The sequence below is a fragment of the Pempheris klunzingeri genome, chromosome 7, assembly GCF_042242105.1.
Source record: "Pempheris klunzingeri isolate RE-2024b chromosome 7, fPemKlu1.hap1, whole genome shotgun sequence".
NCBI lineage: Eukaryota > Metazoa > Chordata > Actinopteri > Acropomatiformes > Pempheridae > Pempheris > Pempheris klunzingeri.
The window spans coordinates 17671324-17743412 of NC_092018.1; the positions used below are offsets into that span (position 1 = coordinate 17671324).

At 42.6% G+C, this 72089-nt stretch overlaps 2 protein-coding genes across 2 annotated transcripts; one reads left to right on the forward strand and one right to left on the reverse strand.

Moving 5' to 3' along the window:
* The first annotated feature begins 13154 nt into the window (after positions 1 to 13154).
* ccnh (cyclin H) lies at positions 13155 to 18781 on the forward strand. Its single transcript, XM_070833233.1, has 10 exons — positions 13155 to 13335; positions 13450 to 13574; positions 13662 to 13784; positions 13876 to 13949; positions 14771 to 14984; positions 15090 to 15253; positions 15619 to 15689; positions 15814 to 15919; positions 18304 to 18367; positions 18469 to 18781. The coding sequence occupies exons 2-10, from the start codon at positions 13458 to 13460 to the stop codon at positions 18493 to 18495; spliced, it is 960 nt and encodes a 319-aa protein (XP_070689334.1). The 5' UTR covers positions 13155 to 13335; positions 13450 to 13457; the 3' UTR covers positions 18496 to 18781.
* Positions 18782 to 18793: 12 nt separating this feature from the next.
* On the reverse strand, positions 18794 to 47052 carry LOC139203472 (ras GTPase-activating protein 1-like). Its single transcript, XM_070833232.1, has 25 exons — positions 45813 to 47052; positions 30403 to 30555; positions 28376 to 28511; positions 27317 to 27387; positions 26174 to 26291; positions 25814 to 25845; positions 25186 to 25238; positions 24871 to 25021; positions 24691 to 24769; positions 24173 to 24296; positions 23861 to 24017; positions 23604 to 23691; positions 23216 to 23296; positions 22573 to 22730; positions 22360 to 22436; positions 22044 to 22216; positions 21788 to 21947; positions 21494 to 21636; positions 20924 to 21039; positions 20703 to 20789; positions 20502 to 20569; positions 20319 to 20407; positions 20141 to 20218; positions 19922 to 20056; positions 18794 to 19835 (listed from the first exon to the last, which is right to left on the reverse strand). Exons 1-25 carry the CDS (start codon positions 46355 to 46357, stop codon positions 19752 to 19754), a joined length of 3156 nt encoding a protein of 1051 aa, XP_070689333.1. The 5' UTR covers positions 46358 to 47052; the 3' UTR covers positions 18794 to 19751.
* Positions 47053 to 72089: the final 25037 nt, after the last annotated feature.

Here is a 72089-nt window from a genome sequence, read left to right on the forward strand (position 1 = left end):
TTACCCTGTCATGCGGTGCAGTTTGATGAGGTTATTTGGTAGGGAGAACAGAATCTGACCATTAACCTTACAGCCACAGAACGCACCGGACACACGCTTAGAAATGACTGTCTCGTGTTATATTGGAGCAGCTACCTTCAAACGCGTCTACATCATAATAATTCACAAGATAATTTTACCCTTTTCCCTTGACCACTATGGTAATACTACCTGCAAATTAGCAAGCTGCTCGGCTATGGAGTGGATTAAAAGCACCTGAATGCGAACACACAGATTAGCCCCGTAGATATGAAGTCTAATTAGCATCTCATTGCAACTCGACATGCAAGCTCAACATGAGTGCAGACACGCTGAGAGAAAAGGCTCCATTGGCCAGGGGTTGATTATAGGTCCATTATGCACACAGTACTTAGTGATGGGCTGAGAGTAGGAATTAAGAGCTTGATGGCTACTGTGAGGGGACCTGGGCTGAAGTACAGGGGTGTTAGCAGTCAACAGGGTCTCAGGTCTACAGGAGGCCAAGACTGGAGGGGGGACTATACAGTTGTCTCTGGCCTTCCTGAGTATTCATGGAAAGAGATTTGACAAGAGAGGAGCCCCTATTTAAGCCCTCATTTGATCTGGCAAGTGGCAGGTGATCCTATGCCTCTTTTTGTGTCAGACCACAGGGGTTTGTCGACCCCTCGTGACCTGTCTTACCTGGCGCCCGTCAGGACGCCTCATTTAGGGTGGAAGAGAGAAGCTAATTCAGTCCTGGGTATCCATCCATCACGGAGCTCCACCTGGCCACAGGGTTGCAGGGTCAGCTCCACACTGAGACAGCGGGGGTGTTCAAGGCCTGCTTTGCTAATCCCCTCATATACTTGGAAGTGTTGGAGGGCCACTGAAGGAGCAGAGAAGCCATCTTCCCTCGTTCTTTTAGACGGGATTAGAGGCCCAGTGGGGGTCGGTCTTCGGGAGCAAGGCCCCACGCCTGGAAATCAGAAAGGCATTTCTGAAGAGAGCAGAAGAAGACCCAGCATTGGTCCGCTTCCCTCCTGAGACCACCTGTGACCTATGACCTCGCAGAGGGAGCACCCATTAAAAAACGTATGCTGACACGTGTGAATTTATTGCAGGTACAGAGTTTACAGTATGCAATATTGTCTATTGTGGAAAGCCTCTTCTTCTCCATGTGAGTGCTTGTTTGTTTGTTTGCTTTCAAGAAGAAGTTCCCGTTAGGTGAAAGCGGCACAGTTGATCTTTAATGAGAGGGGAAATCCTCTCTCCCTTCTCCCTTCAGGATGGTTCACTATACCTTATCTTGAACCCCCCTTGCTTGCTTTCATGTGTCTGGTGTGAGTGACTGCTCCTCAGAGAGACTGCGTCTTTGAGAACTAGTGATTAATGCTCTTTTAGTGTGTGTGTGTGTGTGTGTGTGTGTGTGTGTGTGTGTGTATGTGTGTGTGTGTGGGGGGGTTCTTTACATACAAAGCAAAAGACCCTGCTTTTTCCTACACAAACAGTGATGCCACAGAGAAAGTGTTGGGAAGAGAAACACACAAGCTGCTGGCTCTTCATAGCCATAGACATAAATGGGCATCCTAATGGTGAAATCTTTTTCTCCCACATCTCCAGATCCATACACCTCCTCCAATTAACACTTCTGCACTTTGTATCACCCCATTTCTGACACTCTCTCACCTCTAAAAACACACCAGAAGCCTGGCCTCTCTCATCGGAAAGCTTTTCTATGTGCATGCGAGGAAAACTATTTTAAGAGTGAACATATCGAGTGCTTAACAAATATGCCAATGGAGATGAAAACATGCAACCAAAAATTTCAACAGCATAAAACACTTACACAGAGTCATTTTTGAATTATATTTGGATTCCTTCTTTTACTGAATGCCAATAAAAAAAAAAAATCAGGGAGCTTATCAGTGATCACCACGCTAAATACTTGTAATGCTCAAGAGCGTTCAGCAGAGTCTATTGGATAACCATAGTGATAAAACCTGGAGTTGCGTCAATGCAAGGGCAACTGTTAACATTTCAGATTAGAACCTCGGGGTTCATTTGCCTCCATTATCGACTGAATAAGCAGATCCAGCTGGCAGAGATCCATTTCTGTCCACACACTGTAGCACTCTATCTCTGTCTGAGCCCACTCAAATCACGTTAGCCAGTCAAATCAGGTTAGCTCCTCTTAAGCATCAAACGTACTTTTAATTCAAAGCATCACTTCATCGACATCAGACTTGTTGGCATGCCAGAGCCTGAGTTGTCAGTGCCTCTGCACTGATCCACATCCACCGGGGTCAGACAGATCAGGATATTGGGCCAGTCTATGCCAGTGTGTGTGTGTGGGTGTGTGTGTGTGAAAGGAGGGGGGATTGGGATCGGGAGTGTTGGATATTTTAGGGTTGGATGAGAGTTACTGACAATCTGGCAGTCCTTCACGCTGACATGTGTGTTTGATGATACACGCAGCCCGTCGTCAGCCTCCGTGACCCGGTGCCGACACGGAGGGTCGAGTGTGTGACAACGTGCGGCTGTTTGTGCTGCTGAGGACCACGGTTTGTGGAGGCTGGGTTGGTGGGGGCAAGGACGAAGGTGGGGGTTGGAGCTGGGGACAGGGGTTGTGTCGAGACTGCCAGTCTTTGTGGTTATTGTGGGGCATGGGAATACACCCACCAAAGTGTTTTGCCACCATCTTGGTCCCACATTGACGTACACATTGCTCCCAGGCAACACTTAAATCAGGACAATGTAGTAATTTAGTCATATTTTTTTTTAATGTGAATTTCAATGTGAACTACAAATTTTAATCCTACTCAGAAAGCTGAAAAAAGCCAAATGTAGAAACAGATTATTTTTGGGACATTTTTGGAAAATACAGGTGAGTTTTATCAAAATTGACAGCTCTCATCCACACGTCACTCATCATGCACTTCTGTGATTCCTGCGGTCATTCATTTCTGACCCACTACAAATTCATATGAAAAGCAGACTTGTCGGCAGAGAGTAACACTGCGTCCTATCTATAATAAATCAGAAGCAGAACAGCAGCTGTACACAGAAGCAGTAATTCACAGCTTTTCACTCCGAGGGCTTGGTGTAGACATTGTTAGAGTCCGACAACGAACCAAGCCGGATTTATCAACAGACCCCTGCTCTTATCCCTCTCGCTGCCTGTCAGGTATGGTTAATGTCCATTCCTGTATGTGAAAAGGTTCCAAAGAGCAAAGAGATGTACAAGGTGCAAATGAATGAGAGGTAGGCTCTGTCAAAAGTTGATTTTTTTTCTTCTTTTCATTCGCCTGAGGCCACACTTGGCTCACATAAGACTAAATAAGACTCCCTGACCGTATATGCAATAAAACATTACAGGATGTGGGCCTTAAGCTGCAAGAATATAAGCAGAACTCCTATGACTGTACTTAGAAACATATTGTGCCGTGCGCTTTCCCACCATATTGCACGATCTCTAATGTTTTCGCTGTCGTAGACATTTCACTAATATCTTACTGATGTTATTCTCCCGCACCACGTCTTTGATTCTGGCAATGTGATGGACACCGTGCATATGGAACAATTATGCTCTTGAAAATAACTGCAGGCTCGTTCTGACTCATATACAAGCCGCGAGGTGGAGTCAGGTAGTCTGATTGTCTGAGGCTAATAACAGTAGAGTGGGAGGAAGAGGTGCACAGAGGAGATGTTAAAAAGGCGATAAGGCTTACAGTGGGTGTGGGCGGATGTCTGAATGTGTGTGTGTGTGTGTTTGTGTTTGCGTAAGGGCACAGTGTAAGTGTAGGCACAGTGTGGTACGCTAACCCTATTCTGATAAATGTGTAGGATGTGAGGATCGTTGTGGAGCCCCAGAGCCAATCTGCCCAAGACCATCACTGTAGCCTGAGGGCCTCCTCAGTGCCCTCCTCTACCTGTCTGTCTCTATTCTCTGCTCTCCTGCTGTTCAAACACTCCAGGATTGACTGACTAAAAAGGGTTTTCTTGTAGTTTTCAGTCGGTCCAATTTGTCTTTTTTTTTTTAGTAGGAAATTCCACTGCTCAACTTTTACCATTTTTCAACCAAATCATCCCGAAAATCAGCCATGACTTCAAATATTAACCAATAAATAAAGGTTTGTATTTTGGTCTTATGTTGCTACTATTTAAAAAATATAATTCTACAAGTCAAATTCACACCTAAGCGAATATTGTTGAAAATGTAAAACTCTGTCAAGAATTGAAAGAATATATTTTTACATGACTCTTCCATGCCATTATTGCCGTTATCCTGCAGACGAGTCCGTCGTTAAGAGCGGCTCACATTAAGCCAAATGCACAATGCCCTCCTCTGTTGAAACTGTGAATTAGCTGCTTCGTTACAGTACAGAGAGAAGCCTCGTGACAATCACTCTGCGGCAACACTGTAATAACTGTGCCGTGCATCAACAAATAGACATTACAAAATGTGTGAAATATAGATGACACAAACACTTTGTAAATGTAATTTTTTGCATTTGAACTGATGAGTGGTGCAATATACAGAGCTCGAATCAAATAAAGATGGCACGAGGGGGAGAAGAGAGCGATGCAGAATCAGTGTGTGTGATGGAGCTGAGCAGCAGACAGAATAAGGTGGTTTTGATCAGGAGTTTCTCTGGGATAATTGTCAGGATGTGCTGTTTGGAAGATGACTGACAAAAGGAAAAATATGACAGTGGAATTTGTTGAGGAAACATGAAAATGTGTCACGCATCCGTCAAACAAAGAAATGCAATATTTATGGATTCTTGAAGAACCTCTTTCTCTCTCTCTCTCTTTCTAGACATACACACACACCCACACACACTGACACACACACACACACACACACACACATGCATATTGTTGAAATCTTCTCAGCGTCTTCTCCGCAAATCATTTCCCATGTCGTCATGCGTCTCCCTAACGTTCTCTCATAAAAGGATTAACATGCAAAAAAGGCTGTTTACATAACAATGACAAGAGTGTTTAAAAATCCACAGTCCTAAACATGATTATGATAAGCATGTGAAAGTTTGAACAGACCTCGAGCATATGCGGGAGACGACTTTTATTATTTTAACACCCGCGTTGCTGCTGATGATTAAAGGGCTCAGAACAACACAGTGACCTCGTCAGATAATGGTGCATATTTTAATTCACGTACATGCACAGCAATTTTCCATTGCTTCGTTCGTTCGTTCATTCTTTTTTTGTTTTTTTTTCTCTCCTTGATGTTTTATTTATTATCATCAGAGTTTATCCTGACGAAATCGCGAAGGAAGCTTGGAAAATACTTTTAATCCAATCGATAATTCTAACTGATAATTTGATACAGGTTATTCATTTCAAGTATTTTCTACTTTTTGGATGTACTCAATTTTAGGCCGAGGCACAGAGGGGAAAGCTGTTGATTTGTATAACACACGAGCACACATTCACGCTGTCATTGCTAATTGAAAAAGAAAGAAAGAAAAAAAGAAAGAAAGACTGTTTTTTCCAGATTGATTAATTAGAGCTATCTGTCTGAAGACCTCCTGGTATGGTTAGACAACCTCTCCTCCCTCACTTCTCTTTCTTTCTCTAACACACACACACATTCACTCACAAACACACACTCACACACCTCCTAAGAAAACAAAACCCCATTAATCATTTGAAGCCTGTGCTTTGTAGGTGGGGCCCTGTCATTATCAGGCCTCAGCAGTGCGGGTTTTTGTTGGTTTTAGCTTTGCATCCTCAATCAATCGCTAACAGGAAGAACTTTAATCAGGGTTTTAATACAGCTGTACAAGAGGTGGGCCGGCCCATTGTCTGGGTCTGAAAAGGCTGATCGGAGGGGAGTCCTCTCGCGTTTCTTTACATTCACCTGCTGGGCCCTATTGGGTCTATTTTCTGAAAGAAAAGGACAAGGGGAATGAATAAAGAACACAGTGTGTCCGCTCAACCAGCCTATGGGTTAATCAAGGAGCTACTTGTCATCTCCACAGAGCCTCACAGTTCTGGTGGTTAAGCTCTCCCCTTCTCTTTCCCATGCCAATTCAGACACACTGAGGAGCTCGGACAGGACGAACAACAGCGAGGCCATAACACAACCATGAGCTAATGATATGCTACTCTGAAATGAATATATGAGGCGGGGGGGGGGGGTGCTGGGAAAGGGACAGAGAGGAAAAACTTTATGAATCACAGAGAAACGCAATTTTGAGAGTCGGAATATATGCGAAAAAAGATGAAATGAAATCTAAAATAGATTCAGAAACGTTGTACTGCGGGAAAATGTGTTTTTCAGAGGGTTATTTTGTTTAATAGAAACACTTGTGACACAAGCACTCACAGTAGGCCTGCTCAATGTGCTATAGAGGCTCCACCTAGAGCTTACACACACACACACACACACACACACACACACAAACTTTTGTTATTTAGCTTTTTCTTTGTATTTAGGCACTTTGTTTTGTATTGTCCACATCTACACCGCAGCCATGCACACAAACACATTTGAAAAAAAAAAAAAAAAACTCAAAGAGCTCTTTCGGAGACTGTACACATGCACATCTTGCTGAAGTGAAGTATGTTCAGACCTAACCAAGACCCCGGAATTTCTAGAAAATCTAAAATGAATAGTTTTATCAAGGAATTCTTATTTGCAAAGGTGCAGTCGGGCAACATTGATTCAGTTTCAAAGCCTTTTAAATGATGCTCTTACCCCATCTAGTGAGAGGAAACAGCAATTCCCATCATCCTCTCCAGTGACTGAGCCAGTGTGTGTGAGTGTGATGTGTGTGTGTGATGTGTGTGTGTGTGTGTGTGTGTGTGGGTGTGGGTGTGTGTGTTTGGGGTTTTTTAAATGAACCTCTCAAGACTTAAAAAAAAAAAAACAGAATTAAAGGAGGAGATGAAAGTGTTGACGTAATTCAAAATGGGAAGTAAGTATGGGAGGATATTTGGAGATTAAGTAAAGGGGGAAATAAACATCTAAAAATGAATTTGTACTGTTATCATTACATTACATTAATTAATTATTTGTCTTCTGTTTAATATTCCTCACACAAAGACCACAAGAGGGCATTATTTAATCAGGGCATTGTAGCCAAATCCATTACAGATTACACTGAAGTTGAAATAATATATACAGCTTTGACCTATTGAGACTGAAACAGACAAAATCTGGGAACGTTTCAAATGACAGAATAATAATTCAATTATTATTATTGCTATTATTATTATTATTAAATAAACATTATTTCATAAATCAAAATTTTTGAATTACAATTACATGGACTCCATGGGAGAGAAATATCTAAAGAAATGAATTACAAAGTTATGCCAGTCCATACGACAATACCAATGATAAAAATGATTGTTGACGAATTTATATATTTACATACAACCCAACGTGCGTGACATTTGCAGGATAAAACGGACGCAATTTGTGGAGCACAGAGGGTGCTTTGGAAGTATGCATGTACTTTAAATGACAGATTTGTCAGAGACAATGTAGGATGGTGACTAATGGCTGATCCACCTGACAGGGCTTTTTGTTCAAGTCCACAGGAAGTCCACAGGAAGCCTTCAGTGCTCTCCAGCAGGGATTGATGCACTTATAAGAATGCTCTCTAACAAAAGGGATGGCGACAATTAGGAAAACAAAAGAGAGGAGGGTGTCAGTGATTATTAGCGGGAGCACTTCAGCAGCCAATACTCAGCATTCACACTGTCAATTAGAGACGCAAACAATGAGCGTCAGAAAATATACCTTCTAGTGGTTAATATATGTATGTGTTTTTATAAAAGCTTTGTGATTATGGCTGGGGAAAATATGAATAAAAGCATTATGCATTATTTGAATTATGTCGCCCATTTGTGTGCAGTTATTGCACCAAAATGGATGTTATTTGTACATAAGAAAGATATATTTTGGCATGTTTTCTTTCGTCTGTTATTATATCCGTCTGTCATTATATTTGGTTTTATTCCCTGGATTAAACGAGGCATGCAAACAGCGGACCAGTCTGAGCGGAAAACTGAAAATGAGCATTGTGTTTAATTCATAATGACCGCATTTAGACTCACTTGAGCTTGCCCAATTAACAAAATTCCCAATGAGAAAAATACACTGTATGCACACGTCGGTCGAATTCTTATTCACTTCAGTTTTTACAGGCTACATTTAAAAGCTTATTCAGGCCGATTTGCCGCGTTCAAGTGTTGATTTTGACAGGCACTCACTGCAGAAGGTCAGCCATTCACCTGTAAGTCGAAAAATTAGCCTGCCTAATTTTTGCTGTCCTTCAGGTGCAGCCTGACAGCCTCCTTTGCATTTTAATGCAGACAACCTGATTATTAAATCTTAGAGGGCTTTTTTTGTGTCTGAAATAAATGGCTCGGGTTGCTGGGCAACCTGACTTGATCAAACACGATTCCCCTCCCCCATTTTCAAGCTCATAATTCTTCTTCTATATTCAGGCATCTAGTTCTTAATTAGATTAAGATGCAAGCACCCCCCCCCCTACCGCGAGCAAATTCACACTGATGTACCAATCTCTCTCTTTCACACACACACACACACATAAACGATATATAGCGTTGCTTTGGTGATACACACGCCCATTTAAAAAATTTTGCTTTGAAGGCAAATGTGCTAATTTGGGGTGGGGGGGGGGGGGTTATCTAATTTCTAATGTAATTGATAAATATTTATAAAGAGGAACACATCTATTTTAACATTTTAACATTAACATTTAAAACCAAAATGTTCACTCACTTCTACATTAGGGATCACCTTCAAATGCTAACAGAACTTTTGCCCTTGTTATACAAGTGTGATAGAAATAAATTTAATATTTCTAAAAGGAAAATAAAAATCTGCCACCTGATCACACAACACACTCTACAACAGTAGGACACATTCATACTCAAATACACAAATACACTCCGGCTCTTTGGTAAGAAAAAGAGACCAATGCCAACGGACAGGCCATACATTACTCTACCAGCACGCTATACATGCACCCATTTCACCTAAACGGCCTGGTTATTTGGAAAGGTGAGGACATCGCACGTTGATATAAAGGGTCATTTGGAGGACTTGTTGGAGCTTCGTACTGTGAAGGATTGGATTTTCAACAGAATGGCCGCACTTTAACATCACTCTATCTGTCCTTCTCCACGTTCCATTCAAAGCTAGTGCTTTGAATGATGGAGCACAATGTGTGCTTTTCTCCCTCCTAGGATTTAAATCCTGCCAACCCATCACAAATGAGAATGACTTACTTTATTTTCTAAATAAAACATTTCCATCTGAACCCGCTGAGGGAAAAAAAATAAAAAAAATCAGACACATGTTTGCATTTATCTTCAAGGTAAAGTTAAATGAGTCGTTACTTTTCACTCAATTGTCACTGGTCTTACTGTGGAGGAAGAAGTTGCATGCATAGAGCAAACCAAGGACAGCTGGATCTGCCATAAAGAGCATGCCATTTTTGCTCTCCCTAGAGCTATGGCTTTGATTGAATCCTGAAATGAGTTGAAATGTCACAAATCCCCACCAATATGCTCGAAATGAAAATTGGCCTTGGGGTTTTAAGGTTCCCATTAAGAGTGTGCTTAACACATTCTGTTAAGTGTGGTTGGAGTGCATCAAAAATACAACATAATCACGTGTCTCCGCATACTCAAGCAAAATGTCTCGAAAATTCATTGATGCTGTCTGGCGACGTGCACAAGGGTTCAGGATCAGGCCTTGACAGGAGTGAAGCAAGAGAAAACCCGGGGGGCAGCCAGGTCCAAATTAAACCAATAAAGCAATATGTGAGGAAAAGGGGGAGCAATTATCATGTCGGACTGGCACCAAAGAAGCTGGATCAATCCTGTATTTTCCTGCAGAAGGTTCGCGATATGAACGTACAGCAGAATTTCTTGAAAAAGACCTGAAATCCTGTTCATACTGGAGCACAATTTGAGCAATGATGTCTGAACCAATATGGACGAAGAACTGGCTTTCATCACCAGCCTCCTCAATATATCTGCCTACTTTTATGTCAAATTATAGTATGTGATACCTTCTGCAATGTCTTGTTTTATTGAAAATAATAAACGCTGCCTCCACATCGGCATCTCCTTTCAGAGTGGTAATGACGGTCTCGCTCTGAATGCACTGATTTGATACAACCGTCCTCCTTCCTCTCTAGCCCTCATCTCACAGGTAGCTGTATTTTCAGGAAACAGGAAAATGTCTTCCCCCCCCCCACCCCCGCTTAGTATTCACGTCACGTAAAGTGGGTCTGTGTTCCTCATTTAGTTCTGTACTGTACAGCTGGGGAGCTGTCCGGTGCACGGCGGCAGTATGCAAATGACTCTGGATTTGAATGGAGATGGAGGTAGACACAAAGCTCAATTAGAGACAGAGAGAGAGAGAGAGAGGGATGGTGGGGGAGCGTTGAGGGGAGGGAGAGGGGGAGGGGAAAGGAGAGAAACCCTTGGCTGCTTAATGCCAACCTGAGGAAGCCAATGTACGGACACATTCAAACACAAAGGCACATGCAGATGTGAATGCGCTTAAATGGCCCGGCACATTTCTAAATTCTTCAGACAGGCAGCTGATCTCTGAGGGGCTCAGACGGCTCAGCTCTGTGATGCGTTTCAGTCACACCAATCACACTGAGAATATCCCACATCATCCATATCACACACATATCATCAGAGCAACATAAAAAAAAAAACAAGGTATCAGGCAAGCGCAGGTGCACTTCCTCTTTTGTTTTCAAGCTCAAAGAGAGACTCTCCCATGCAGCAAAAAGTATGAGGAGGATGGCGGCCATTTTGTTCTTGGGTGTTAGTCGATGCCCAGCAGCAGAGTGTATCACCTGACCCAGCGCCTGCATGAGTGTCCTTGGAGGAGTCTCTGACATCAGCACTGCCACCCCTGGTTGCTACGGCAACCGCAGCGCAGTTGAGGAGGGGGTGACTGGTGGGTGCTGGGCATTTATGCAGGATGGAGGGCAGAATAATTAATATGCACATACAGGGAGTTTGAATGAGGATTTAATTGTATTTGTTGGTGTGTGAAGCTCAAATGGATTGAACGCCACAGCAAAAACGAGGAATGTCGGGGGGGTGGGGGATTGAGCAAGCTCATTGGTCAGAGAAATCATTTGCATCGTTGTCAAGGTTATTTCCAAATGATTTCCTTTCATACAAGAAAGTAACTTCATAGATGAGACGGTGGGGAGGTGGGCCACGGGGTGGGGATTATCCTCCTCCTCCTACTCCTCCTCCTCTAGGTTCTCCTCCTCCTCCTCCTCCTCCTCCACAACATTATCATCATCATGAATAGTTTACAAAGCTGCGTACAGCCAAGGTGATGCTTCACACAGCATCAATCAGTCGGTCAGCGGCTGACTTTGTGTCCATGAAATGCAACAATTTCACCACGCGTGGAGAGTTTTTCACACGCAGCTGAAACACAGCAGACAGGAGTGCCGGCTCCACTCCGGCTGGATGAAACTAACTAGATCAGGGAGGCTCAAAGATCTCGTGATGCCACCATATCACCCAAGTCTGATTTCCCATAAAACACTGCCTGTCAGATTATATAGACACAACCTTCAGTCATAGAAACACACAGCGTTTTGCCTCTCTCTCCCAAACCACACACACACACACACACACACACACACTGAGAAAGAGTTGTACTTGCTGCCTCAGTGTCAATAGCATCAATGAATTTCTTCTGTAAATAAAGGCTGCATTGACTTGCTGACAAAAATATAAATAGAAAATGTAAAAACACACACACACACACACACACACACACACACACATGTTCAAAGATATTCTGACACAAGATAAAAAGACAAAAATAAGTCATCTACACACACACACACGCTGCGGAATTATGCGAACTAGCAGAAGGAAGGTGTTTGGTTAGACTGACAACACGGACGCACATGCACACAGTCACGCACACACGCACGCGCGTACGTGCGCACGCATTGCACGCCCTATCAGTGCGCGCACACACACGCACATACAGTAGCCTAAACGTTGCAATGCTCTCATCAATAATGCATCGCTACTTCATGTTTATGCAATTTACAGGGCAAGACCGAGCCATGGATACTGTAGATGTAAGCACATGGCGCACAATGGACGTCCAGCGTTTTACAAGCCTATCACAGACAGAGCTCCGACATAAAAGTTCAAATCTTTTCCGCCTGTAGAGATAGAGATTAAGATAATAAAATAGACCTCATACCTGTTAAATCATTATTTCTTTGATTCTGGTTTATGCTGGCTTGGAGGGCTTCATGATAACACCGCACTAAGGAAATAAAACTGTAGCTGTGGTGATATGCAAATTAACGGCTCCCGCTGAATACAAGGGCATTTATTATTCATAAATTACTCATGTTTATGCAAATTACGGTATGCGGAAACACGGGTGGGGGTTGAGTGGCTCCGTCTAAACATACTGTGTGATTTCTACTTGTGTTGTGCTCCTCCATCTAAAATGATCCAAATCCAGACATTTGACCAACATGGTCATGAAGCGGCTCAGTTGCTCTCTGAAGTTTCATCCAGGTGGATGATGGGCTGAGGGTGGGGAATCATAGGGCGTGGAGGGAACAGGGCAAATCACATATATCCTGAAAACTAGTCCATTGTGGGCCTGTGTTTGTGGATGTCTATTTCATGGCAGTGTTCAAGAGGATGGCGTGTCTCAGTCTGTGGGACAAAAAAGGGGTCCTGTGGTGTATTTAGTTTTAAAAAATATATATCACATATATGGATTAACTGCGTTTGAAATGTTTGAAACAAAAAAACAAAACAATTACACAGCATCTTCTGTGATCTAAATGCAAGCAGTTTACCCCTTCTTACGTTTACAGGTAAAATGGGCGTCTACGTCTTATAATAACAGACTAGACTACTAATACTAAACTAACAAACCGTAATAAAACAAAATGTGATTGAGTTTTGCAATGTGTGTGTGTGAGAGAGAGAGAGAGAGAGAGAGAGAGAGAGTGAGAAAGTTAGAGTTAGATAGAGAGAGAGAAACCTTAATTTCTTTTGCGCGCTGTATCCTAAATTACGGCACTGATACGTCATCAAAAGGGGACAACGTTTGACGCAATAGAGTGGCGACGCGCATCTACTTTATTATTGCTAGTGTTTATGTTTTTAGACAATTATTTTGGGGTTTCACGCGGATTTAAAGAGGCTGTTTTGTGCTCAGCTTCCTGCTGCTTCGCCACACCATCGCCGTAGTCGAAGGCACCGGGCTTTGAACGGACTAGCGTATATTTAGACACGAATACAGTAAGCTAATTGACGCTAGCTCAGACTTGTGACACTCGGAGCTGCAGGTTAACTTTTTATATTCTGCCACTGTTGCGTTTGAACCCGTTTTTGCTCTCGGCTCTCTTCTCGCAGAAGCGGCCATGTTCCACAACAGTTCACAGAGAAAATACTGGATTCTCAAAAGTGAAGACGAAGTTGAGCAAATGAGATACAAAGCCAATCAGAAATTCCGTAACAAGACGCAGGAAAGCGGGAAGGTAAGTGCGAGACAGGTGATGCAGAACAGTAAAGCCGCTGTGTGACAGCTTACTTCACCCCCCTTTCCGTGTCTCTGCGTGAATCAGCCCGGCGTGAGTGACTCCGTCTTCCTGGAGCGGCATGAGGAAGACGTCTTATTCAGACACTATGAGCGGAGGATGCTGGACTTCTGCAATGCTTTCAAGCCCGCGATGCCCAAGTCCGTTGTGGTGTGTATGAGCTTTAATTTCATCTGTGTGTGAGCCACGTGATCCCACTGCCTGCAGGTGTCTGACCCGTGTGTGCCTCACGTGTTTGCAGGGCACGGCCCTCATGTACTTCAGAAGGTTCTACCTCAACAACTCCATTATGGAGTACCACCCTAGGATCATCATGTGAGTACCGCTGAACATGGGGGGGTGGATTGCAATATTAGTATATGGGGAAAAGAAAAAAAAAACAAAGTGCACTCAGCGATTATGTTTGAGGGGAAATTAAATTAGCAAGCTTTTCCTCGCTGCAGGTAATAGTGGCTGATCAAATTATGAAAGACTCAAGACTGAATAAGTCATTGCCATGTCAACTTTACAGTCGATTTCTTGTGGGCTGTAGGATTGCCACATCATATTAGGGCCCGCAGCTAATGATTATTTTCATTATTGATTCACCAGTGGCTCAGTTTTCTTGATTCATCAGTTAGTTGAAATCGAGATCACTGTTTCCCAAAGCCCCCCAAAGTCACGTCTTCAGATTTGTGCTTTTGTGCACAATGCAGAGCAACTTCAGTTTACTGTCATAGGGGCCTAAAGAAACCAGGAAATCCTCACGTTTTCAAAGCTTAAATTAGAGAATTTGAATGTTCTTTTTGTTTTAAAAATAAAAAAAATGATTCAAATAGGTAGCGGTTCATTTACTAGTTCACAACAACCCGATTAATCGTTGCAGCTCTACACCGTGCAGTTACTGTGAGAACACTTTTTCTATTATCACTCTGTGAAACTGTAACATTGCAACTCTTGAAGGAAGGAAATTGTAGTGCCAATGACTTTAAAAAGATTTGCTTACTGTACCACTACTACTCTGGTGTTGATGTTTTTTTTTTAGTGCTGTTCATGTCCAGGTGTGTTATTGCTGTTGGGTAAATTATGCATACATCATCAAAACTGCTGTAAAAATGTTTTGGACAGCCTTTTTCACACTTGCCTTCCCGTTGCAGGCTGACGTGTGCCTACCTGTCCTGCAAAGTGGATGAGTTTAACGTGTCCAGCACCCAGTTCATGGGCAACCTCCTGCAGGAGACCCCGGCAGGGCAGGAGCGGGTGCTGGAGCAGATCCTGGAGAACGAGCTGCTGCTGATCCAGCAGCTCAACTTCCACCTGGTGGTCCACAATCCCTACAGACCCATGGAGGGCCTGCTCATCGACCTCAAGGTGGGCGGGCGCCCGGCGAGCTTTGAATGTTACTGCCGTACTCATAAACTGACACAGCGTCCTCCAATTAATAACCATTGCCTTGTCATGAACGTCATATTTCAGACAAGGTACCCCACGCTGGAGAACCCAGAGTCACTGAGGAAGAGTGCCGATGAGTTCCTGACGCAGGCAGCCATGACAGACGCCGGACTGCTGTTCCCCCCCTCTCAGATCGCTCTAACAGCTATTCTGAACAGCGCCTCAAGAGCCAGTCTCAACATGGAGAGGTGGGACATGAGGCGTGCAAGTCTGAATTTCAAAAAGTAACTTTTGCAGTAATTATGTCGTAATAAATAGTATTAAATTTACCAAAAATATCAAATGAATGAATGAAATTTGTAGCTTTTTTTTCCCTTTTGTTGATACAATTTGAAGTTTCTGTTCTATGAGTAACCGATGAAGAGGCAGGACCACAAACACAGAATGGTACCTATTTAAAAACCTGTTGGTACATATGGTGTGTATTTTCCCTGGATTTGTCCTGTTTGCAGGTAATCATTTTGAAATCAATAGTCTATGTGTGAAAAGGCGATTGGTTCTGGGAACTGACTGGTTGACTGGCCCCCCCCTTTTGTTTGTGTCCTATGCCTAGCTACCTGACCGAATGTTTGGGACTGAAGGGGGACAAAGAGAGTCTCTCAAAGATGTACGACTCTAAGAGACGTGAGTAAGCTGCACCTTCGCTTTGACACCACAAGATGGGGACACTGAGCTGTTTGTGAGCTTCACTGTGCTACGGAGCGAGTCTCGCTTGTGACTTCATCGAACGTTTTCTCCGTCCATCCAGGCATGAAGACCCTCCTGAAGAAGTATGAGCTCCCCAAATTGGAGGAGGTGAACATTTACAAACACAAGCTGGAGAGGATTCATGCTGAATTCGGCAGTTCAAGCAAGTAAGGAGATGAAGTGACCTGCTCCTTTTTTTTTTTTTTTTTGCCCCCCCAGAGTATTAAGAGAGATTTCTTATAATAATGTCACTATACACTGTACGTTAAAAGTCAGAAAATGTGACTTTAATGTGGAGTTGAGAAGCCAAATTAAATGTCTGCCATCTGGTCTGCATATTAAGACAGGACAGAGTGTAGCGTGCTTGTGGGCACATTCTTAGTTTCAATATTTAATCACGTTAAAATAATAATTTCACCACGATCTAGTACATTGGTACTGGCATGTGCACGCTTCTGTCATCACTCACAGATTACACACACACACACACACACACACACACACACACACACCAAAGTAAGCAACTCAAGCTTTCCGTTGTCATACATAGTAACAGTTTTATTTTAGCCAGGTATCTAAGATGCAAAAGGTTCAAGGTTCAGTATCAGGTAGAAAAATAAAAAGGAACACATCATCAGCTGTATGAAATACAGAAAGGAAGTACAACGGCACGCCACACTCCTACCTACATCATCCATACCATAAGAGCACAGCTGATAGTGGTATTGCTGATGAGGAGACTTTTGGGCTCATTCGTAGTCATTTATCTGTCGCCAGTTGTCCGGTAACACTTGGTGAGGTCGGTGAGGTCCGTGGTATCGTAAGTGCAACTACAGTAAACAGTTTGGTAAACTCTCGAGCTATGACAGGCACAGATTCAGACTTTGCAGCTGCTTGAGTCACCAGGAGGCACACAGGGGGAGGGGTGGGGGGGTGGCAACCCCTTTTAACGCCTGTGAGTTTGAAGTTGGTAAATCTGTGCGTGGCATGACTTCTTCCGGATGAATCTACATGAGGAACAGTCGGTGCAGAGGTGTAACTGAGACTCCGCCCGCGGGACGGCAAGACGGCAAAATGCACGAAAGCTTTTCGTTCACAGCTCAAGGCTTAGAGGGAGTTCAGGTGACGGTTTGTTAAGAGCAGCATATATGTAGGCCCACACGCTATAGCGGGATCAATTCGGGGTTAACACATGCACAGGACAGGTTACACATATCTCCTACAAACTCTTAGACTAGCTCTCAGCTCTGTTCGGCTACATCGTACACAAACACCTTTTTACTTCTATACAAGCCTAAAGTATATAATATCAACGAACAAAGCAGCGTATAAAAATGTAACAAGTGGTTCCAGTGCTGCCGTGGTAGTTCATACACAAAGACAGTGGAAGGTAATGGTTTGGAGGAAGAGCTTGCCATAAAATCGGGGTGAGGTGGGCGAGCGGGCGGAGCGTAGAAAGGGAGTTAAGGCTTGTGTCATCTTGGAGAGAGGTGCTATGTTTAAATTCCCTGATGACGGCAGAAAATGCTACTTCAATGCTTTGGATCGCCTCCCCTGAACTCCTCGCAAGCTCCGTCCGAGGACAGGAGCGGTTGATCAGGGCGCCCAGTTTGTCCGGCGCCAGGTCGCTCACGAAAAAAAAACCCACAACCGGTCAAACTTCTGAGGGAGCGGCAGGCATACCAGGGTGGAAGAAGTTCACACACTTTCTGCAGCGGGCTGTGTCGCAGGTCCATCTTCATAGAAATCATCATCATCATCATCATCATCTCCTCCTCGAGGTTTTGGGTGACAAGACTTGTCATGTTTCAAACCAGTTCAACATACTGTCAGTGTCTGAAGCGTTTTGGGAAGGGCTTTGGAAGGACAGTATTCAGATATGCAGCAAGTGGTTTCCCATGGAGAACGGCCATATTGCGTTTGAACTGCCAGGAATCTAGGCCACATGCTTATAAATATAAACTGACTTTAGTCTTCGGTCAGGCACCTCATGGGATGAGGCCTCACTTTGGCTGGCTGGCTGGCTGCGTGGTCTGACTACCACACTTTGATTCTCAGGTGGGAATCTGTAAAACTCACATTACCTGGATGGCAGCAGCCAGTGACATGATGGTGCACTCTGTCCTGTAAGATAAAGCGGACATGTTTGTGAAAGACACATGCTGGGAGAGTCACTTCACAGTGGTGCGTATTAGAAAAGCTTCTGACAGCAGGGCTGCATGTATGTATGTATGTATTCACACACGGCGTGGACTAGTCTAAATGAAGTTACACGCTCAAGAGACATGTGGAACTACAACTACCAGTGGTGATTCATGAAGGCGTGGTGGAAACAAGATGCCGCATTCTTTTCCTAAAATGACAAAATGGACTTGAAGGAAGGGGGTTCGGTCGCACACAGTGAATGTAAGGAACAGGGTTCACCAACGGTTCCACATTGCAAAGACACGTTTTGATTCTTAAATGTTCACAAAAGGCCATTCTGAGCTTGCTCTCCTGTCACCTGTCGACTTATTCAACGGCTCATTGCAAAGTTATTTTTATGTTACAGCAAACGGAAGAGAGGATATGAGGAGGACGGCCATGTAGCTAAAGAACCCCGTTTGACAGAAGAGGTGGGATGATATTTTGCATTACAGGCAAACTTACACAAGCTACATATTTCTTGTAAAATCCTTCTGAAATTAACTTTTTCTTTTTTTTTTTTTTATTGCAGGACTGGACTGATGAAGACCTGTTATAAGCATTTGCCCCAAAAATGGTTTTGGGTTCCATGTTTTAAGTTATCGTGCTACTCAGTTCCTTTATTGCGCCTTTTTTTTAAGCAATGGAGTGTTACTTTTCTACAAGATATTGTCAAAACTTAGGTTTGCCTTTGCTCTGCAGTAAAAATAAAAGCTATTTTTCTACATTTTGTGTCTTAAAGTTTCTGCAGATTAGAAACAGAATATAACCGAGCCACGCGATACTGTGTACGTGCGTTTCTCCACCTTTGTCGGGGGACAATGAACGACTCCATAATCTACTTTACAAAAAACTGTTTAATAAGTGCATGCATGTCTGATACAGTCTGTACTATTCAAAAAATTTTTTACTGCTGTAAACACTTTCATTTTACTTGGTTTCTCTGATTATGTGTCTTGTCTGGCATTGAGAAGTTTCAAAAAAGACTTTAACCAAATAATCAAAAAAATAGCTGATACAATCGGAGGAAAAAAAAGAAAAAAAAAAAAAAAATTCAGCTCATCTCACTTATATACTCATGATTCCAGCAAGAGAATTTATTCTTAATATAAAATAACCATACTTTTCTGAAAGACTTTGTTCCAATCTAGAAAACAAAGCAAGGAAAAACAAATAGACAGAAATGCTAGTTTCAGCACTTTGCGGATATTGTCACAACCTTAAAATAAATCAGTCAATTACAGTATAAAAAGCATCATCGCTCATAATCCAGTTACAAGAAAAGGGGACTGAGAACTAGCTTCTTCATGTCAGTTTCCTCATATTGAGCAGGAAGTGGGTGTGGGGGGGGGGCGAGGGGGTACACTTTGGCAACCTGTGCTATCAAAACACACAGCGGGTACAAAGAAACCTCTTTGAAATCTTAATATTTGGCCCTTGTGTTGAAGGGAATGAAATGTACCCATGTCAGACTCGTGAACACAGTTTATGAGGGAAAAATGTGCATGTCCTGTGCATGTCAGTCACTGGTGCAAGTTTTTTTTTTTTCTTTTTTCAATTTATTTTTGTCTTAAGTACTGCGTCGGTTGTTGTACTCTGCCGCTGCTGTTGCATAGCTGTCTTGTGGTGAACGGGACAAGATGGCAGGTGGGTGGGGATGGGTGGGACTATCGGAGGACGACATGATGGAGGGTGATGGTGGAGGGGTTGCCATGGTGATGAGGGTAGAGCATGCTAGGTCTCCTCTGTGCTGCACTCCGGCGGAGGAGACTTGACGGAAGGATGGGAAGATGGGAGGAGAGGAGGAGTGCAGTACTACCTGTTGCTGTTGGACATGGCATACTGAGCCTGCTTCTGCTGGAGGAGCTCCGTGATGGCCAGCAGCTTTTTCAACACATGCTGCGGAGAGGGAAACAGGAACTGGGTCAGTCCTCTGAAACAGAACACCATTAAACCGTCCAGTGTGTGCACGGTCAGCCTCTGACCTGCTGGGCTCCCCTCTCGTTGCTCAGCGTCCGGAGCTCGTCTGAGTGTGTGGCACAGACCTCGTGCAGCGCGGCCAGGTCCCGGGACAGGTCCGTCCTAAAGTGCTCTGTGGTTTCGGGGAGGTCGGGGACATTCTACAAACACAGCGGACAGTCGTCTGAGCTTGTGCAGAAAAGGCATCGGTCGGGTTCCACGCAGAAAAACAAGAGAGTACTCACCCCCAACTCATCCAGAAACATGATCATCCTGTGTTTGTTGTTTTTGATGAAAGGGTTCACACCCTCCATATATGGCTCCTGTTCGAAGACAGAACATTTGGTGAATGAGTGTGAACAGAAGCCGCTGTCAAAACAATATTTCTACAGCACGCCACTGTTGCAAGTACGTAATCCATACCTTAGCACCGAATTCGACCAGGTTGGCCAGGTTCTGGACAGACTTAGCCACGAGTGTGAGGGTCCTGGCTGCTGCTGAGGATGGAGGGTCTGTGAGAGGAGATGGTGGAGCAAAACACACACGTTAATGTAATATCCCACGTGGCAAACGGGGACCCTGTGTGCTTTTTCAACAGCTGCTCACCAGCGATGATGTTGAACAATCTGGGGTTGAGGATGGCGGGACAGATCAGTCTTAGAAAGACAAAGCCACTGGAAGAAGAATGGATGACATGAGTTAGACTGAATGAGAATAAACACTAAATGAAAAGCTACAATTAAAGATGTATTATTAATGGACAGTAGACAGATAAAACTCTGTCCAACATTGATTGCTTGTGTTTACCTCACAACTCTTGTCCGCATGGTGGTGTTGGTGGGCCATTTCTGCTGCACGGATTTTTGCAGGCAACCATAGATGAACCTCAGTGTCCTGGATGGGCCATCACAGAGGGACAACAACTAACTATTTGGCTTTGGCTTTGTAATTTTTGCTTGAACGACTAGTTTAAGTGACCCACTGACAAATCAGGACAATACTGTGTGTGAGCGTGCTTGTATTCTTACGGTGGTAGGATCTCAGCAGCCATGAAGATCTTCTCCACCAGCTCAGACAGGATGTTGAGGAGATGTGCTAGGTTCAGGTTCACATCCTCGTTCTTTTCCAGTTTGGAAGGGTTCAGCTTAAAACAAGCAACGAAAGAGGGAGAGAGACAAAGAAGGGGGGGGGGGTCAAAGACAATGAGTCAAGATGAATGAATTCACGATGTGCGATTGTGAACCTACGAGGTAGGAAACATTTCATCTTACTCGACAGTAACAGCAACATACATCATGCTGTCTAATGTTGCCACTGATTAATGTATTTGTGATGTTTCTTATTTGTATTTTTTTTTCCTAGACCCTGATTAGAGATTTGTCTCAATGGGGGTATGAACTGAAGAAGTGCAGAGTGTTAAAGCTCACACAGCGATCATGAGACCTCAGCCACATTGATGCTGTGACTCTTTGCACCTACATGGACAGCGTGCAGAGCGACTGCATCGATGCGGTATGAATGCCACGCTCTTCACCCCAGATAAATGCAGGGGGGGGAAAGCTGCGTGTAAGAGAGAAAACTCCTTTGTAGGTCTTTACCTCGCAGGACTGTTTGCTCTCCATGATCTTGAGGATGGTGTCTTTGAGAGCGTGGTGGACAAACGGTGTGGCCGTGGCCTTCATGTACTGCTCCATCAGTGTGCTGGCCAGCGTGGTCGCTCTGAACAATGTTGTGGCCTCATCTGGTAACGGAGCACAAGCAGAGAGGGTCAAGGCAGTGTATGGGGTGTATGTTTGAAGATACTTCTGAGCTGAAGCAACTTTAAGTCACAAACAGAAACATTAATCAGAATCCTGTTAATGCCACGGACTAATAACTGCTCGCTTTCTTACCCTCCATGTTAATCTCTCTGTCATTGAGAGTCCTGAGTAGAGGGGCCTCGGCCTTCTCGTGTCTGAAGATTCGCAGAAGGAGGCTTGCCAATAAGGTGCGGTCCTGGCCACACACGTGGGCCAGAGCATAGATGACATGGAACTCTTTCTGCAAGATCATCTGCGAAGGAGAGACGACAATGATGTCAGTGTCCTTCTTTAAAGTGAATAATAATAAGGGGCACTGCAATCAAAGCCGCTGTTTGGTGGAGCGGACCTCTTTGAATTCGCTGTACTCCTCCTCCGGCATGATCTTCTCCATGGAGTAGCGGGCACGTACACGCAAGGAGCCCGGCTCGATGCCCTTCAGGGGCACGTGGGAGCTGAGAGGGAACCACTCGTCGATCATCTGGCCCTTCTGCAGACGGTTCAACTGGCAACGCATGAACACTGACAGGGAGGGATCGAGGTGGAGTAAGACACACAGAAAAGGTGGGGGGAGATGTGAGTTGTGAAAGAAAAGATAACGTAAGGCAAATGCAGAGACTTTAAGAGATCAAATGTGCTTTATTTCAATTTCCAGATATACTTACAGATGTCACTTTCTTTGCTCTTTTTTGTTTTGTTGCTCAGGCTGATTTCGAATCTGTTGATTTCACTTGACAAGTCACTGAAACAACAGATACAGACTTTCTGTAATTCTGCAAACAAGCAGGGAAAGGATACAAAAAAAAAAGACAGGGAGAAAGAAGAGTGGAAGAATCGAAGGGAGGCAAATACAAGTAAGCATTATTTGACAGACTCACTCAAAGATGAACTCCTCAGTGAAGACGGGGTTCTGCCCCTCCCTGTGGTGCGTCTTAGCCACCTGGACGCTGTTCAGGTAGATGTTGCAGTAGGGGTTGGTGAAATACTTGACGGGCAGCTTGTGGGCCTCCTCCACATACAGCACCAGACTGCTCACCTGAGAGAGGGAGAGAGGGAAAGAGCTCAATACTTTGAATAATATATGGAACAGTTAATGAACAGAACAGGTGTGAGAAGGGAAGATGAAAAAGAAATGATAGTGGTCGTTCATTTGTTTAATAAGCCCCTAAATTAAGCTGCATTAACTATATTAAGCCTTCTTAATTGCCTTTAAAGCAACAAGATTGACTTGTCTAACGGTGACAGTACAATGAACTAGCTCAGTGAGTGTCAACCCAGCCAGGATAAAAGGTCACTTAGTCTTTTTCGTGTGCATAATTTGAATAAATGAACTTGGCTTCAGTGTTAAACTGATTCATCTTGGGACCTCTCAAACAATTAGAAGTCTTTCTAATAATGTGGCCACCCTGCCACGTTTATGCTAAACTTCAATTAATTCTGACCATCACATCTTGATTTTACAATTACTCATCCACTGCTTTCCTTTGACTAAAAACACGCAATGGCTGATGGGATACGTACCTGTCTTAGCCTCTTGTTGGAGGTCGGCTGAGTGGTTTTCCTTAAGTTACTGCAGAATGTCTGAAGGCATTTCATCCAATCCTGCAAAAACAGAACACTGTGAGAACATTTGCTAAAAAAAAAAAAAAAAAAAAACACAGTTGTGAGCTCGGTCTCTGTAAGAACTGAAATGTAACCTCATCAGCAACTGTTCACATTATTTGTACCTGTATGACGTGAAAATTAGGACAATAAAACAATGGGTTCTTCACAGACAGAAGTTTTGAACAGCAGCATTGCAAGTGATTTTCTAAACCGAGCACAGTTATAATTTTTTGGACTTTAGATGTGACCGTGATTCAACCGTGTTTAGTGAAGAGAGTTATTAGTTATTAGATGCTCGTATTACCTGTGCCTGCTCTGTAGCCTCCCCCGCAAAGTAGAATATGTACTGTTCCTCACTAAAGTGCTGGACAACAATCTGGAAACAGTTTGGCCTGAAAAAGTAAAAGAGATGAGAAGATTTGTAATTATTTTCAACCGTGTGATACACCATTTCAGTCAAATTTCTTTTGCGTGCTGTGTGAGCTATTGATCATCCAGAACTGAGTGACAGCACTTCCTGTCGACTACATTAGACCAAGAGCACTTATTTTAACACCTCACCTGCCAAACAGACTGTCATGCACACCGTACACGGAGCACACACTAAGGTCGATCAGCCCTTTGGGTTTGGTGGCTCTCTTCTCACTCTCAAAGTAAATGAGCTGGGCGTCGTTTCCCTCCAGGATGAAGTAAAGGTTCTTCCATCGTTTGCCTTTGCCTGAAGGTGAGAGGAACCAAAGACAGGTTTATTATAATGGTAGACCTGACTGATTTGACTACAGGACACGGCTAAGGTAATATCATTCATGATATTACAAGGGGCTACTAAAAGTCTTTGTTAAAAATGCTACACAAGACATTTGTTTGATATACCTTTGTTGAACAGGAGGTAGCCTTTCTTGACTATGTTTTTGTAGAAAGCATCTTTTGTTTTCCGTCTGATAGTGTTATAAATTTCTCTCCCATCCACTGTGTCGGGAAGAACTTGTTCTTGGTGCTACAGTAAACACAAAAACAAATCAAACAATCACACAACCACAAGAGAAAAAAAAAAAATCTTTCACTCAAAAGAGGAAGTTTGCATTGCACAATTTGGAGAAATTAAGTGCTATATCTCAGCATTTCTCTGGGGCAACATTTGAATGAAGGTCTGATGGCAGTAGATTTATACTGTACATTTATAGCTCAGTGACACTGGTACTGGTAGCATTTGTTCCAGCTTTTCATCTTCATCCAAACTGGTACGTGCTGCCATCCATAATTAAATACTTCGTATGGCGGTAAGGGTATGAGCCATAGCATTCATGTCTAATCACACCCCTCAAATGTCGCCCCAATGAGACAAAAGTATCGCCTTAAACTGGCTCAATAATGCCGCCATTTGTGCCTACCTGCACTGACACCGGCTCTTTCAGGTTGTAGCCCTCGACAATCTGCTCTTTCTTGTAATGATCGATGATATCGTCAACACTGCCGGTAAGAGAGTCGGAGCAAGGTACATCATTTTATATCATTCACATACATGTACTTTATATTGTTCTGATTAACAGCCGCTGAATTGCCAGACATACCTGTTGTAGTACCTCCCCCCCATCATGTACTGATTGTTGGGGGTGGGGGAGATCTTAAACCTTTGGATGTTTTCATTGGTGCGAAAAAAGAGGGAGTAGTCCCCGGGTGTGTTGTCTGATGGTCGGACTAGAAAACTGCACACCTGGCCAACTATCAGAGCGAGGGGGAAAGAGACTGGTTTGAGTGCACGCTCAGCAGTGTATTTTGATAAATGGACTTTGACGCACATAACTTATTTCTGACAAAGAGAATGTATGATAATGTCATGAGTGATTAATATCTTTTGCCTAATGAGAGGCGAAGAGGAATGGTACCTGTCATCAGCAGGTTGTAGGCCTCTTGCTTGGTGATCTTTCCGTGATACCAGCTGTCCATGAGATCGAACCACGACCACGGAAGAAAGAGGTGCAGACAGTAAAATTAGCTCAATCAAAAAAAAAAAGAAAAAAGAAATCCAGATGTTCTGGAGAACCGACAGCAACAACAACATCCCTCAACAATGAAATCTTAAATTACTGACATTGCTGTTGAGGACATCTGAGTAAAATGACTTTTGTTTTTTTTACACATTGTTCAAAGGCATTAAAAAGAAAATGTAAATAACTTGTATCCTCTCGCAGGACCTATGGGCATTTGGCTCACTGATTTTCACGTGGAGTCACAAACTCAGTCAAACTTAAAGATATAAATCTAATTTCTTATGTTTCATGTAGGCAAACATTCAAACATGCTGAGCTAACAGGGTGGATATTATCCTGCACTGATGTGTTGTATAAAAGTATAAAGCAAAAAATGAAGTATTCACAAAAATAAAAGTGAGCAATAAGTCACTGCGGCATAGGGAATCACAACTAATGAGAACAGTCTGCATGCAAACTTTTAAATCCTGCTTTGAAATGTTCCTACTGATGTGACAAGTGAGTTCAGAGCAATACAACTTACACTTTTCCCTCATGTGGATCCTCCTCCCGCCCCTGAAAAATATCAGAAACAGAAATCTGTCAACACACTAACTCTAATAGGCCAGTGACTGTAGTCTTTGTGACATCTATGGCCTGTTATGCTGTGTACTCATACATAATATCACAACCCTGGGTGCTATGCATTTGCCACTTTGGTGTGATATGTTGTAATTGCATCACATTAGTTTCTTTTGATCCACACTACACCATGTTTAATATGCAGATGCCACTTTGAATATCGTCTTTAATCCATATAGTTCTCTTTGGTGTTTTGATATACATCTTCAACAAAAATGTAGACATAACCTTATAGTTATAGTTAAGGGATAGCTGTACTTACCACCTCCTCCACCAGATCCTCCACAATGAGGCCCTGCTCCTCTGTGCGAACGTTGGTCACCCACATCCAGCCATCATCCAGTTCATTGTGAACAATAAACATGTCCCCTTTCAGGAAGCTGAAGATTCAAATGGACATGAAGAAAAAGGGATGATGTTAAGACATTGTGCAGGTTCCCCATTTGAAACACCTCTTTATACATATTTTGTTTTTATAAATCTACAGTATGTAAGAGCACAATTGGAGGGATCATGAGATACAAGAATTTAATTGCCAACGACCACTTCATGTAATTGCTGTGCATAAGGGGGAAAAAAAAGAATAAATTGAAGAGATGTGTAAACATGTGTTGACATCATCTCTCCGTTACTGAACTGTTACTGTGACCTTGTGAAGGAAATTTGAGCTCCTGCAGATCTATAACTTAAAATTTTCCAGCAGAAGAAACCACGAGGTGTCTATTTTTTTTTGTGTCAATTGTAATACCACAGCACGGCCAGCAGGTGGCTCCTCTGACTCATAACATCTGACGAGCATGACGGTCTACTACAGTCAAGCCTGCTTCTTGCTGGCAGACTCACGGTTGAGGTTGTCTTCAGACAGATGTTTATCAGATTTAGGAAATCGAGGCTCATCAGCAAGCGTGCCTACAGCAGCTTGATGACGGGGACAAGACTGTTTTTCATTAACAAGTCAGATGATGTGCTTTCAGGCTGCTGTGAAGGAAAGAGCATGCCTGTTACATGCCAAACAGAAATCAAGGTGGTGCGCTGGTTGGCACTGTTGCCTCACAGCAAGGAGGTTTCAGGTTTGCCTGTGTTCTCTCCCTGCTTGTGTGGGTTTGATTGTGTGATTGGTTGTCTTTCTGATGGCGACCAGTCCAGGGTGCACCCTGCCTCTCGCCCAAAGTCAGCTGGGAGTGGCTCCAGCCCCCGGCGACCCTTAAGGATCAGCAGTATAGATAACGGATGGACTGCATGTGTAAGGTGAGGAAATAATCAGTGCTCGTCTCTGTCTCAAAGATTATGTATCATTCTTGGGAGTGTGCCTTTAACAAAGTGACTGGTCGGATGTGAGAATATTAGGTATGTCAGGTATAAGACAAGAAAAGTCTCTTTTGTGCTGATCTACACGGATACCTACCTGATCTCATCAGTATCTGGCACTTTGGTGTACGGAAGTATGGCCCTGACTCTCCTCCTGTCTTCTACAGGCTGCGGAAACATGAACACAGAAAATAAAACTCTCATTCTTGGTCTTGACCTTCTAAAACCACATTTATGTTAAATCCCCCAATTATTCCATAAAATCAAGTATTCTACTACAGCTCCCTCTGGGAGGTATCGCACTCAGTTAAGAAAGGTAATTAGCATTAACTTGAGCTTGGCCTTAAACAGTTCTGAATACTGCCTGAAGGCAAAAGAAAAGGGATAAAAGGAAGATGTGAAAAAAACTCTGTTGTACACTGAGGAAGTTGCTGAATAAAAGGAATCAAGGTTGACTTCAAGTTAACTCAAAAGGGTAATTTCGTCTACTCATTTTTCAACCTTTAAACATTTTATTAGGTTAGTTATATTTTAAATGATTTTTACCACACATCATTTCAGGAAACAGTTTCATTTTGTATACCTTACAGTTGATTATCACTGATTGTGTAAGTGTAAGCATATCTAAAAAAGGGTTGAATTCAGTTTTGCTAGATCTCTGGTGAAAGTGCTTTCCTCTTTCCTTCCACACAGAAGGGTCAGAGGGCTCCATTACTGAAAACAAGAAGCTGCCAATTACATTTGGATTTAAATGCCATCAAGCCATAACGATTTGTTTTCAAAGAACCACATTGATGGCATCGTGCCATCTGCCAGTCACAACCCACACAAGCAACAGAGAAACCAAGACACTATACACAATACATCATGTGTAGTACAAAACAGAAAGAATATTTAATATTACATCATTTCAACTCAAATCTGTCACCATTAACTTACGGGGGAGTACGTAATAATGTTAGGCAAGGTGAATTTCACAATATTTACTTTAAAAACAACTATGGAGGGAGTCAAGTAATGTCTTGTCACACACACAGTGGAAAAGTTTATACTTAATACTGAATAGTGGGAGATTGCTGCAGAGTTTCAAATATGTTGAAATGTAGTATTTTGGCATCTGCTATAAACTCCTTGCCAGCCATGGAGCCAGTCTCACCTCTGGGGGCGCCACTGGCGATAGCAGTTTCTCTCCTTTTAGCAGGCAAGACACATAACTGTAGTAACCGATCAGGTCTGATAGAGAAGAGAACCGCCGCCCACCAATGTAATAGTCCCCGCACATGGCGATTATCCTGTTGAGAGAAAACACAATAATCATAAAAGACAGCAGTTATTTTTACATATGGGCTACCTGTGCACTGAAGGCACTGCAAAATGTTCAACTCTCTGGACTGCATTGTCAATATTGTTCTTCATCAGTGCTCCTACTTCAGTTAGGAAACATAACTCATAAAAACAAAGGCAAAATAAGTCTAAACATCTCCAGAGGATTTCAGACAGTGAGGCAGAAAGAGGTAGAGGCTGCCCCGTTAAATCCAACCATCATGACCGTGATATCTTTAATGTGTGACCGAGATAAAAACCTCAAAACCACTCCAGTGAATGATTACACTGGTTTGATAAAAGCACTGCACTGATCCATATCCCATTCAGAGCCACTAATCCCGACTCTCTGCTCATCAGTTGAGTGAATCTCTGAGGGTTTAGAATAAACCAAATTGTACTATTACTCATTTGCTGTGTGCACAATCTAAGGATATCAACCTTCCAGTCTAGGTGTCATGCAATTAACCTTATGTTCATAATTCCCTTTCAGAGAGGCTGCTTCCTTCCAGTATCAATGACATCATGGGTCCACACATAACCAATGTGAGCAAAGGAGATGATGTCATTGTTACTCAAATTAGAAAGTGCATTTTCTGGAGAAAATGTCTGCAGACAAACCTTTTTGCTTTCTTAAGCAAAACATTGGGACTAGAGGGGTCTAACATGGGTGGAGTAGTTACAGAAAATACTATAAATTGCACAGATTCTAGTCAAAAAGAAAATCCTAAAAAAGAGAAGAACCTAAATCTGCATATTTCTCTAGTGCAATGAGGGGCAGTGTGATTGATGGATGATGTGGGAAAGTGTGACCAAAATCAGCACAATGGCCTGAACAGATGTGTGCTAAGATCACACACACACGCACGCACGCACACACACACACACACACACACACACGCACACACACCTTATGTCTTTGGGCACTTACAGTGCAGATTTAAATACACCTAGGTGCTACCTGTGACTACAAAATGTTATTCTCAGTAGTCTGCTTATTCTTTTGTACCAGTGCATGTTTCCACTTTATCACACAGATCGTAATGCCTAATCTGTCGTGTTTTATTGACTGTAAGGCTGAAAAATAAGTACAGCTGCTAGACAAGTGTGTTGTTTTCTTTATTTTACTTTGCCCGCCGACACATTGCACAAAAGCAAAAGTCTTCTGTGTCAAACGCCCATACAGGACACATACAGTCATTGGTTTCAGCAGATATCTAAATGTGCAACTTGAAATGCATCTTAAAAACCATCGTTCTCAAACTTCATACTGTCTTGGTGTGACACAAATAGGCTGGAGTAGTCTGCAATGGTATGACAGGCCCCCAGACACCAACCTGGAGAAAGAAAACTTATTCTCACTTCAGTATGAGCTCCACTTTGAGTTTGATCTTTCCACTGCAAGGTCTGTGCCTTGTTGCTCTTTCGGTTTGCAGGTAATGAATAACTTCTGTAGTTCCCCTGTCCTTATCTTCTACTTGAGGGTGGCATGCTGCCTGCCTTTTGTGAGATGGCATGTTATGCTCTAAGTTACCTACAAGCAGGACTCTAAATAATAGGGTGCAACAGTTAATGTCATATAACACTATTTCATCTTTTCCACCCACAAAACTCTCATTTTTTAGGACGTTGGCGAGACCATGCTAGAGAGCTAAGTAGCTAGATAGTATGTAGCCTCTATAATGGTGTGGTAAGGACAAATGTTTCATTTAAATCCCTGTTTGAGACCCTGTTTGTTGGTGGTTTAGACAGGAATTTCATCTGCATTGTATGAGCCAGTTCAGGTTGGGTAAGAACACATCTCTGAAAATAGCTACAATCACTAAGTTATTTCCGCTTGTTGCATGCTCTTGGTCATACCTGAAATGGTTGACCACATTGGTCATACTGAGGAAAGACAGGACAAAGGAACCGGGCCGGCGGTCACTCTCCCTGATGAGGTAGCTGCCAGGGGTCCGGGCCTGGCGCAGCCGCTCCTCAGCAATGGTTCGGTCTAGCTTGCCATGGTACCACCTGAGACAGAGGGAGGAAATAATTAGGAGGAGAGACAGGTGAATGGTACGTTATGAAACTACAAATGTTCACAAATGGCGTCTAATGTGTAGCCATGAAAGTCAAACTATACCAAGATGAAACTGACACACAACATGGTTGTAAGAGGCCAACAGACTCCAGACTAGATGTAAGTAAGGTATCCTAGTTAGTCAACAAAGCTGAGCTTATGGGGGTTGGGGGGCTCTATTTAATAAATTTCCATTTTAATCTTGAGAGCGTAATGCTCCTCTTTCAGTTCACATTACCTCTATAAACTTGTTAAAAGGAAATAAGTAAACAAGTAAATGATCAAACAGCGTAATTAATAGTGAAATCCATATTAGATATGAAGCCCAAACAGAATGAGCAGGTCATGTATTCTTAACACCTAAAAGCTTAAATCAGAAAGCTTTTGTTTCTTTTTCCAGCACACCATTAAAGTCTTGCTGCTTTTTGAATTAAACAGAAGCCTTAGGAACAACACTGGTTAAAATTTCAGCAGGTGAGGCTGAACTTGACTGGGCTTTGCCAGCTGGGGTAAAAAATTAACATGCTTTTCCAAATTTAGGCCACTGGTGCCTCTCAGAACAGGGGGGGGGGGGAGCTGTGACTGGAAAAACATCCAGCGGTGAGAAGATGAATGAGGTACTGCAGTAGCTCTTTTCACGGGAGACCTAAAGGGCTCCCATTTGGTTTAGGTGAGTACTGGTCTTGTTCGAAAAAAAACCTGATGAAGTCTGCTATCACGGAATAAGCCGGAGAGGGGGCTTTGGAGGGATTTGGGTGATAAGAGAATTGAAGAGGGTGACTAAGAGCAGCTGGAGAGTAGGGACGAGCAGCCCTTGAGGGGCTGTGGAAGCTGGGGTAAACAACACTGAAGGGGAATAGAACAGTGAAGAGGGAAAGATAGACGATTGTAAAAGACGAATGGCAGAAGGCAACGCTGCGCACACCATCCTACAAGCCAAACTAGACAATTAGTAGTAGTTCATGCACCCACCAACATGTACCAACTCCGCCCATTACACCCCATTTAAAATGGTCGTTAAAAGGACAAATAAAACTCATTTCAAGTACAAACTCTAACTGCAACTAATCCTGAGCTCAGAACCAAATTACCCAAATCACAACATCTACAAAAACATGGTCAAAACTAGCCACAAAACCACATGAAGATCAATGTGAGGGCCAGATACCGTTTCCATTGCTTAAAGCCATTTTAAAACAACTAAACAGAGGGGGCAGCCAATTCAAAAGAAAAACCTTCATGAAACCTTATTAACCCAGTGCCTGACATAGTCTAAGGAGCTATCTAAACACACCCGTACACAACTTGGTATTCTGCCCAGCTCCGCCTCTATCTGCAGACATGTGTTCACATTGTGCCACTCTGCACCATCCATGCTATAATTTCCAGTTGAGGCCAATTCGTTGAGCTGTTATTGGCACTGTTGTTTCAAGGTGATGAGACTATTGATGTGACCGGCTGAGAATGTAATTATTAATCACCAATCACATGTACGACAAACTCTGCAACTTACATACACATGTAAATGCCACGTTGTTTAATAACATTTACTTAGTCATCACCTTGGGCTTTTGGTATCGCACAACACTAGACATGTTATGGCTGCATTTCTTTGGGATTTTTCAGAATATATATATTTTTTTGTCGTCCCTATTTTTGTCCTGGCCTCATTCCAGAAAGATGCGGCTCAGTCTACTGTTTTGACTACAATATACTCCAAACTTCTTTGGCATGCATGTTTACAGAGGGAGCTACGCTAATGCAGCAAAATGTTAATTCAAATTGATACTCCCCGAGGTTGTGCGTCGGCCTGCCAGACAGCATGCTGCTTTTGCTGTGGGACAGGCTGTGGTACAAATGCCCACGAGCTGCATCAGCTCGACTATTCCGGGCTGTTTATAGAGTTGCAGACGAAAGTTTTAAAATAGTAACATATGCTGTTTACTAAAAAACAAAAAGAGCTAGCCTGCACACATAAGTCTAACTTAGTCCCACCTAATGTGACATCTTTGTGGTGTGATTTTAAATTTACAGATTTGATTAGAAAGCAGGGTGTGAAATATCTTGGACCATTGTGTCACTTTAGTGCTTGTGCATTTTCATTCCTGGATTCTGACTCTGTAGGCAGTTATCATTTGCCTAACCACCAACTTACCCCACATGTCTAAAACATAACTAAATGTTAAATGTAAAGATGGGTAAAAAGGGTTAATGAATTAAGAAATCACTGCTGACATGTAACCAGTCTAAAGTGACTCCGAAAGCCTAAATTCATGGGTCAATACTAGAAGTTCTTCCTTTAAACAAGAAATAATCTTGCTCAAATGTAGTGGTGACAATAAACAAAAAGGACTTAAAATCTTGGACCTAAGATTGGACTTTATTCTAGGTCTTTTTTTAGTTCAACTTTCTCATCTTTAAAATGCTCGGATCAGAAATGTTTGAACACAGACCTCAAGTTTTCAGATGTGTTGCCTTTATGTATGACTGACAGGTAATGAATTAACAATGCACAGTTGACAGAATGGTGACTTGCTGACCTCTTTACACTGCTGAACAATACTGGAGTTCTTAGAGCAGAAGACTCATTTGCATAGATTTTTCCACCATTGAAATTCCAAGCAGCTAATTTCAAGTGTGGATGGACATTTGTTTGCATTGTGCATTCAAGCCAGGACTCCATACAAAACAGCACTTTGCTCTAGTGCAGGATGCCGGGGAGGGGGGGGGGGCTTCACTGCTGGTGTTTTTTGGAGCTCAGCAACAGGTGAGTTTTCAAAACAACTGTTAAATTGCAGACATAATACATTAGTTTGTCACTCACCATATTGTACTGTTACAGCTCTGGCTTTGGGCAGACATGCAACAATAAACGACTTGTTGGAATTACTGAATCCCTCTCCTTCTCTACACCTCAACTACACACCGAAGGAATTAAAGGTTTCGCTGGTGCATTTTTATTTCCGTGTATTGATTATCATCAAATTCAGTGCAAACTCACTTTCCACTGGGTCACATGTTGGGCGAGGCTGCTTTGCAGTATTTTGAGTTTGGGTTGCTGTTTATCGCACTTAAACATACATTTTATAGCTGTGGTGTTCCTCTGTTACTTCAGCTGTGCACTATGTTTTCTGGGTTGCCATAGCAATCGCAGCCATGTAGATTTGTTGTTGCGGATATACGTAACCTGGCTGATTTAGTTGACCCTTCACCTAACGCAAACACCCCTTACATCCTGCCGTCTGCACCTTCAGGAGAGAGTTAGAACACAATTTGCTGTTTTTAACATGTATTTTATGATTTGCGAAATTTGACACTTAGCACTGTATGTGGCATCTATCTATACATTTGGGAAAGGCTACATAGATAAAGTTTCCTGCAGAGTTTTGTATGGGCAGTATTATTCCATTTTTAAACTACACTGTCCAAGATGGCATTGGATGTGAGTGGGTAAACCAGGCGAAATGGTGTTATGATAAACAGACTATGAGCATGAGCCGTGGCAGCGGTGATAGGATACAGTGCTACTATCAGCTTGAGGAATGCCCTGTCTTGTCTGTACATGAGCAGCAGGCAGCACAGTGACGTGCTGGTTCTCTCCTCTACTGACGCTCAGCTCAGGATTAGGCATTTATCTCTCCGCATACAGTTCCCACATGGTCATCTACAACAGGATAACTAATACCAACTGATACATAGTAAGCGCGTACAGACTTTAATGCATGGTACTATGGCAACTCAGATGACGGTGCTTTCTACACTAAGTCATAACTCCCTGTGAATGACACAACACCGAAATATGTTTCAAACTGCTGAGCTGAGTGAGCAGCAGGAGTCAACTTCACCTACTATGCCAACACCCTGAACATCACTTTCACACAAGATACCGATACAGTCACTTCATCATGAGACAATCCTTTCAGCTGTTACTGTGAACATACGAGTTACTACGTTAAGTTATATGCATAGTTCAGCTAATAGTGTCATGTTGCCAAAAACAATATTACTGCACGCTGCTGAAATCGAACAAGCCCAAGCCTAGTGCGCTTGGGCAAGATGCCAAAATGTAGGGCTTACTGTAGGCTCCAGCCATCATCAGCGTGGTTTATTGAGTACACAATACTTCTGGCTATATTCTAAGGCTGAATGCTTTAAAAATATTACATCACAAGTAGGTTATGCCTATAGTGTTGAGCCGCATAAAATCTCACTATGGTTGTATCACAGTTTAAAGCTTTTATTTGGAGAGAATAAGCATGAAGCCACAGGAAGAATATAAAGTGAACAATGTAGTTTTCTTCTTCCAACTGGCAGAAGTTCAAGATCATGGCAGATGATGAAACACCTCAGTCTCCTTCAGAGGAGGCACATGCACATCCCTAGCCCAACACCCAGACCCTGTTTGCCTTTCAAATGACGAGGAATAATACGCATATTGTGCTTTGCCTTCTTCACCAGCCCAATACGGTGGTCATCTCAACCTTTAGGAATTTAGGAGGTTTATGCTTAGAACACTGAATGCACGTGCACACACACAGTTTGCATAGCTATCCTTTATTAGGACATTGCATTTACTTCCATTCATTATGGACAGCCTAACCCAACCCTTAACAATAACCAATTCATTTCTAAACCTAACCTGAACCTAATCTGTCCCCAATTCATACTTTAACCCTTACCTTGACCTCAGAAATGATCTTTTGTCTAATTAGGACCAGGCCTCCATGGGGACTACTGGTTCGTGTTTACACCAGAAACACAATAAGGATACACACACACACACACACGATGTGGACTGTGCGAAAAGCCTCTCCTGTGAGGATTCACTAAGTGACAAAGTTTTTTTTCTTGATGTTTTAAGAGATTAAACAGTGCTTAACAGCATGTATTTTTCATTTGTCTGGCTCTGGATATGGCACTTAAATGACAATTAACGTGCACTCTGATGCACATTGATTTTGGAGTGCACATTAGTAATTCCCTATTGAGGACCTGTTTGAACGTAATACTATAATACTTTAACTATGCAGTAAATTAAATCTATGTCTGTGCCAAAGTTACTCACTACTTAGGTAAGTTTTATGAGATGCCGTTTTACTCTTACTCAAGTAATCATTTTTACGATAGGAGTACTTTTACTTGACTCATCGATTATAAACTAACAATATTTTTACTTGGGTATCTTTTTTGTTCTCTCTACCCACCACTATGTGACTATGGCCACAACTTTATAATGTAAAGCACTTTACTTGGATGAATATTTATATATATTTTTAGTTCTACTATCAGTTCTAGAAATGAAACAAAATGCAATTAGCCTAAACTGTGCTGTAACTGCAGTGACTGCAGAAACTACACGTGTGAGAGCATACCAGGCATGTATGTAATTGATGTTGTAATTAAATGTATTATGTATATTTTTGTACTACAATATACTGTATATGAGGTAATATAAATAACCTCTAGCCTTAACAACATACGCTGCTTGCATTGTTGGGGCATTAATGTGTACTCAGGGCTTAGGGTATTCTAGACGCACTTGAAGACAGCAATGTCAGCATAAGCATGTTGTATACTCCTATAGAATAAATTGGGCAAGGACTTATAAATGAATTTTTAAAATGAGTGACAACATCAATAGCCTGAGTAAAAAAAAACCCTCCCTATATAAAGTCTATAGGAAAAATTAAGTATATTTAAAATCCCTGGGACGAAGTGTGTCATCCCAAGGTGGAATTACTTCTAAAATAGTACAGACGTTGAAGCAATGACAAGCCACAGTTTGAAAAGGGCACCAAGTCTTCAGAAAGATTTTGTGCTCAAAATGAGGATACCACATACTCTACTGACCAAAATTATTCAAGCATAACTGTTTTTAAAAAGTAATTATAACCATAGTATGTTGGGTAGGAACATTTAATAAGCCTCTGTTAATGGATTGCTGAAACAGTTGTACATTATCCATTCTTCAAAGTTTTAATGACAGTTTCAGGTAAGCAAAAATTTTACTATTTGTGCCCATTCACTTTATCTACGGACGTATGCTAGAAAAATCTTAAAGTGTTTCCTTTTTTCTGTTGGCTGGAGCCGAGTCTCTAAGGGCAATAAGACTACCAGGACAGACACAGATTGCCGTGACTTGATTGAGTTGGACCTCGTCTCTCATTAAGCTCTTTTGTGAGCTCTTTCTCTCTCCAGCTTCTGTCTCTTTTCTTCATCTTCTTCTGTCTTGATGGATGCGGCTGTACTTAAACATCTCCACAGACGTACTGTCAGCCTTCATCAGTATCAAAAAGTAAAGAAACGCTGCATTACTGTACATTAGCAATGCACCTCAGGGGAGCTGTAGAGTTTCTATATATCGTTTCTTACACACGAACTGAATTCCCAATAGACACTCCTCTAATATTCTTAAATAGAGCCAATATCTTGATATCACTTATTACCGTGTAGTTATACAACACCTTTCCTGACTTCTATGAGTCATGTCAGTGAATTATGTGCTTAGACAAAATTGGCACATTAGATAGTGTTTCACTAGCCAGCAAACATTTTCCCACACATTCAGGACACAAAATGATTTGAAGTAGGCTTCGGTGATAACAACTTACAATTCAGATCAACACAGTTAACTGAAAGACCTCACATAGAGAAAAGCACCCTGTGTTATATTAAATGACTAAACTGCAGGCGCACACACCAGATTTTCCTTTTAAACAAATAATATTTTAACAACCAAAATAGAATCGGAATCCTGAAATTAGAAAAATGTTTGATAAGCAGTCTGCTGTGTCTAACAGCCCATTGTTACGGAGGTGAGGTTAGAGTTCCAGGGTGACTTGATGCCACACTTACGCCGAGTTCGCCCTCTGCTGCATCTCCCTCCTGTGTCCCGTCTTACAAGGTGCGCCCACTCCACTGATACAGCTGCTGGCCAGGCAAAAACTGTGAGCTCCGATGTGGAAAGCAGAGCAAAGGCAGCTCTAAATCCATACAAGGCATGATGATGTGACCCTGCTGCCACCCTGATACAGTCATCTCCCGTTGCTAGGGTCAATGAGCAACATCCATGGATGAAAAATGAACAGGAGGACACAGAGACGCAGACTGAGAAACGACATGCATTTAGTTGTGCTGACTAATTTGAGGAAAACTGGGTGATCATGTCTAGCTCCATTATCCTACGCTGTTGTGAAGAAGGTGGTCAGAGAGTGATGCAAACTGTAGCCCTCCAGTCTCTGCTCCCAATTCATCCTGCTCCCCGCTCTTCCTCTTACCGTTCCCTCTTCCTCTCTCATAAAGCCACGCATCGTGAGCATGCTGCCTATTGGTTTTTGAAGCGGGGGGACAGCAGGAGTAGGGAGTGGCATCTCTGCACACACATGGACGACTGTATGAATACACGTTAATGTGCTGCCCATTAACCCTCAAATACATAGACCTGCAACAGTGGAACCTACGCTAGCCTAAGAGAGAACTTTATACACACCTGGCTTCAACTATGCTTAAACATTAAAACACACACTGACATGATCTCTCCAACCCACAAGGTTGCAGACTGGTTTCAACCCCACACTAAGCATTCCTTTAGTAAATGTACAAACACTGTTTTTAATATAAACACTGCATGGGCTTATGCACTAACCAACCAGCCAAACAACTACTATGTAAACTGCAGTCCCTCAACCATTTACTTATATTTGTGTGCTTAACTTTCCACAATGGAAAGATAAAAAGGTGGAGAGCTGTGGAGGCCTGACAGCAGTTGTGAATTGGTATTATTTTGCTCTGCATATGATGTACTGCCTCAGCTTGTTACCTCGGTCAGAGCAGAAGAGTGACGGCACACAATGCAGAATTAAACAGTACAGACAGAGAGAGGGATTGGGCCATCCGAGCATCTTAAGCCTTGTTCAACCTGAATGCTAGCCAACCATCATCATTTTAATGCGCCACCAGACGCACGGGAACCAAAGCACATCTCAGCTTACCTGCTGTGAATCAGACTCCCTGAAATAACATCATTACATCATTGATAATAGACTTCACTGTCATGTACTCGTACAAAATTCCTCCTGTGATTTTGATTTCTACAAGTGGGGGTGTCAACTTAAGAACATTCGCTTCCTGCAGAATCTATACCATCATTTCTTGTGAAACTGAACGTAAGCTATACAAACATCCAGGAGGCTAAGGCTGAGCGATTAATCAAATTTAAACCAACAGTGTGATTTTTTTTTTAATGTTTGTTTTTTTTTTTTTAATGCTACACAATCTAACCAACCACAGTCAGAAACACCTGCCCCGTGCACGTCACGTGACCTATGCTCCACATAACATATGCGTGGGAGTGCAGATAAAGAAAACCGTCAACTATCCAACAGGGATCACTGACCATAATGTTCAAGAAAATAACCCCTCAATAACTTAAATCCACATTTGCATATCAACCGTTTACAACAAGGCTTTATCTAAATATTTTTTGAGTGGTAAGTTAGAGCCATAGCCAGAGTCACTTTAGTTTGTGACAATACTGTTACTGACCGGCAGGGTTTCCATTGGTTCCAGTTCAAATGTCCTGGATGATTTCAATGTCCCGGACAAATGGCATTTCAGTCAAATAATATCAGTATCATTTAGCTTAAAAACAACTGACAGGCAAGATATATAAAGAATGATATCATCAAGGCATTTAGACTTGTAACAGTTTTAATAAAAAGTGGGCTACTTTCTCCCAGATAAATCAAGTTCCATCGCAGGTAAAGATGAGAGTGGCTATACCTGCAGCAGACATAGGCTACAACATACAGCATGTGTGAGTAACGGGCAAAATATATACAGTACTATATACAGTACGCTATGTAAGGGACAAAGTTACCTACTGCCAGCTGGTACTGGCAAAATAACTGGTAAAATTTCCTGTATACCAGGTAGTTTAATTTTAAGAAAAAAATATACTCTATATTACTCATTTCTGTTTAGATTTTTGCAAATCTTGTGTAAAAATATAGATGGAAGACTGGCTTGTATTTACATTCAAAGAGCGGATATCCGTGGCACATATTAACCACAGGGGGCAGAAGGGGTTTAGAGCAGTTAATTCAATATGATATGATGATATGAATGGCGTGAAGTTATCAAAATATGTTAAGAGTGGCAGAGCCAGGTTTCAGGTGTGATTTGTTACTGGATACGAGTAAGATTTTGATTTATTTTTCATGCATTAATGTTCACACCAGCGCTACAGTGTTTTATTGTTGTTTTTTCATTGTTATTAAAAAGTTAAGTCACGATTATATTACAAACCTTGAAGTTACACAATATTCTACTGTGATATATTCAATAACCGAACAAGGATATGTTACCAATATAAATTCATGCATCAAATCATCTCATTTTATCATAATATATAAGCCTGACCTACATGGCAGAGCAGAGCATGTGCTGACTGCATCCAATGTTGTATGCATCATACTTAAAGAATGATTTATTGCTTGTAAATGGTGGATAACACTGAATAAAAAGGACATTTTTCAGATGTTTAGCTGCTCTTTTGTACGAGTGACAATACAATGACAAAACTTTGTGAAGAACATTTTCATTACTGGCTGTGGAGGAAGTCATGCCTGTAGTACTGTAGCACTTGAGCCTAACCTGGCACTGTCACACTTTCTATGCAAAGTACTTAATTTATTATTCAAGACACCAAACTAATGTGAAAAGTCAGTCAAATCAAAAATCTTGGGCATTGTCAAACAAAACTGAAATGCCTCTGAGGATCCTGTTAAGGCCACAATGAGTGGCTCAGAAGTCTTGAAAACAGGATGCAGGAGAGAAAAGGCAGGGCAGTGTGGGTATTGGAAGGGCATGACAGGACATTGCGTAACACATTGAAAATGCATAGAAACCATAAGCTTTGCCTTATCAATGCACCACACAGAGCTTACACTAATAAAAGTGTAGCTAGTATTTCAATCAATGGGTCTAGTAAACCAACTCTAAGCAAGTGCATCCTTCGCTACAATGGTTGGGAGACTGAGCAGGCAGTTATGCGAAAAGGTGCAAATGGACCTAAGCTACGCTAGCCTATGTAACGCTCCAGCTAAGAGTAGTGTAGTAATTCAAAAATGTATGACAGGAAATTACAGGCATAATTCTAATTGTTGGGCTCACCAGTCATCAAAACTCTGCAGTGACTGGTCCAATCCCATTAATAAGATGCTACTTTGTTATAATTGACTAGTGGGAACAACCCCCACCGTGGAATAACCTAAGCTATGGAGCATGATCCTTGTGTCATTTGAGAATTCAGTTGTATCTGCCATCCAACACAAGGGTCAGTTAGTGGTGTGGGTACTCAATTAATACTGCAGTTACAGAGGTGTTTCCACAGGCAACTGCTAAATCTGGTAAACTCGTTAAAGCCACTGAACTTCAAATCCAACTTTTCTTTCCCCCTTTTCTCCTTCCTCCCTCAGGGAAACCCTTTATGACTTAAAATCCTCACTAATCTTCGTGGAAACTCGAAATCAATGACTCGTTTCCCAACGTGCTGTTTGTTTAAGCTCAGGCACTGGGCTGGAGGTTTCTCATGGCAGCAGGAACGTGCACTGGTAGGACCGCCTCACTGCTTCACTCTTGCCTCTTCGTTAAGCCATCATCAGTGTGAAATTCTTATCACAGTGCTTCATCCATTGTTTATGAATGACATACTGTTGCACAGAGGTGTGAATGTATGCGACCGCTGTTCATCTCTCTCTCTCACCAACGGTTTCACTCTCACGCGCTCCGCAAATGTGCCAAGTTTAGCTTTCACAGTCACTGTGAAACGCACAGTGGGACCACTTCCAACAGTGTGGAACTTTTCCACCATCACTCTTCCAATGTGCACTACGCAGGCAGCTAACGTGACTCAAAGGAACATAATATCTGTCTCGGAGCCCAATTACAGAAGGCATACACAGATAGATGCACAGCTGAAAAGGGCAGGAGGAGATTCACAATCATTCAGGGTTGTCAGCTGTGGACGTTAAACCCATTGCTACCAGTGGCAGTTTTGGCGCTAGCATATACTACTCCAGGCACAGCATGGCATGCATACACAAATGTATGCATGTTTTGCATTACATGTAGACAGGAGGTTCACATGCAGAATGTGGCACACGGTAAGTTGATTTTATGCCATAAAACATGGCCATGAGATACAGTTTATTGCCTCCAGGCCTGAATTTGAGCTATGTCCATGACCATGATGCACTTTGCCTGAATCCCTGTATATTAGATTAGCTACCATCTATAGGACAGCACTACTGGATGAGACAGTAACGACGCAGATGGTCCATATATCAGCCCACAGTGGATCAGTGGCACATTGAGAGGGAGGGACAAACACTCTCCTTAACTGGGTCATCTTTACATAGCAAAGGCAGCACCTTATAACTTGTTTTCAAGAAGCATCCACCAACAGACAAGAGGATGAATGAGGGCTGTGTGTGTTCAGCTCTTAGGACAATCTGTCTGGCCTTGCTTGTATTGCCAATGGCAGGTGTTCTCGTGATGAGCACACACTTACATATATGTGAAAGCATGTTTTTTTTTCCATCATATTTTTTGCTGGTTACAATTCTCTGACAATAGTAAACTATTCAATAAAAAAGCGAGTCAAGAAAGAATATAGTGAACAACAAATTCTTTACAGATCAACATCGATCAGTTTGATGTGGACAAAGTTCATTGTCCATAAAGGCCGCAAGGGTAGGTCTCATTTCAATATACACTGACACACACTTTACAACACCTTTTGGGAACTAATAATAACCAGAAACAAATGTGGTCCAGGTTTCCGGTGCTTCACCACCACTACAAGCAATTCACCAAAACCACAAACCCAAAATAGAGAAAAAGCTTGCACAACACTGTTGAGTAAAGCATCTCTGAGTAGTCTGAAGTGAGTAGATTCATACTGACTCTAAGCAGCGTGTAAAGTTATGTGTTAGCGAATGCGGCAGGGAAACATTTCACTACAAGCCTCTCATTGTGAAACAAGCAAAACCAAAGAAAATCAATGTCATTCATGCACAAGTGACAACTGTTCCACTGCCTCACTGGCAACCCTGCAAGTTGATAAACTGGAATCCAAATACAAACCCATGAAGAAGTCCTTTGGTAAAGCTACTAATTTCACAGCAGTTCTATATGTAAGAACTTGGATTCAAGTGCAGTTAATTCCTTGTAGGGTTGTTCATTGCAAGTACAGGCAAGACAAGTGAAACACTGGCCTTCCTCTTCCTCTGTATTCTGACAGGGAGATATAGAGTGGCTCCTAAAATAAGAGCTGAATCCACACTCCAGGCCCAGTCACTTCCATATCTTACAATATGAGGGCCAGAAATGACAAAGCTCAGCAGTTCTCTAATGAGACTGTAACAAATGGGAGGGCCGTATTTAGGTTATTACAACACCAGCATGCACACGGGTTTGGACATGTGCTTGTGTGCATGCCTGATAAATTCATAAATATGCCTATAATTAGAGATGCTGTTCTAAAATACAATGCTTAGGATGCATTCTCCATGCTGCAATCAAAAGCGTTCATAAATATCCTGTGTTATGCTGGTTTCACTTTAATCATGAACAATATATTACATTCCTACAACATAATGTCCATTAAATCAGAGGACTGTAAATTGCCTACAAGTAGACAACAGTGTAGCAAAGCAGACCCATTAGAATTTTCTTCAGCCTCATTTTTGTTTTCCATGTAGCTTGGTAGAGCACCACACTTCAATGAAAATAATTAGGTTATTTTATAAGTGACGTACTAACAGGTGTTTAGTAGGCTGCAATGTGACACTATACCAATCACATGAGCCAAAATAGAACTGATTAACATTACTATAGGTTAAAAACATAAAAGGGGTAATTGTTGCTCAGTGAATCAAAAGTAAGTATTTGATTAATTAAGAATATACAGTATTAACAAAGTTGGTAGGGCAGAATTTGTGCATCCCCTGAATATAAGGTGAATGGTGAATGTCAAGCACCTTGACTCAAGCTGAGCTCCATACTGTCCTGATCAATTGTGATCAGAACCTGTGGTGCAGGCATGACATAACTGGTTTTTGATACAAAAAAGGCGCAGATAAAGATGTTGCTGACCTAGATAACATGTACTGACCTTAGACCTCTACTAGGTGGGTGTGTGTGTGTGTGTATATATATATATATATATATATTCTTAAACAAAAACCAGTAAGACTTAAAGGGTAATTCCAGTATTTTCAACTTGGCACTATTTTTTCATACTTTGTCTAAATGACTAATAAGTACAAAAACCTCAGCCCACGGCTGTGAAACAGGCTGCAATAGCTGCAAATGCTCAAATCCGTACTAACCCTTTCAAGCACCAAAGTCATTGGTGCTTGCAGTGTTCTGCAAGATAAAAATTATTGTTTTTGTCAATGGAGTCTGGTAGCTTTGACGAGAGCGATATAATGCCCGTTTCTGGTAAAAACAAAAAGAATCTTACTCTGTATCAGAAAGTCTGTCTCTGTAGGGATCCTTTCCATAATGTTGCCAGACACTTAGAACAACAATCTGAGTCTGTTAGTGGCAAAAGCAAGCACTTAGTGGACGTGCTTTGATGGGTGCAGTTGCCCTCGTGGATTACATTGAGACAATTGCAGCCCGTTTTGCAGCTGACAGCTGAGGTAATCCATGGGACCAATTCCGAAACTTTTTGTACCCATTAGTTATCTCTACACCAAAACATGCACACACAAAAAAATACAGCCCACTTTTAAAAAATGCCAACATTACCCTTTAATTAGACTACAACAATTTGTATGCTATAGCTTTTTGATGATACAAGACTGTGGCTTTGTTTTGAGGTAAAAATCTGCTTAATTAAGTATGTTAAATCTTCTTTATTTTGTGAGTGTTAGGAAATAGAAAATGTGCAGACACGCTTATGCTAATACATTTTTATGTTAGTACATTTATGCTTTATTATCATGAAGTTTTAGCCTGATGCTGGACTGTGTGATGGTTGCTGTGACCTTTACACAGATCAAAGAAATGTGTGTTGGTGTAGGATGTATCAGACTGTGCTTGCATTCTTGAGATAAAGAAGAGTTCGAGAAGGCCTTGAACGGAGAGAAGTCAGCGTACCTGCGTTTCCCACCAACCTCCCCTGCAAGGAGGAGAGGGAGCAGGGTGCGGCGGAGGACTGCTGTGAGGAGGAACTTTGCTTATACATGTTATATATGCTTGAAAGACACTGAGACCGCTGAGTGCAGATGTAGATCTTTGCCTGTACTCCTTGCTTGTTGCAAGTAAAACTTTGAACTGAGATCTCTGTCTCTGAGAGTTTATCTTGTGTGTTGGGAAATTAATGGTACGAACTAACAGCGAAAATACAGTTCTGGTCTTATAGAAACAATTTCCTGACAGTGAGGTCATTTGTTGAACAATGACAAGAGGAGCAGGAGTAGCGATTCTGTTTGATGATACTGTATCATTTTTTATTCATGCTTGCTTTTCTTGCTGCTTTAGACATGCTTATTAATTACTTAGGTGTCCTGTTAAAATGGCTCATGTTGATTGTACTCCTGCCAGAGTAAAATGCCCTTCAGTCCGCGAAAATAAACTTTTTATATTTGATCAAATGTTGATCAATAAGGGTCAATAAAGAAAAATGCTTAAAATTGGCACTCCTCACAGTAAGGTTTCTGACATGGATTGTAAAAACATGCAATGGACATCAACACTTTCCTGTTAGCTGCACTTTGAATTAGGGTGTAACAATTAGATCCAACAACAAGTTGACTTTGACTGTTTAAATAACAGTGCACCATCAAATTGCACATTCTGCTGCTAATCCAACTTGCTTAAACTTATTTTGATTCCTCCAAAAAGTTTGCAAATGTAAAAAATGATACACAGTAGGCAACAGGTCTTGTTAAAAGGGGATTATTTCATGGCCTCAGTTGTTATTGACCATACAAATCTACAGAGAGTGGAGTAAAGCTGGTAGGCTGTAAATGCACATCATAAGTGATGAGCAGCACTAGTCACCATTGAACCTGCAGAAGTAAACAGCAGCAGCAGCAGGAAGGAAGTGAACCCAAGAAAAAGTGCAGGATGCTTGAAAATGCTGATTTCTAGGTGTCAATGAAGAGGACGTGGTTATCACTGGTGGTATACTTACTGGTTCGTGGGAGGTGCAGTGAGGGGGAACACCACCTCTTCTTCTTCGTATTCCGGTCCATCCTGCAGGTCGCTTTCATCCATAGTGCCGCCGAGCCCCCCACAGCCTGGAGGGGGAGGAGGAGGTGGTGGCAGTGGGGGAAAGACACTGGGCCCATCCGGGCCTGTTGATGTGGGTGAAATCCGACTAGCTGGACCCTCCGATGTGGGAGAGCAGCAAATGCCGCTCACGGTCCCTGAGCTTGTTCCTTGGAAAACTGAATGTCCACCTCCTACTCCGCCACTCCCTGTTGCGGACAGCACTTGTCCGGTCACATCCCCACCAGACATGGGGTAGATTATACTCATGTCGGGAAGTGAGTCCGGAGAGGTGTTTGAATGTTGGCGGAGGGTCGGTGCTGGTCCTTGTCCCAAATCAGTGACTCGCACTCTGTTCGTCTTGGGATAGTAGGGGAAAGGGGCCGTCTCCGGGCCTCCTCCGCCTGCCACCCCTGTCCCTGTCGTGACCGAGCCCGTATCCTCACTGCTGACCTCCGCAGCCATCATACCAGGAAAATATGTAGAGGGGAAAAAGTCCAGAAGGGAACCTGCCCTTCCCCTCTGTTCTTACAACACTCCTTCAGTGTTTGGGCTCCGGGGAAACAACAGCAAAAGTTTCTCAAAAACGCGTTTAGCTAGCCAGCTAACGTTAGCCGACAAGCTAACTTAGCTTACTTGGCTGCACTAGCGGGCGTTAGCTTTACCTCGCATTCACTCGGTGCAAGATAGCCAAGCTAACGCTAGCGGGATGGCTAACAGCTTCGAGACACTTGATGAGTTCTTGCTCGCTATGTCTTCATTGTTTCCTGAGTTTAAAGTTCACACAGAAACGCTATCTGGAAACTATCGTTTAAAACGTTTGAATCGGAATATCAATTCACCAATATTTCCTGTTGTTTTCTGTCCGGACTTCACCCTTGGCACCAGGCAGACCACTTGTCGGGGAGTGTTGTTTTATTGTCACTGTTGTGCGTAACCCCCGTCTTTTTCCAGTATTGTTGTTTTCTTTCCTTCTGAGTTTCCAGCCGTCTCGAGTAGAGTCCACAAACGGCGCAGCCTTATCGCCTAAATCCCCGGAGCCGTGTGTTGTTCTATGCAAACTACCATGTCGTAAACCCCAGTAAATTATTCTTGCGCATACAAGCTAAGTTCGCCTTTATTTCTGGGTTTCAGGGCTGGTGGCTTGCCCGCTGCTGCGCTGCTCTTTCTCCCCTCCCTCTCCCTCTCCCTCTCCCCTCCAGTCACCGAGCAGACCCAGCCAAGTGAGCACAGAGCGGCACCGGCTCCATCCATTACATCTTCAATCTGTACTCTAGGAAATGACACTTGGCTGCTATTAAGTTATGTATATGCGATGGTTAAAGCCGTGGTTAAAGTTTGACACACATCATATACTGTAAAAGCTGCAACTTGTGTATTGATTGAGCTCCTTATTCTGCTTCAAGCAATATTCACATTGGATATTCATATTCATTCATATTGGATTCTTTGTTTCTGACTGCTGATGACTAAATGAAATATGCATACGGTCTATTGGGAGTTTTTAATCATCACTTTGACAGTCTGCTGAAGAAAGTCTGAATATAGCTCTGACACTGCTTTTGTTGATTTATTAGCTCGATTCATTTTGATTTAACTCATCTGGCCATGTCTCTCTCTGTTAGATGTTCTGGGACACACAGAAACATTGCAGAGAGCATTAGGAGAGTGATGGATTTTCAACCGCTTAGGATGTTCGCCTTGGTATTGGTGCGAGTGTATCTATTTGTGCTTGTCCAGTTTTAAGACAATGTAGTCAAACAATGATCCTAACCATGAAGGCAAGGGCGAGCAGTGTTTAATTTATAGCCAAATGATTGAATAAAACAGGTAACTACTGCAGCACACTATTTCAGTCTAACACCCATACAAAGAAGCAATAAATAGTTGTATAATATTTGTTTTTGCCAGACACTTAGAACAACAATCTGAGTCTGTTAGTGGCAAAAGCAAGCACTTAGTGGACGTGCTTTGATGGGTGCAGTTGCCCTCGTGGATTACATTGAGACAATTGCAGCCCGTTTTGCAGCTGACAGCTGAGGTAATCCATGGGACCAATTCCGAAACTTTTTGTACCCATTAGTTATCTCTACACCAAAACATGCACACACAAAAAAATACAGCCCACTTTTAAAAAATGCCAACATTACCCTTTAATTAGACTACAACAATTTGTATGCTATAGCTTTTTGATGATACAAGACTGTGGCTTTGTTTTGAGGTAAAAATCTGCTTAATTAAGTATGTTAAATCTTCTTTATTTTGTGAGTGTTAGGAAATAGAAAATGTGCAGACACGCTTATGCTAATACATTTTTATGTTAGTACATTTATGCTTTATTATCATGAAGTTTTAGCCTGATGCTGGACTGTGTGATGGTTGCTGTGACCTTTACACAGATCAAAGAAATGTGTGTTGGTGTAGGATGTATCAGACTGTGCTTGCATTCTTGAGATAAAGAAGAGTTCGAGAAGGCCTTGAACGGAGAGAAGTCAGCGTACCTGCGTTTCCCACCAACCTCCCCTGCAAGGAGGAGAGGGAGCAGGGTGCGGCGGAGGACTGCTGTGAGGAGGAACTTTGCTTATACATGTTATATATGCTTGAAAGACACTGAGACCGCTGAGTGCAGATGTAGATCTTTGCCTGTACTCCTTGCTTGTTGCAAGTAAAACTTTGAACTGAGATCTCTGTCTCTGAGAGTTTATCTTGTGCTTAGGATGTTCGCCTTGGTATTGGTGCGAGTGTATCTATTTGTGCTTGTCCAGTTTTAAGACAATGTAGTCAAACAATGATCCTAACCATGAAGGCAAGGGCGAGCAGTGTTTAATTTATAGCCAAATGATTGAATAAAACAGGTAACTACTGCAGCACACTATTTCAGTCTAACACCCATACAAAGAAGCAATAAATAGTTGTATAATATTTGTTTTTACTGGATTTGCACACGAGCTGGTACAGATAAAGGTTTTCACACTTCATTTTAAGCGCATCTTTTGTTGGCGCTGAACATGTTTGCTATTTCAGCAAACTCAGTCGACTTCAACAACCCATTGGCATCTAGATAGAGCACAGTGAAGTTGCTTTTTTTATGTAAATTGTGATCTGGGTAAATGCCAATTAAATTACCCTTTTTAAACATTCAAATGCTGCAGCTCCAGCTTACAGCAGCGGACTACTGTTGTTCTCCACCCAGTCATGCCCTCGGTGCAGCTGCCATCACCCTTCTACCTCCACGCTGAACCGTCACAGAGCAACTGGCACTGTAAAAAAAAAAAAAGGATGTCTCGATGTCCCTTCCAGCCCATAGATAGATAGATTTAAATCAGACAGCATCTGCTGTCAGTGCACATCCTTGTTTGCTTATTTGCAGTGTTCTCCGATCCGGTGTGAGTGACAGCCTATTGGTGCCCCCTCTTCTCCTTCACTCTGTCTATCTACTGAGTGGCCCTCTGAAGACAAATGGTTCCTGACATCTGCCATGACAGAGGTGGACAGGTCAGGGTGTGAAAAACTATACTGCCGCTCAGGAGGGAACACACCTCGCATTCCCGTGGGTCATTCAGGGAGCTGATGCCAGTGTTCCCCACCGAAGGACAGGCTTCCCTTAAGTACTGTGACACAGAAGGTCAGTGAACTGTGAAATCTAAAGGCTGACATTGACTTGACATATAACCGTAAAAGCCATTCCACTCGAAGCGCACAAATACCCAGTTGTAAACACACAAGTACACATGCACCTCTAGCAGTAGCAGAACAGCCCAGTCTTTTTTTTTTTTTCTTTTTTCTCCATCAAGACATAATTTCCCCCACATTTACTGTATGGCAGTGCCTTAGGCTTCATTGCTGCTAGGTCCAGTAGTCCCCAGTCCTCATTTAGCCTTATATGGTGGTGTAATCTGGAGGACTTGGATCATCCTCTGTCCCTGTGTGGCACTGTGACTGTGTCCCATGGATCCTCCCCAACTGAGCATAATGAGATTGCAGGCAGGATGTGGCTAATCGCCTTTCCCTGGCAGACAGACAGTATTAGAGGGGCAGCTTCATACCTGCTGAGAGGTGGAGTATCCATTCTCTACCATGTTTGACTTTAACCACTGACTCAGTATGTGTGTGTGTGTGTGTGTGACAGAGTATGAAAAAGTAGATTATTTATCCTGTAGAGGTGAAATAATGGAGTCAAAATCCAACCGCAAGCGTTCAGCCCGCGTGTGCACATGTAAGCTGCGATTTTGTCTGCGTCTGTGTACACCTTCATGTCTTTGTCTTCGTCTCTTTGCATCTCTGCCCGTGTGTTAGGGGAGGGGGTCTGGCGCTGACAGTCTGCCAAGGGGAGGAAGAGTGTGTGAAGGAGAACGGCAGGGAAGCCTGGCTGTTCTGCTCTGTTTCACCATAACTGTGTTGTCAGATTTGAGGATGGGCACTGATGTGAGTACTGCGGGAGCCTGACTGAGGTCTCTCATCCATATTAATCGTCATATTATCATAACACCTCATTGCCCTCAAAGGCAGCACGTGGGAAGATCTCCATCCTCCTACGCCTTTGAAGACAATGACATTTTATTTATTTATTTATTTTTTTACATTTACTGACACATAGCTTGTGATGTGAGGCGGAAGCGTCATGTCTTTTAATGTAATTTATAAAACAAGCTGCCTCGCTGTTGGAAATGTGAGGGGAACAACTAACCCACATTGGTAAATGTGAATGAATGGTTTGATCGCTGAGTCATTGGTTCTTATTTGAGTGACAAGATATTTTTTCTGCCCTCATCGCCATGCGTGACAGAGAGACGTGGGCAGACTGATGCAGCAGCCACGGCTCGCGTGTGCGTCATTCATCTTTCATCCTGTCTGTTTAGGATATGTAGGGTAAAAGTCATACATTAGATATAAACTGTAACGCAGCAGTGAGTGTAACAGGATTCCAGACATACACACAGATTTCCTTTTGTAGTGTCTCTGTCTCTCATCCTACACGCATACCGACCACACACACACACACGAACATGCGTACACCTTCTTTTGCAAAATCTTCATAATGTGTGTCAACTGACCAACCCCTTGGTATCTCATTTAATTCTCATTTGGCTAATAGGTGAGTGTTGGATGTGAGGTACATACATTAAGGCGTATGTCCAAAGCTCCTGCATCAGTGCACAAGCCCATTTGCCTTCTCTCCCTCAACTCAATCTGAGAATACTTGTAGGCACATCAGGACTTGCGTGAATAAATAAGCAGATTAACATGAAAGTTTCAAAAGGGGACTGAGTGACACATGGATGCATAGCGTGCTTGGTTTTTCCAACATTCATGGGATTTATGAAACCCTCCCATTGCCATGTCCACTGTCGACCAAATGCATAAAAATTTGATGTCTTATGTGAATTACCAATGCGAATTTCAAGATGTGACATGAAACTTTTAAGATGACATTTGAAAAAAAAGAAAAAAAAAACACTCAAATGAGCATGTTTCTGAGAATATGTCTCATATCGTGACAGGATATACAGGGGTGTTTTCCTGTTAATACACATACATTAGCTCAAATTAAAATCTATTTTGTGCATGAAAGCTGCATTTAACTTTCTGTTGCTAGGTCCACTTTTTTTGGGCACAGTGATCTTTTTTTTTTCTGTTACATTGCTCTATTTAGTGTGCTAAAAATCCACATGACTACAGTTCCTCCTTCGCACAAGATGGGTATTATGCTAGGCAGCAGGTCCTACTGTCGATGAACAAATCTGGTGTGTGTGTACGTATGAGGTGACATTTCACTGAGCATTGTGGTGTATGCAAAACAGAGACACTCTCTGTTTTACATACACGACACCGAGGCCTGCTCTATATTTGTGCCTGTGTGTGCTGCACACTCTTGCATTTGTTTCCCTGACTGCACGCTTGTCTTGTAATTTTCTAATTGGTGCCGGATGAGACTTCCGCTGGCGTTGCCTCAGTATGTGCAATATGTGCCCACTCGGCCTGACAGTGAGTTACTAATGTGTTGAACAGGCTATGGCACAGTTTGCTGCTACACCTCCTGCAGTCCCCAAACAGAGTTGAAGAAGGCAGATGGGGAGGGGGGTGGGGGGGTAACTGCAGGTTGTGTGTGTGTGTGTGTGTGTGTGGTGTGTGCACACATGCATCCAATTAATGCATCGAGTAAATACTGTCAAATTACAAAAAAGAGAGACTTCCCTTCTGTACAGATGAATGCTGCAGATGGCAGAGTCCCTACAAATTACCGGTTTGCTGTTTTTCCACAACAATAGACACCAGAAGCCTTTTCTTTTGGCTTCTTTCTCGCACTCACAGTGACAGCCAGACATCGTTTGACCAGAAAAGCTCTCCTTCTTTCGCTGTGGTGTAGGGGGCTGTTATTCACTTTCTTTTTTCAGAGGGCAGGCGGGGGAGTTTGCAGCTGCCACTCGAATGCACATATGGGCAGAGTCGTGGTGAGATGGGGGTGGGGGGGGGGCAGAGAACACATGGCCCCCTCAGTCACACTTTTAGAGAGGGATGGTGGTAGAAAATGGGCAGCCCTCTGCATGCTCTTTTTTATTCAGGATGTGAGTAGAACTTTGACAAAAGAGTCTGAGGGAGAGTGGAGTTTGTGTTGTCTTCAGTATCTGTTATCTGTCATATCTGACATTTGCTGACAAAGCAGCGTCACCAGTGGCTTCTAAATGTCATTCTAAAGAAAAGCTACAGTTTGATGTTAAATATTGGGTCAAACATGTGGTCATGTGGTGTTTGTCATGCTGAAATAAATGTTAAGACTCTTACTCTACGCACCACACACACATACACACACACACACACACACACATGTTTTTTGCCAAATTTGCTCCTTAGATATGCAATGCATTTTTTTCAGAGACCTGGATTGGAGAACATATAAAAAAAAATGCGTCCCCACTGCCACCCTCAAGCACATATTCAGTTTCTTATATTCATGATTTGGAAGGGGACAAAGGGTTAAATGTGACTTCCTGTTTTGGCAAAGATTACAAGTCCTCTGCTATACACGTATTTAGACCTGGTTATTTTCATTATCTCATATGCTGAATCAATTATAGCACATGTCAGCGCTTTAGCACACCACTGCTTCAGTAAATACACTAATGCTTCAACATGTTTGACACCAGAGATGTAAATTCAGGAAGACTTGACATAAATGTGTAAATGTCAGAGCTCGTGTGATCTCTGCATCTAAATTTTGCACCGTAGTGCCTTGTCATATTGTTTGAAAAGATGCTTGTCCAGATGGGCTCTGGGGGGAATTAAGAGCACTCAAGCACGAGCAGAACGACAACTGATCCTCCACAGACAGACCACTATTGCAACTAATGGACTGCATCAATAAGAGAAGCTACATTCAGCTTGAGGTTAAAAAAAAAAAAGAAAGATTTTACAGATTCAAGTTAATAAGCCTAATTCATTTGGCACCCGTTCAGATATATAACGCTCACAACTTCCCATTTTATATGACAAGCCAATTTCACTTGTTCTGCAGGATTAATATTTGCAGATAAAAGGCCTCTGAATATAAAAGGGGAAAGTGAGGGATGAAGACCGTCCACTATATGAAAATGCACTGTGTGGCTCAGCGCCCATGTTTGAGGTTGATGATCAGATGATATCACCCTGGCACCAATGGTCTGGGCGGTTCCTTTTCCCGTCTGGGGTTGCCATGAGAGATGGACAGCAGCTCCCTTGGGACCAATGAAAGGCGCTGTCATTACAGGCACTTCCTGTAAAAAGTTACTTACAAATATCAGACTCATAAAACACGCAAATGTGTGCGCGCGTATGTGTCTGTGTGGGTGTGAGAGAAAAAGACGTAAAAGCATCGCCCAGCAAATAACCATGGCATCTGATACACTGCACGAACAAGTTCACACTAATCCACATCGTGGGTTAATCCTGAGACAAATGGTAACATTCCATGTGATTATAAACACACAGCGTGCACAGAGCATGTAAAAACCCACAGTATGTTGATATATGTATGCAAGAAATTCATCATCCATCAACATTTAACATCCACCCAGTGACCTCAATACCCATTAGTCAAATTGTATCACTTCAGTCAAACAGAACGGGTATTGGCTGAGACTTTTATTACACACAGTCACTGTCTATTGGTTTGCTGCATCAGGTGATGAGTCACAGCCTAAATGAGGTTATCCCATCCATCCGGACGTGCAGGCTGACACCAGAAGCTGCTCACTGCCCCAGCCTATTGGAGCAACAGCTGAGACATCCCACATCCCACTCACTTGTCCACTGAATGCATGACGTCATCTTGTCTCCTCTGTTTTATATGCATCAGTGAGGGATTAATGTCTCCGTGGCTAAATTAAGACCGATGTTGTGCTCTTTTCGCTATTTTTCTTTCTGTTGATCTCATTACAGCTCTCTTACAATAATTTCTCTTAATCTTCTCGTTGGTGGTTTTCTGCTCTTGTCTCGAACGCAGCATCTTTCTTCATCCTCTTCTGCTGCAAAATCTTCCTCCTCTGCTCTCTCATCTCTCTCTCTCTCTCCCTGTTCTCCTGCATGTCCCTGCCTCACCTCCCTCCAGCCCCTCAGGCCGCGGCGACATGTGCGGTGCAATCTGCAGCCCCAGTGCTCTGCTGCCTCCCCAGCCCCCCCCGCCCCAGCACCCTCTACCCTCCCCTTGTGCTTTTAGGCCCCTCTGTTTAATTCATGAGCTTCCTGTGGCTCCTGTCATGTCTCATCTGGGCCACAGGAAGGCACACTGTAAATAATGGAGCATCCCCAAAGACATGTTCAATGCTGACTGTCACAGCAGCGCACCATGTGCTCCCATGGAGAGGACAGGACAACAGTCTGGGTTTCTGTGCCTCTCTAACACATATGTCATCCTCATAACATTATTTCCACACATATGGTGAACAGAAAAGTGTAGCTGCAGTAAGCCTGCTGGCATGAGCAAGCACATACTGTGTCATTTCACTTCTCAGATATTTTGTGTGTATATACGTATATATTTATATGCAAATGATGTATCCATGGTGTAGTCACATTACACTTGTTTTATGTCAATAGGCTACCTGATCACAGATACTATTGAACAAGTATGACATTGCCCCACTGTTAGAATCTGTATCAATTGGCCACCTCTGGGAAATTTATTGGCATTGGCATTATTTATAGCAGCAGAGGTTTCGCAGCAACATCCCATCAGCGATCTTCAGTGGAATCCTTCCTTAAAGCCCATAAGAGGATGCTCAGATCAATACTGTTGTGAGACAAAATGAAAAATCATGACAGCGGTAAGGAAGCAAGGCCCTCGCTTAATTCTCAAAGGGCAGTCTTTAGAGGCAAAGTCTTTAAAATGCTCTGCTTGTTAAGCATAGCTGAGCAATTCCTCAAACAAAACAAAGCTCTCCTTGTCCCACTCAAATTTCCACCTTTAGGATATTTGTTCTGCACACATCAATAAAGAACGGATCAAGGCAGGGGACTGAGCCCGGATAGGATAATAAAGCTCCTGGAGCCAAACATAGCATCTTTGTAATTCGCCTTCTTTTCTTTGCAGCATCATCACTCACCTGGCAGGATTTCTCCATTATCAACTTTCAGGGCATCAGGCATGGTTATGATTTACCTTAAATTGGGCAAACAAGACAGTAATGTAAAGGGAGCAGTGCTGTGACGTACAGACAGAAACTGAGTCAGCTGTGGAATAAAAATAAACAGCATCTGCCTCGAATCCAAGCTGACAGCCTTTTTTCTCCTTTGTGATGGAACAAGGAACAAAACTTTTACAAACACTTTTCATATCTGCAGGGGCTGAATGTGTTATGAGAATCGCCATCCAAGGACATGCTCACACGTTGCCAGACAGAGTGGCAATCGAGGGTGTGCTCTGCAACGGTGGGAAGCCTCATATCTACAAGGACAAGAAGAAATTCTCACGCCAGTAGATGATAACACAATGTGTGAGAACTACACCCACAACGCCCATTATAAAACCTAACTGTATATGCTCACCAGATGAGCCTTTTACTCTGTAACCGCCATGATGTTGTTGCACTGTCAAACGCTCCTCTTACATGTAAGATTAAACTTTGTTATAAATTGCAAGCTGGCTCCAATCTCCTCTACCTAAAGAAGAAGTCTTTTGACAATTTGGCGCCCAACGTGGGGCCCCAATATCCATTCTCTTCCTCCGGTGAAAACCACAGACCTTGCGCAAGGCTGAGTAAAAAACTCAGAGGTAAGACCTCCACCGCGGGATTCCTAAAAACCCGTTTTGGACAGGGAGGCCAGGGCCACTGGAGAGAGGGATGGTGACGGGGTGTAGCAGAGGAGTGACGAACCAGCTACCCTGAGTCCGGGACTCAACAACAGGGGTGAGTTAAACAAAAGGATAGGTCAGGGACCTATAGCAAGTCAGGGACTTGTGGTAAGTCAGGGACTTACGGTAAATGTCTTCAGAAAGACTGATAGGTCAGGGACCTAGGGTAAGTCAGGGACTTACGGTAAAGCGTCTTTAGAAGGACGACAAAAAACTAATCTCTCAGCGCCTGAGTTAACAATAATAGACGTCGGGAAGTCAGGGACTTCAGGGAGTCAGGGACTCACAGAGAAATAAATAAATTTTCCCTAAAATTAAAAAAAGAATAAAAAAATAAAATAAAATAAATAAAAAGAAAAAGAAAAAAGAAAAAATTAAAAAAGAAAAATAAAAAAAATGGGTAATTGCTGCAGCAGTTGTTATCGGAGTCAGGGACCTGACGAGGTCCAGTATGAAGGGGATGCGAAGCGCATGAAACAGGAAAAAAAAATAATGTAAAATATTTGAAAAAATGGCAAAATAAATATGAGTTTAAGGGAAAACTGCAAGTAGGAGATTGCAGAGAATTAGTGGCAAAGATTGAAACAAATACAAAGGGGAGTAAGATAAAAGCAAGAAAGGAAGGCCTTACAGAAGCCCAGGTGTGGTTAAACAAAGCACTCAAACAAGCTGGCCTTCAGCGCCAGAGGGAGAAAAAAGAGGGGGAGGAAAAGCAGAGACAGAGAGAAAAGGAGAAGGAAGCAGAAAGGGACATGAAAATTCCTAACCTTTATCCTGTGTTGTATTCTGCCCGAGATAAGCGAGAGGACCACGAATACAGACCCCTGGGTCCTTTCCCAAGTCTACCGCCATACTCGGATCCTCAACAACCACCTCTGCTGTCTAGGCCTCTCCTGGGGAAAGTCACTTCAAAGTCCTCACCTCCAGGACCGTCCTCCTCCTCATCTGCCTCCCACCACTTGCCTCAATCATCCATGACTGCACAACCATCTCTGTCCGGGGTGGACACACCACACCGGACCCGAAGCGGTAATGTATACAATCCTTTACATTACCTCAGTCCAACACCACCACCAGTACCTAATCTAGGACTTAAAGATGCAGAAATGTTTCCTATGATAGAAATGCCAAATCCCAGAGCAGGACAGAGTAATCAACCCCCCACTGTCAGAGTGTATAGACCATGGACTGATGCAGATGTAAAAGAAGCTGCTGCTGGCATCGTCCATCCCAAATTAAATTCAGAAGAATTCCTAACAGAGATAAAGAGACTGTGTGACAGTTTCAGGCTGGACACAGTGGAGACTGAGAGAGTCCTGCGATGTGTTGTGAAACAGGATTGGTGTTTGGTGAAGGGGACATGGGACCCCTTCGAAAATAATGCACCCATCTCGTTCGGACATGTGCAATACAATGAGAGGACAGAGGCACTGTATGGTAGAATAGTCCAACACTACAGAGGACAGGCTTGTTACTCTAAAGTGTTAGAGTGCAAACAGGGACCAGAGGAGACAGTGCTAGTCTATTTCAATAGGCTGAGTCAGATTTTTGCATCTCACAGTGGTATACCTGTAGACTGTGCAGACACGAGTAATTACAACCTACAGCTAAAAAATGCATTCCTGCTTGGAATGCATCAACAAATCTGCAATAACATTAAAAAGCACCTCGTAGGGTGGAGGAGTGCAGGGATTCAAACCATCAAAGATCATGCAGAACATGGTGAGGAACAAATGAATGTAAAGAAAAAGAAACTTAAAGCTAAAAGTAATGACACTTTTATTGTTGATGACTGTGATGAATTTCCCACTGATGAATATTATGATGTTTGTTACCGAGGAAATGATCAAAGAGGAGGAGGTGGACGAGGATGGGGACGAGGACACGGAGGGGACGGCAGATGCTACAATTGTGGCAAATTTGGACATTGGACAGAGGGCCAGAACACAGAGGAGGATCATGAGGAGGATGACGAGTGGCAACATGACAATGATCAGTCAGCAGAATCATTTTAGATTTGCAGCTATTTTTGATCCATGGGATTTCACATGTCTCAACAGGAGGGATGGTATCTGTGATAAATAAAACATTTACAATCTATGGTTATCAAAACTACTCCAAGACAAGGTACATTTCCTGAAGTAACCTACTATTTTCAAATTGTCTGTATGGATTTCATAGAACTAAACAAAAATTGAAGGAAAAAGATACTGTTTGGTGATAATAGATATGTTCCCATATTCGCATCCATGTTTTACTTTGTTTTCGTCTATCAGGGAAATAATGATTAGTTAGTAGGGGCAGGTCCACTTCACAGGTACGATGGGATGACCAGCCTGGAGGTGGACAGTTTCTGTTCTTTTACGGATGTTCCCATACTCAAAGTTTCCAGAGTAGACAACAGCTATTTTTCTCATTGTGTACCGTTTGTGTGCAGTTAATTTTTGACATTATTGTGACCCTCTGGGAGTGCCATAGTGCGGTCGCCGGGGCAGCGGGACCGTAAGAGAATTTTCCTGTCCAGAAAGATTGATTGTTCTGCCAGACAGGTTTTTCGCTCTTACACTCCATGGGCTTTTGATATACATGTAAGGTAAAGTTCTTATATGTTATGTGGAAAGTTGCACTCTTGTGAGTGCAAACAGGAGGGAATGTTATGAGAATCGCCATCCAAGGACATGCTCACACGTTGCCAGACAGAGTGGCAATCGAGGGTGTGCTCTGCAACGGTGGGAAGCCTCATATCTACAAGGACAAGAAGAAATTCTCACGCCAGTAGATGATAACACAATGTGTGAGAACTACACCCACAACGCCCATTATAAAACCTAACTGTATATGCTCACCAGATGAGCCTTTTACTCTGTAACCTCCATGATGTTGTTGCACTGTCAAACGCTCCTCTTACATGTAAGATTAAACTTTGTTATAACTTGCAAGCTGGCTCCAATCTCCTCTACCTAAAGAAGAAGTCTTTTGACAGAATGTTTTATACTTAAAAGACACATTCGGAGAGATGTGCGTGAGCGAGCATGTGTGTGTGTGTGTGTGTGTGTAGAGGTTTACAGTGGGCTTTACACACACACACATGCGCTCTCTGCAGACCATGTCATGTTTGCGTGTGCACATGCAAATATATGTGTTTCCAAACGTGTTGGGTGGAGAGAGGGACAGTGAGACAGAGACACGAAGGCCACGGCAGTTGATCACACCAACATAGGAAGCCTCTTGAGGGTAACAACCTGGCAACACACCGTGCTTTATTGATCTATGTTATGTTCAGCAAATCCGCTACTTAAGCCGACTGTGTTTTACAATCACCTGTCCAACCCCCCCACTGCTCAGCGTGGAGGTGTGCGTTGTTTAATTCTGCTTGATGTGGCTCCCCGTGGCTGTTGATGCAGCCCATTCGATATGTACATAGTGGAATGTGTGTGTGTGTACATAAACGTACACTCATTCCTCAGCAGCTAACACACAACATCTGCTCTGGTTAATTTATTTTCCTCATGTGGTCCTTTTCATGATCCACTGTTTCATCAGCAAAAGAAACCTATACTGACGTCGTGCCTTTCAACAACATCATCTCATTACGATGATATGACATGCAGGCTGCTACAAATTGTGACTAATATGGAGCAATGTTGACAACCTTCAATTAATCTTAATGCATTGCCCATTTAAGTTGCAAAACATTAAACATTTCCTTATTCTTTATTCATTTCCATATTTTGTTACCTTCATTAAATGTGCGGGCCCAGTTTGTGGCAAAGGGAACATTACCACTTTTATACTTTTCTGCATATTTGCTGTATAGAAGAAAAGCAACGACTAAATAAGGAAGAAAAATGATTTTGCCATAATTGTGTTATTTTCCGCATACAGCAGCGGGAACCCAAACAAGATAGAGAAAGTTATGCCAGTGTCAGTAACTCACAACGGTTAACTTATTTGGTGTGATAAGGATGGCAACAAAAACCAGTAATTCCTTCCCCCTCCAGCTCATTCCTTGCATTACTGCCTTATATTTACCAAAGCTGCAGTGGCAGGAAGCAGGAGGAGGGCACTGTATGATCAAGAGACCAATGCATGCCAAGAGATGCAGTTTACACAGCTGCTTGTGACATTAGGTGCTGGCTTTTAATAAAGTCGCACACAGACTTTCCAATCTGGCAGCAGCATTTTGTTTGATCCCCTCAGTCACGGTGGCCTATATCAAAAACAAAATGGCTATATGCTAATGCTACTACATTCAGTGGTTTGATAACAAGAAAATTATCCCGCTGGAAAAAATAGTACATTCAAGCATGAATAATGTAAAACAAATTTAGATTAAGGAATAGATTGCATTATAAATCAGCAGAGTGCTTGGAGGCAAGAGGTGAGTGTCTGCTATCTATTTGCCATAATCCTCATCCTGGAGTGGAAGCCATAAAATGTGTGTTACTTACAATGTGATGAAGTTGCGTCTCAACAGAGCAGCTCCCACGGGCCGCCTCGAGTAACACTGTGGGATGCTTTGTTTTTGTGTTAAGTGGAAGAGCGATGGTGGAGCAGACACCACAGTGAAAAATAAGAGCACTGCAGGTGGGGAAATCTAGGACAAGCCATTAGATGAGGAAGGATATTCATCTTCAGTGCTTAACCCATGCGCTCCAGCAGAAACAGGCTAGAAATGTCATCTTTATTTAACATAAAGCAGTTTATTCTGCTCATCTTGCCAACATAATAGAAAACTGCTTATTTAGATCCAAAGTTAGACAGTGTGTGCAACACTACATGTGAAATAAAAGGTTCTAATTGTTTAAAATGTTGAATAAGCGCTTTTGTCAACTGAGGCAGGCAGCTGAACCTGTAGCCTCTCTTGAAGTCATCGCAATGGTCCTGATGCTGCTGTTTAGACAGATCTCATTTTAACTGGAAAAGGCCTGCAGCAAGGAGCTTGTGATTTCACTAGCGGCAATTTTCTCCGGGCTTTTTTAAAACAAGAACGGGAATAGTTTTTCACTTGAGGGCGAAACTTGCTCTTCAATTAATTAAGGAGCGCTTTAGTCCCCTGCCTTTGCATTCTTACCGCCCCTCACAAAGACACACGCGGACCGTAAAGCCACACTCACAGCCTCGGAACTCCACGCTGCAGAATTGCTGTACCTCCTCAGCAAATTTAATCAGAGAAACAGAACTTGTCCCAGCACCCCTGATTTAATTTTTTTTTTTTTGCAGCGCCACATCTTTAATATATTGAAAATATATTAAAAATAAGGGAGCTCAAAAACAAAGGTTCAAGATAACGCAAAGAGCTTCTCCCCACAGACTTCAGTAGTGTGTATAATTGAACAGGCCAGGAGTTCCTTTTTGTCTTCAAAGGAGACGAAAGTATGGTTTTATCATTACTGGCTAGACAGGAACTGTTTTTGTCCGTCCTTTCCTTCTCTACCAAAACACTGTAAAAATGCCCCTGGACACTGACTGCAGCAGTGCACTGAAGGAAGCTGTTTTTCTGTTGCTCATCCTCTCTCACTTTCCACGACAATGGCAGCTTACGAATCCATAATTTAGGGCTGTGCGGATACACACATACTGTACTGCGTGCTGCAGTTACTGTGTCATACAGAAAACTGTTGAGTTTTTAAAACTGATGTTAAAGTCTCAATGAGCCGTGTTAACTGCTAATAAGCCTGAATGAAAGTGACAGATGCCCATCTGTGATGAAAGACCACATGGAAGGAGCCCGGAGAGGAGACGACTGGTGTGGCCTTCTGCTCTGCACAGGCAAAGTGTATTTTAGATAGATAGATAGATAGATAGATAGATAGATAGATAGATAGATAGATAGATAGATAGATAGATAGATAGATAGATAGATAGATAGATAGATAGATAGATAGATAGATAGATAGATAGATTCATTGTATGAAAGTCACTCCTGTTCTGTTTGTCTTGTGACTGGCAAATCCAGACTCGCTAGCTTTGTTCTCTTCTTTCTTCCATCTGCTGCTTCATTTTTCTTTCTTTCTTCCTTTTTTTTTCTCTTTCATTTTGCTCCACAGACCTCCTCAGGCCAGCAGCATCCAAAAGCCTCTTTATGAGGACCATAATGAGAAGTAAAGCTCTGCATTCAGTCGCAGTGCCTTGAGGGCCTGTTGCATTTCTGAGCTTAGTTTCATGTCCCATCCCATTCAGAGGGGTTGATGAAAGGGCATGATGCACAAACAACGAAAACAAACAGCAGGCTATTCTTAGGAAGGCAGGGCACGGCCTGATGCGAGGGGAGAGACACTGATTCAGCCGTTCACCAGCACTTATGAGTAGATGGTGTAAGTTGTGGAGTTATAAATCGATGCACAACTTTAAACGTACATTAGTACTTTAGTAAAACAGTGATTTCAGTTTTGTGTTTAACATCACTGATTTGACCTTTATTTGAGGCATCTGTTTGGGGAACGCAAACAGGAAGGTACTCTGACTTCACACCATGTCCAACTCCAGTCAGAGGAAAAGTGTGTGCAAAGCTCCCTCTCCTGGTCAGATCTTGGAACTGTAAAACAAGAGCTGTTTTGTGAGAAAAAACTGGGGAAAAAAACCTCACAGACTGACACACACACACACACACACAATGTGCCATTTATCTGCAACATCCAACAGGAAATATTCAAAAAGTAATGACAAATAATACACACAAAACCCTGTTTTGTTATATATTTTACATTAGATATAATGTGATACATTTTTTCCAAAATCAAATATCTACTGCTGTGATATTGTGTGACTCTTGCTTCACAATGCCCATGTCCTCATGGGCTCACGTCCTCCTGGAGTGACAACAATGCCAGCAGTGACAGCGCGCGTCAGTGTGAGTCTGCCACATGGCAGAGGGCCAGCACACACAGACACTGCCATGTGTTCTGGTGGTTTGACACAGAGATGGGAACAGTTGTCAGAGAGGGTCTCTGTTGTTGTCAAATCAAACAGGAACGGTACACAGAATCACATGCTTGGATGTATTTTCTTTAGCAGCAACCTGGAGCATTTTGGACTGACCAGTAGGTGGCATTGCAACACCAGCAAGTGTCCTCACATAAAAAGAAGTAAAATACATTACCATTAAGAGACATGTCAGCCGCATGTTTGCTCTCAAATTAGTGAAGAGAGTGAAGATTGGTGTGAGCGAAAGCTGCACATTAATAGAGGATGAGAAGAGAGGAAAATGCAGGATAAAAGTATCACGAGAAAAGTAGATTTTGAGGTTTACATTTAGATTTAGTTTGCCACATCCATGGCCATCCATTGCCCAAAACGATCTCAATAGAACATCCAGGCACTTTATTATGAATTAAATCTAATTACTATAACACAGGAGTAACTGGTTTGCGATACATGTAAATATGCAGCTCCACCAAACAAAACATGTAGCTTACAGACCCAGGAGTGCTGTTATCATGTCTTGGGAGCAGTGAAAAGTAAAGGGCAGAAATTACGACCTCTCTGCTCGGCTCACACTGCCGTGAGTTCCCCACTGCCTGCTTCATGCAGCTGTAAATAAAGGTAATTGTACAAAAGCTTAATTAAATGACATAAATCCTGTTTACAGCGTCTGGGCTTTACTGAGCCACAGAATCGTAGGGGAAAGGAGGGGTGCAGTCATTGTGTATGAATGTGTGTGTGTGTGTGTGCGTACAGTTTCACTCTTTTCCTACCCTCCTCTTCCAATCCATTGCCTGCCACCTTCTACGTGCTTTCCCTTTTTCAGACACACACGCAAATACACACACACACACACACTTCACCACTCCGAGCATGCAGAAAACAAAGCATAAAGTCTTCCCCTTTCTCCTCTCTGTGTGGATATTAGGTGCAACTTTATTGGGGCTCTCACGAACGTCACCTCATGTGAAACTCTGGACACCCAGAGTAATAATTCATCTCTTTCATTAGAGCTGAGTGTTGGGAGAGGGGTTGTGTGTGAAGGTGTGGCTGTCTGACTAGCACTCAGCCAGGGCTTCTCTGGTATTCCGCACCACGGACAACTCAGACGGCTCAGCCCTGTGTCCATGACCCTCAGACCTGATGAGAGGATATTTAATGAGCATGGGCAGCGAATGGAGCACACTGACAAGGACATTCCCCAGTTTAAAGAATAAAATATATTTATAGAAGGTCAAATAGAGTTCAAAGCAGCATACTAATACTTGTTGTAGAAGTCATGCTGCAAAGGCAGGCTCTGGGGGACATTTATTCAGTACCTCAATCAGGTCACATTTGCCTCAATGCAGAATATATAGTGGCTGTATATGTATAGGTAACAGCACCAGCAGAACCTGCCTCCGTCTCCATGTCTCAGCAGTTCCATCCAGCGTGCACAATCTCTTATGATTGATTGATATTAGATTGAACTGCCTTGGCTGTTGTTTCAGCACCATTGACTTCAGCAAGAGTTGCAGGCGAAGATTACAACACTGATTGCATTTCAATTTTTAATGGAAAGTGCCAGACTATCCAAAGTTCTTTCTGGTGAGTTCACGCAGAGTGTTTTGCGCCATTAGCGGCCCTCAGAAAGACAAATTGGTTGCATTACCAGCCGCCTAATGTTCATTCATTATTTGTAATAATAAAGTGGCATGTATTTGTGCTCTCCTGAAATTGATTATGTTGTACAGAACACTGTTCCTGGAGGATGATGCTTTTCTACAACCTCATAAGTCATTTGAGTCTTTGTGGCAGTTATTAATGTGTCCATGTGATGAGGTGCCACTGAATCAACTGGGCCTGCTCCTGTTGGATTCAGTGGAACAAGATCCCGCTGAATATGCCTTAATGGCACATTGCCTCCTGCCCAGTCAAATGTGGGCCATTAGGCCCAGATTCAGTGCATAACTGATAGGGATTCCCCACGTATTGGATGGGTGTGCATGGCAGCCATGGTGATTAGAGATGATGCATTAGGAGCAAACAGGTGAAGGGCTGCAGTGTCTGGTAGAAATGGATGAATGGAATCAACCAGACTGCATCCATTCAACAAGTATCTACAGGTTGGAAGGAGAGTGGGGGAGAAAGAATGAAAATCAAAAGGAGAATACCGCTGGTTACCAAGAGGATACGGGAATGCAGCATTTTTAAATACTGTGCTCGACAGTTAAAGAAAAAAGCACTTCAAAAAGCACACGTGACAGCATTAGCTGTTAGAAATTACAGGTGAATGTGAATCGAGCAATCTGGAGAAAGATCTAAATCATTTCTAAGCTATGTAACGTATGAATTATTCACTACCAGAAACGCTACTGTTCCCACAAATACATCTTCAACTTTCTCCCCGACAGAGCTCAGCTTTTTCCCTGGCAGACGATGGTGAGGCAGCCCATAATTGCTCAGGGCATGAAGAAGTACTTAAAGCTGAGAGCGATGTAGATCAGAGCGCAGTGCACACTACAGTGACAGGCACCACGAGTAACTAGTCCATCATGCTAACCTCTTTACTGTAGCAGATGAAAAAGTTAAGGGCCCGTAATGCTGCAACACTGCTTTGCACATCACTGCAGGCTATATCCCACATGTATGGCAAAAAGTGCAGAGAAGAGCTTTTGAATCAAAGGGAGGAGAATTATAAGCCTAGTTAGAATTTAATGAAGGCACATAAAGTGGAAATCTCAGCGGTCAAGATTGCAATGAACTGCTAGCTGGAAGGAAGCTGCAGCTGAAAGCACTGGCAGGAAGATTTCGATCAGGCTGGAACAAATCTGATTCACGCTGTGGTGCCCTGGTTAGTTTTAAACTCTGAGATAAATCAGATCGCACATAGTCACCGGAGCTCCAAGATTGAGAGATCAAATACTAACAAACGTGTTGAGATACAGAGCTCCACAGGACTGCTCAGGCCTCCATCCTTCCAGTCTTATCTTCCTCGGCAGTAAGTTGGAAGAGTACTTCTCTGCAGCGAAAGTGAAAACCCCAATATTATGGCCAGCTCAACTCCCCCCCCCTGCCCCCTCAGTGGATTATTACTGTATGTAGCTATTCTCTCAAAGGTCAAGAGAAGCGATTTGTCTCTCCACCGCTCTATACTGTCTCTCACTCTAAATCCCAGTGGTGTCTGGGTGGAGATGATAGAGCAGTTCTTTCCCTCCCAAACTCCCTGACCCTCTCCCCCCCCCTCCCCCCGTTGCTCTCTCAGTTGGTCATTCCCGCACTCTGCGACTCAATCAATCACTTACTGCCCTTATTTGGAAGAGGGCGAAGTTGCTGCTAAAAGCATCTTGTGGCATCATTTCATAAAGTTTCAGTTGTTGCATTTCTCCCATGATAATTCAGTCTTGGCTACATTCATGCATGTTTTATAAATCTGCTTAGCCTTCTGATGGAAAAAAATAAATAAAAGTTAAGCAAATATTTGAACCTTTTTTTTTTTTGCAAGTCTAATAAGTGTCTCCTCCACTGAGAAGCCTTGGCATTCTAACATTTATGCATTATTTTCTCACTGTATCAAAAGCAGGTCTTCTTTTATGCTCATTCTTTTATGTCTTTTGCTCCCAGGCCACCATGTCTTACTTTCTCCTTTTGCAGCTGGTGGTGCAGATTTGATTCAGCATTTCCAGACTTCCCCAACTCCCTGTTGCTTATTCTCTCTTCTTCACTCGCAGATGGCTGCTGAGGAGGCTCCAGGGACGCTGAGCCTGCGTGGACTGATTGGCTGGATACTCCACTATAATATGTATTTACAAAACCCAACAGACTCCCCATTGTCTCCCTTGTTCTGCTCTTGCGTCTGTCCCATTTCTCACCCGGCATTCACTCTCAGAAGATGTGGAGAAACTTTTATCCATTTATTTGTTGTGAGCATGACTTCAAAGGATACAATGGTGTACCATAAGTTCTCATCACCAGGAAGTGTTTATCAAATATTTAACTCTCATATGGGCAGACTGTAATTACCTTAATGTGATAACCCCAGGTTAAGACTGAGGCTTTTGTGGAGGGCTGACCCATATTTTTCACATTTATGTGTCCATGAATAAATGGAGTATAAATCAAACCTGTTCCATGTGAGTAACTCATTAAAAAAAGCAGTCAGAGGTTAAATGGAGTGGTGGAGGGCACAGTTTAATTAGACCATCTTTTCTTGCTCTGTAAAACAGGCCATTCACACTAACTTTAAGAGACCTTTTTGGGATCTTACCAAGGAAAGCGTAGTAATGGGCCATTGAGGTTGTCAGTGTTGGGGTTTAACAAGTGGTAAGTTCAATTTGGCTATCAGAAATAATTAATAATTATCAAAGATAATTAATAATTATTAAAATTAATGGAACTTTGAATAAAGTCCACCTCGATTGGGGCACCACCTCGGAAAACGAGGAAAATATAGCCGTTTTAATTGATTTAGTCTCATAAAAATACTAAACTATCAATTTGGAATTATGTTTTATAATTAATGTAATAATTACTACCAAAATTACCACATTGTCCTTTCTGTGTGGTTACAGGCTGGAGGATCCGGTCGCTCCTTTGTTCCTGGCTAGTTAGCAGCTTGATGCTAACTTGCTGGTGTGCTCCTGTTGCTCTGGTTATCAGCTGGCAGACTCTGGATCGTACCTGCTGGCACTGATCTGCTTGGTTCAGGCAGGACTTTGTGTCGCTACCATGAAGGAGGTGGTCTGCTCTTGTACAGGCCACACTGAGGCAGAGCTTAGCTCAGTTGAGAGCTGGTCTCTCCTCTTCAGGAGAGACGAGGGGAAAGAGCTGGTCTGTCCTCCCCAGGACAGACATCGGAAAAGAAGAGTTCAGTGGGGGTGACTTTGTTGTTTGTTGGCCTGAGGTCGTAAAATCACGTGTCCCACTCTGGCCAATGGTGGCTGTGGAGCTGTGTCCAGGGGTGATTTCATACCTATCTGTGAAACTTGGGGACACTGGGGAATGGAGTCCATAGTTCCACAGACAAAGAAACATGTGGTCTTCACTGTGTGGTGAGGCCCAACATCAGCGACTAAAAGTGAGCTTTTTGTGTATGAAACTCAGTGAGAACACAAAACAAAAGAAAGAAAAGAATACCAAAACATAAAAATCTGCCACATTACCTTTGCCCATATATGTATATATGTATTTTTATATATATATATATATATATATATATATATATATATATGCAATAACCTAGATTCCATTAAAAATACAAAAGTATTAATTTCACCTTGCAGTGAGGTATTTGACAACAGGGCAGCCCGTAAATGGAGATATAAGCTTGGTGTCATAAATGCCCATTTTATACTGCTGAACAACACTTGCAGAGAATGCAATTAACTTCTAAGAATAGACGGTCAGAACAAAGACACTTCAGAACAAAATCGCATTTAAAGTCAAAGAACTACGCTTAATTGTGTTACCAGACTTTGAAGGTAGGTGAAATTCAATTTCAAACACTAAAAGACCATAGCTGCATCGAATTAAGCTTACATACTTTGTTCAATTTTTTTCCCCTATGAAAATTACAACAAAGTAATGAAATATTATGATATCGCCATAGGAAAAGATTTTCAGGGATAGATGAAAACATTTATTCAGAATAAGGGCACTGTATGATATGATGACATTGCATCAAGATAAGTGCTGCGAATGCCTTCTTTAAGAGCTTACAACGATAGGTTAGATCTCCACTGGAAATGATGAAACAACAGTGAAATTCTGGTAATGTGTGGCTAAAGTTCTGTGAGGGATTTAAAAAAAAAAATTAAACAAATACTCTCTCCAACTTTCATAAAACACTGTGCTACCTGTGCTTTCTAAGGTTATCATTACTTGAATTCTTAGAAATGTATATATATATTTATATATATATATTTTACTTCTCCACTGTCTTTGTTTTGAATATTTTTCTTTTCTCCACATTTGAAATGCACCACTCAAGAAAGCTCTGGAGTCTCTGAGCCCCCAGGAGCCGAGGGGCTACATGTTCTATTCAGAGCCACTTTTTTCCAAGTTTGAAAAGGAGTCTGCCTGCCGTCAGTTTGGATTCATAAACCAAAGTGTGAAAGATGTGACGGAGCTGGCGGGATGCAGGGTGAGAGAGAGAGCGAGAGAGAGAGAGAGAGAGAGAGAGAGAGAGAGAGAGAGAGACAAAAAAAAAAACCAAAAATAAAAAAATAAAAAAATGCTCACAGCTTGCTGAGGCAAAACTGCCGTCAGTGTCTGTATATGAATTTAGGAACAGTGGATGTGCTCAAGCATCGTCCATGGCTGCTTGTCAGAGCTGAAACCGGTTTTCGGTCCCAATGAGGTGTGTGCATATATTCTACAGTTTGGCAACATCTATCAATCTTTTCTGCAAGCTCAGAAATTTCCTTTGCAGAGTGGAGAGTCACTGGCTTCTTGGGTAGAGTCAAGTGAGTGATGCCTTTGATTATGTATCCATGTGAGTGCTCCGAAATAGAAAGAGCCACATGTCACATCTAAAAGCTATTCCCTTCATGGCCTACCGCTCTGGACTGAGCAGAGATAAAATGCTCTGGACAGTATTTTGTTGTGTAACAACGCTGAACTCTTGATTTTTGACAAAACTGGAAATGCGGTATGACATTTATGTGAAGACTTTATGCACAAAGATTTTCACTCCACCGAGGCAGTAAAACCTGCAGTGGACTTATCCGGCGAAAACTTTTGTTTTGGTCTTTGTTGTAAGCGCACGGCTTTCTCCTGAAGTGGTCTGATCGTACCCATTACAGATTCAGCAAATGTTTTTGTTCAGTCAGCTTCCTCATTTGCCATGCAAGCTGAGCTGTCAGGGGGCCGCAGTCTTTCCCTCAGTCCTTATCATGCTTCCTCTCATCCACCCCTTCTCCTTCGCCTCTCTTTTCCCTAAGTGGCCACCCACCCCTGCCATGACTTCGTTCACCAAATTAACCGGAGCGCCTACTGTGATTGGACCAGCCAGTGGAAAGTCAACTTTAACCTCCCTTATTAATTGGATATCTTGGCCTCTCATATCAGAGTGCAGGGGCTACAGGGCAATGGGATAGTTGTGTTTGTGTGGATGGACGCACACACACACACACGCACGCACACGCACACGCACACGCACACGCACACGCACACGCACACGCACACACACACACACACACACACTAAAATCAGCAGCTAATGATTAAGTCTGTATCTTACATCTTTATAATTACAAAGAGTAATAGGATAACGGAGTAATTCTCAATTGATTAGCCTGCATGGTAAAAGCTGAAAGATCCAACGAGATGAAAATCTTACGAAACTCTGAATTGGTCTATATCCTGTTGAATAGCGAAAGGTAATTAAATTTATAGAACTTGGGGTAATTGCTGCAAGAACAAAGTTTTGGTCTTCACCAAGTAGAACTTTGAACAGCTCATCAGTGACAGCAGATCTGGAAAATGTTCAGAGAGATCCCTATCTGCTGGGCTGTTTCATGCTGAATGTACCAGAGGGATTACATGTCATGCAGTGGTGCATTCAAAATATCATCTAATTTGTGCAACAAATATTTGAGCCTTTTTAGGAAAAAATAAAAGAATAAAAGAGGTATTTGATCCTTTTGTGTGCAATATTGAGTTAGTCTAGAGAGGCTTTGTGGCTGAGGTCCTGGGCGCCATGTGGTTCAGCGGGCTTTGAAAGGCATCATTCACAGACCCAACTGAACTCAGGCCAACCCGAATTTCGCCTGCTCGTTTCATCCAAACATCTGTGGTGTCCAAAGAACATCCTGGAAGAGACTGGTCTGGAGAGAAACAAGCCAATCAGAGCACCCCGTGCCTTCCTCTGCCCCAGATCTCCCTCCCTGTCTCTGCGAGACACAAGCCTTTCATTCATATTTCCCCTGGACAGTCAGTTCTGCCTTTGTGACTTGTATTGTGTCTCTGTTGGTGCTCTGTTCCCGTGTTCAAAGGAAACAATTATTCTTGCATCCCGCCCTCTGAACAAACACTCTCAAAAAAACTATGTGAGATCAAATTGTGTTTGTATGGACTCACACTGTGCTGCTCTGAGCTTCATATATTGTCCTGGGTTAGTCAAAGTTTGACCTGCCCTGAAATACTTAATATTAATATGCATGTGTGACAATCAAAGGACATGACTATGACAAAGAAAAACAACCGAAAAGTTGTTTAAACTATAAAGAGCACTGGAGTGATTTTCTCATCATGCGGCAGCTGTAACCTTGGCACCGCAAGTATCCTAATCTCCCTGGATTCATTACGTTACAGCCTGATAGCTTGTTTTCGTCCAGATGGGGGAGCTATCAGGCCACCCATGACAGTACGACAGTGCATCAGTGTACTCCACCTCAGTACCTCTGCATCTCTGTCCTGGGAGACTACTGCAGAGCTACATCAGAAATCTTCCAAATATGGTAAACAGAGTTGCAAAAACTATAAAAGTGCTGACTCTCAGACTTCAGGACAGTGTTTGTCCCCAATGGGGTACAGTTGTAAGGATGCGGTTCCTGTACCTGTGCTGCTTCTTCGCCCATTTCCGTACTGTATATCCATCAATATCTCTCTGTTGTCTCTCTTCAATCCAGCTGTCTGTGCAGTAGGTAGAAATGTGAGCTATATTCAACTAAGGTGCAACTGTTTGCAGATATTTTCTAGTGTGCAAATTAATTATACACATATGGCAGCACTTATAATGAGAACTGCTGATTACACAACAGCTGCTTTTACTTTCCTCTCTTAATTTATGCAACTGAAGGTAATGCAGATGCATCTTCAAGTATTTAGTCTGGCCGTGTCCTTAACAGAAATGTCAGCTTTTGTCTCAAAGTACGCTGGGACTTGTGCATGTGGATGCATGCGTGTTTGTGTGTATACTGTATACATATTTCAGTAGTGTTCCTGTGGATGTACTTGAACAATGTTTATG

Excerpts from the sequence above, each read along its gene's own strand:
- LOC139203472 (XM_070833232.1), bottom strand. The coding sequence starts at position 46,357 with ATGATGGCTGCGGAGGTCAGCAGTGAGGATACGGGCTCGGTCACGACA. Across the intron at positions 24,770-24,870 it reads GGGGGGAGGTACTACAACAG|TGTTGACGATATCATCGATC; the intron begins GTATGTCTGGCA and ends TCTTACCGGCAG. Across the intron at positions 22,437-22,572 it reads ACTGAGGAGTTCATCTTTGA|TGACTTGTCAAGTGAAATCA; the intron begins GTGAGTCTGTCA and ends CTGTTGTTTCAG.
- ccnh (XM_070833233.1), top strand. The coding sequence starts at position 13,458 with ATGTTCCACAACAGTTCACAGAGAAAATACTGGATTCTCAAAAGTGAA. Across the intron at positions 13,575-13,661 it reads AGACGCAGGAAAGCGGGAAG|CCCGGCGTGAGTGACTCCGT; the intron begins GTAAGTGCGAGA and ends TGCGTGAATCAG. Across the intron at positions 15,690-15,813 it reads GATGTACGACTCTAAGAGAC|GCATGAAGACCCTCCTGAAG; the intron begins GTGAGTAAGCTG and ends CCGTCCATCCAG.